Source organism: Cyprinus carpio, chromosome B3 (genome assembly GCF_018340385.1).
Source record: "Cyprinus carpio isolate SPL01 chromosome B3, ASM1834038v1, whole genome shotgun sequence".
NCBI classification, from domain to species: domain Eukaryota; kingdom Metazoa; phylum Chordata; class Actinopteri; order Cypriniformes; family Cyprinidae; genus Cyprinus; species Cyprinus carpio.
Window position 1 is genome coordinate 40,658,696 of NC_056599.1, and position 72,089 is coordinate 40,730,784.

The 72,089-nt window shown below is 37.0% G+C and overlaps 2 protein-coding genes, 1 long non-coding RNA gene and 1 pseudogene across 6 annotated transcripts; all 4 read right to left on the reverse strand.

Annotated features, from left to right (window-relative positions):
• Positions 1-9,028: 9,028 nt before the first annotated feature.
• LOC122136628 lies at positions 9,029-9,767 on the reverse strand. Its single transcript, XR_006154275.1, has 2 exons — positions 9,479-9,767; positions 9,029-9,364 (listed from the first exon to the last, which is right to left on the reverse strand). It is a non-coding gene; the product is annotated as an uncharacterized LOC122136628 (long non-coding RNA).
• A 7,592-nt stretch (positions 9,768-17,359) lies between these two features.
• On the reverse strand, positions 17,360-20,092 carry LOC109112543 (beta-2-microglobulin-like). 2 transcript variants are annotated; one of them, XM_042721011.1, is made up of 5 exons: positions 20,000-20,092; positions 19,437-19,703; positions 18,829-19,110; positions 18,047-18,160; positions 17,360-17,960 (listed from the first exon to the last, which is right to left on the reverse strand). In XM_042721011.1, exons 1-5 carry the CDS (start codon positions 20,067-20,069, stop codon positions 17,938-17,940), a joined length of 756 nt encoding a protein of 251 aa, XP_042576945.1. In that variant the 5' UTR covers positions 20,070-20,092; the 3' UTR covers positions 17,360-17,937. The 2 variants fall into 2 exon arrangements, with proteins under 2 accessions (XP_042576945.1, XP_042576946.1); XM_042721012.1 differs by having other exon boundaries at positions 19,437-19,596; positions 20,000-20,070.
• Positions 20,093-23,445: 3,353 nt separating this feature from the next.
• On the reverse strand, positions 23,446-34,977 carry LOC109112544 (annotated as a pseudogene).
• Positions 34,978-51,344: 16,367 nt separating this feature from the next.
• On the reverse strand, positions 51,345-64,323 carry LOC109112541. 3 transcript variants are annotated; one of them, XM_042721001.1, is made up of 8 exons: positions 64,243-64,323; positions 62,054-62,114; positions 61,460-61,477; positions 58,124-58,317; positions 56,423-56,577; positions 55,727-56,160; positions 55,412-55,617; positions 51,345-51,824 (listed from the first exon to the last, which is right to left on the reverse strand). In XM_042721001.1, the coding sequence occupies exons 2-8, from the start codon at positions 62,067-62,069 to the stop codon at positions 51,627-51,629; spliced, it is 1,221 nt and encodes a 406-aa protein (XP_042576935.1). In that variant the 5' UTR covers positions 62,070-62,114; positions 64,243-64,323; the 3' UTR covers positions 51,345-51,626. The 3 variants fall into 3 exon arrangements, with proteins under 3 accessions (XP_042576935.1, XP_042576936.1, XP_042576937.1); XM_042721002.1 differs by lacking the exon at positions 64,243-64,323 and adding an exon at positions 58,634-58,658; XM_042721003.1 differs by lacking the exons at positions 61,460-61,477; positions 62,054-62,114; positions 64,243-64,323 and adding an exon at positions 58,634-59,753.
• Between the last annotated feature and the right edge of the window lie 7,766 nt (positions 64,324-72,089).

The window sequence follows — 72,089 nt, forward strand, 5'->3', positions numbered from 1 at the left end:
TCTGAAATTGAACAAACTTCAACTAAACTGTATGTGATGGCACCGGGAGACGCCGCCATTTCACACTTGTTTCACACCGCAATTAACTCCGCCCCTGGTGTGACGTGGCATCATCTAGTTGCCGCGCCCCCCCATGACTTTTACATGGTTTCGACTAGGTCCTGTAGGTCCTGTGTTTAACAAGAGCGCCAATATCATTGCCACTCTCATTACGGTTCCGTATGTGAAACTTGTCATACTTAGTCAAGCCAGGCTTCATTGCTGTGACACGGCGGGCTTTTATATGTTCCCATAGCAATGTAGAGTGACTGAATCGAAAGGGAATGCTCTCAATTACTCACGTAACCTCAGTTCGCTGAGATGAGGGAACGAGTTATTGCTCTTATTGCCGTGTCACCAAGCTCAGGATCTTAGAATGCCAAGTGCTTCAGTCAAGATTCTGAATGGATGACGTACAAGCGCTGCTTTATATAGAGTGGGGCGCCCCTCATTTTTGCACGCTTGAACACCATTGGCCAGGTTCACTGGCATGATTCAGTAAGGCTTCAGAAGTATTTGGAGAAAAGGGTAATTCCCATAGCAATGTCCTCGTTCCCTCACCTCAGGGAACCGAGGTTACGCGAGTAAACAAGGGTTTTTTAATGACAGTGCTCTAAAAGACATTTTTCATTTTGGACTATTACAAGAAATATCATATTTAATGACGCCACATATCCCACACTGGACAAAAAATATATTGACTTTGCATAATGATTGAGCAGATCTGCTTTCACAGGGTTTCTGCAGGTATCTTTAAATTTTATTTAATGCTTTTTAATTCCATTTTTAACATTTTTAACACCATACACAACCCATGACTAACCATGGACACTACACACACACTTGTGTGTGTGTGTGTATGTGTGTGTGTGTGTGTATTTATAATAGGTCCATGTACCTTCAGATAATTCCTTTATTCGGTTTTTGTTTTCAAAATGGAAAAAAAACAAATAAAAGTTCGTTTTTTGTACATATTCACCATATTCATGAACATAAAAAAACAAATCTGAGACATATTTTTGGTTTGTTTTCCTCAATATTTCATTAAATGCATCAAGTAAATATACAATAAAACCAAAACGAAAAATAGTCTTTTTATGAACAAAGTGCACATTAGTCCACCGGAACTTCAGCTGCAGCCTCTGGCGACCAGTGGGGGTATAGCAGATTAAGGCCATCTTAAGCACAAGACCACTATCTTTAATGACACATCAGTTTTCAGTGGTGTGTGCCAACCATATGTACAGTAGGTAGACATCCAAAATGGTTAATGCCGCGGCGTTAACTGCAAATCAGTCGCGTGTTAAAATCATTCGCGGAAACTACCGCCAGGTGGCGCAAAGGGACGGATTGGCGAACTGAATGTAATTGTAAAATGAAAGGAAGACGTTTTAAACAACAATAACATTCCTAATATACATTATAACATCCTTAAAAGCTATTAAAAAAACTAGGATAGTCTTAGGCTACAAGTTTACTCATCAAAAACTTTAAAGAAGGCCGTTACACAAAGGCTCTTATGCATGCTATTGTTTTTAAACAGATCATTAATATATATCTAATATTATTATATATATTATAGATATATATATATATATATATATATATATATAAATACGGATTAAAATTTTTCATTTCGGTTCATTCTTGGTTAAAAAAAAAAAATAATAATAATAATCTTCAGGTTCCATTTGCAGAGCGAAATGAGAAACGGTCCAGCATTTACAAATAATTCGTATTAACTCTAATTCTTGATTTTTCAAACTGCTAACACTTTGCATTTTTGAATTATGCCTTTACTGTGTGACCAATAATTGTGAATTGTGACTTTGATCGCGCTGGTGCCTCACGCGCACATATTCATTGGAAAAACAGCAGTTGTTCACCGAGCCATGCGGTTGCAAGCAGCGGGCCACTTTGGCATATTTTTGCTAATTATGATTTTTTTTGTCGATACTGAAACGCGTGTGAAATCCAAAGCCTATTTTACCTAATAAATAAGAGTTTAGCTCCAAATGGGCAACATGTTTGGATTTGTCCCGAATGAGAGAGATAAGCCCAAACCTTAGCTACATTATGTGTCGCTTTTTAAATTATTTTAATTATTATTTTTGTTGTTGTTTAATAAGCCTATATTATTATATAGCCTGCTGCAATTATATTTATCCATTAGAATTATATATTTGTAATTCTGTTCTGTTCTGATAATTTTTTTTGCATTTAAAGGATTTGTTGGTAAAGTGAAGGGGTAACTAAAAATGTCCTGTTGGTACATTAGCCTAGGCATTATTAGGCCTGCCGTTATTATTTCTGAATGTAATAAAAGCAAGATCTCACAAATGTCATTTATTTTTTAGCGTGTTTTCGTGTATGTTTGTTATCCAGCTTTCATTTTTTCCATTGCATCTAAAAAAAAATGACTTTGTGCATCACATTCAACTTCGTGAACAAACAAATATAACTTCAGATCCCGCCTCTCGCGTTGCCTCAGCTGTGGACCATTTCAAAATGTTTGATATAAAGGTTGCTGTCACATTTTATACAGGAATTGTTCATTAAAAAAAAAAATAATAATTATATTGTGAGTTTTATGCTAACAATGCAATCAAGTCTTCGGATACTATACAAGGATACAAGTTCATTAGGCTATTTAACATGCACTGTGACATTTTATACCGTTTCAACTTATAAAATCCTTGAGATTTTAAAGTCAGTTTAATAGTATTGAAATTCAAGTTGAATCTAGTATAAAAAACGTTTTAATTGCTTAAATTATTTCTATGAAATTAACATAAGTTAGCATGACTTTTTCATCATAGCATTTTTTAAGAGCTGTATTCGTTTTCTGAAACCAAGCACCCCACTTTTTTCTTTTTTTAATTCAATCGATCGCATATCTCCTACAACCTACAAATAAGGGCTAATAGAGGTTCTTTCTTTAATTATTTATGTTATAATGTTTATATCTTGAAGAAAAATAAGTATTATTCTTTAATAAAATAAGGGACGATTCCAAATATTTGTAATGTACACAAATATAGGCTATATATCTGCCTGCATTTAAAAATATATATTTGTTTTGATTCATCCATTTATGTAGGCTACAATTAGCCTATTCTAAAAATAAAAATAAAAAATAAATAAGTCATAAAAAACGCCAATCGGTCTGAATATAATTTTACCATTGTAGAATTGGGGGTAGTAATTTAGGAGGTGAAAATACAGTGAAATTACAAATGGCATGGGATTTCAAAGCATGACAAACTGAAGGTCTATGAACGTTTCTATGATGCATTTTTTTAAACAATGGCACTTAAAGTTTTCAACTGAAATATTACTTTTTCAACCATATAGCCTGTGAATAAATAAATAAAATGCATACTTTTCAGTGAAAGAACCACTGAGAGTGTAGGTTGACTTCTGGTGTTTGGATTGTACTTCCAATATAATGAGCTCCAAGTTTAAGAATAGCCTACACTAGGTTTTTTTTTTTTTTTACTCTCTATTTAACAGCATTAACTTACAATGAAATGCGTCTTTCTTCAGGCAGACTGAATGTTTTCCTGTCTTGCTAAATGTTGGGTCAGTTTGCGCGAGTCCCGCGCGCTGTGAAGCGGAGCAGCTGATGGAGGACTCCGCTTGGTCTTAAAGCCTTCCGCAAACGCCTACGTTCACAAATAACAATGATTTTGGCAAAAATAATGATAAAATTATCAATTGATAATTTGTTTATTATTTTGGTCTAGTGAAAATAATAATATGGGCTGTGGGAAAAGCAAATAATGCATAAAAAAGAGTAAGGCTGCTGTGAGTACAGGCATGTTTCAACCAGTAACAACACACCGTTCCTCACAGGCCAAAAAACAGACCGAGTTCAGTTCAGCTGAGAGGGGGCTGGGGGTAGCTCTGTATAGTTGTGGGGGTCGAGATAAAGGTGTGAATCTCTTGCTCTTTTCATATGGACAGTCTTATGAGGGTTTCAAACTTGCGAACAGGTTTTGAGGACAACTTTAAAGAAAGGTTTGATCCACTTCAACATGTTGACTATATAGCGTACTAAACGTTTATTAGTTATTATAACTTAATTTCAGAGGAAGTTGCTTTCACTTAAAAAAAAAAAATAAAAAAATAAAACTGTTGCATTAGGGCGGGCGATAGGCCCTATGGCCTAAAAAAAAATCCACCGATTTTTTTTTCACAAAAAAATCCAAATTTACAAATTAAATCGATTTTTTTTGCCTCCCTACTTAAAATCAATATTCAAATGACAAAGAAATTGTTGCAAAACAAGTGGTATAATAAAACAATATAATGATATTTTTTTAATACTAGCCCATCATGCATCTAACCCATCCACTCGGCGTTAAGAGCTGTTCAGATTAAAACTGGCAGCTCCGCAGTGAGTCAGTGTCATGGACGGAGGACAGACCAAGTGTAGGCCTAAATCAATTTTCTAGTCTATATTTTCCATCTTGTTATGCCGCTGGTTTAGGTTATGTATTTATTTTTATTTCTTATATCAATTATTTGCAAATATAGCAGACACTGTCTAACCGTGTCTACACCGGACGGCCTTGTTCAAATAGGGCGAAACATCTCTCTCACTCGGCAGTACAGTAGGCCTATGTGAGCGGAGTGGAGCAGCAACAATTTCCCTCCGCACTAATAATAATAATCACTCCCCTCGTTTTTGATACCCAGACACACTGCTCCGCCTTCACTCCGTGGCTAAAGTTTGAAATGTTATGTTCATAATAGCTTATAAAAATAAAATAAAAATAAATAAATAAATGAATTAAATTACAGGAGAGTTTCAAAGGGGAATAGGCTATTGTGTGCAAACTTTTTTTGTCCTACCAAACGCCAAAACTAATAAAACTGTCCAGCATTAACAGGTATAATTGCTGCTTTCTGCTGCGCAAATTTTGTTTGTAATGAAAATAACAGTTTACATTTTCGTCAGTTATTTTATCTAGAGATCGATGCATTTCTTACAGATTTCTGCTCATTCATTTCTGCTCATATTCTTTAAAATTACATTTGTTTGAATGCATTATTGCGACAGCGATTACATGTGAATGTGCTGTATCTTTTTAAATCATGCTTTAACCCGAAAATAATCAGTAAAAGGAAGACAAATTCCTTGAGAACTAGCCTGTAACGCTCGACTATTGCCGTCATTATAATCTTCGTATCAGAGAGATTATGTGTATCAAGCTATAGCTAAATATGTTTATCATGTGAATTATTGCTAAATATGCAGTTATAGTACGGGCTGTTGGCATGAATTGTATTCGTGATGGAGCGGTGCTGGAGCGAGTGAAAACCACGACGCTCCGACTTTTAAAAAATCCGCTCCTCTTCAGTCCACTCACACAACACCGCTCCGCCTCATACTCTGCTCTGCAGCGTGGTCTCAAACGCGCGGGGAGGCTTGAGCCCAATCATTCTCAAAACATTAAATATTTATTTTATTTCAATTTTCGTTTTTGTGTTTCAGAGGAGGAAAAATCAGTGTTAAAGCATCTCTCCATTACAGACCGTTCTGAAAGAAGAATTTATACAAACGCGTATAAAAATGTTTAAAAAACTTTAACAGAGATGTCTAGATGGTATTTAATAGGTCTGCTTCCCACGTAAGATTTTTCTAGTTACCTAGTCGTTTCATTTGTCATTATTCAACTAATCGCAAGTTTATATTAAATTTACAACTATAATCCAGCCTTAATATATTCCACGCTCAGAACATGCATTAAGTTCGTCACAAAGCACAGGCAGAAATAGCCTAATAATTATGAAAAAGGAGGCTAAACATTTTAATTATTTATTAATAAACAAAATGTTTTCTTCTCGGCTGCAAGATGAAATTCACAGTGCTGACTCTCTCCACATGGACGCGCCTTTAAAGAGAAATACTACCTTCACAGATTACATAATGCTTTCGTTTCTGAATTGATTCATTTAAAAGACATTTCAAGCTTTCTGTAGATATATTTCTCATGTATGTGAGACACCCAGATTTTCAGTTATTTTATTATTAAGAAAAAAATCACGTGATCGAGAGGGCGCCTCCCTGTCATGCATTAATAGTTTTTTGCAACAAACACTTGAATATGAATAATAATTCACATTTTGCATTACAAAGTAACATAATTTTTTTACATGCAATTATCCAAAATAAAACCAAACAAGATTTGTAATGAAGATAAAATATGTAGACAAATAAGAATAAATGCTGCGTGCACTCAGCATCATGCAGAGCAAATCTTGCACTGATATTTTACGGAATATTATACATTTTATATTATGCATTTAAATGCGGCTGCAATTTATTTATTTATTTTATTTATTTCTACTTAAATTATATGAAAGCAAGTAAAGAAGACTCCATTTAAAATCACTGAAGTTGTCAATTAATGAAGATCTTTTTTTTTTTTTTACATCGTGTGCACTTTGTTGATAAGTGAGGACGTTGTATTAATCCATCCATTCTTTAGAGTTGCAATGATTAAGTTAAATCGTGCAGGTTTAATTTATTCGTTTCTTGTTTTAATTAGGCCTAAATAATGGAGCGAAATTATACAGTGCCTTACGTTTTTACTAAAATAAAGAAAATAATTTATAAAACACGCAAGCCTAGCTCACAATAGGCTACCACTGTTAATGCTCCGATGCAAAGTAAACCACTTTTCTTTTTAATAATATAACACATAAGTCATATTATATAAATAATACTGCACACTATTTAAATGTGTCAAATCTAAAATATGGTGTAGAGAAAATATAAGCACAGGCTCATAGGCTTGACATTTATCCTGCTTGAATTCATTCTAAGAAACGCACATATCTTCATAAGGTACGAGCGGCGGGTAGAAACGACGTTTTGGATGTCCACCTACTGTAAATATGTATGTAGTAATTTCTGTGCAATGCAGCAGTAAGTTCAGTAACTGAAAGAATAACCCTACATATGTGCGTGTCAGTGCTCATGTCAGAGTGATGCATCTGACAGCGGGAGAGGTTTAACCATAGCCTCCGGTTAAATTCATAGTGAGAGAAGCTCATTTTGCACTTTAGTGCGAAATAAATGTGCCATTTTGTTTGAATCGGTTTGCTTAAATGTTAAACAGAGAAGACAAATCACTTCTACATACATGATAGCTGTGTTTACAAAGATAAGCTGAGTTAATCAAAAACCTGCACTTTTCATTGCACTTATCAAAACCGCTTAGAAAACTGACTGATTGGGGCCGACTAGCAAAAACAAACTTGTAGCTAATCAGCAGTAAGGGGCGTGTCTACTCGTGATGTGGAGGAGAAAGCATTCAGTGAACATGATGGACATTAGCGAGACGAGCAACAGAAAGATAGAGATGGCAGATAAAAAATGCACATTTTTTAATGCATTATGGTTATATGAATATTATGATTACTCAAAGACATTTAATCCCTTTTTTCTGTGTATATAATATCATCCTATGATGTACGCAAACCCATTATAGTTATGTTTTCTGTTTCCTGTCATTATGATTGTTCAATGTTAAAGATACTACCATCTTAGTAGTAGTAATAAAAAGAAAATAAGATCAACAGATGCACCTCATAGCATCAGTAACTCCACAACCCTGGCTAGTACAGTTTTCCTCAGCGTTTGTAATATCTGCACAAAGGAGACGTTGATCAGCTGCTCAAAGATCTCGTCTTTGGAGGAGACTTTTACACTTGAAAAATGTAAGTATTACTACTTAGAAATTAAGATTACCTCAGAATGCATTGCTAGCCCACCCAAACACTTGTGAACAATAATAATGATAAATGGTGACCAATAATTACATTTTTTAGTAAAACAAACCAATTGTAATTTGTTTTTTCATATGCCATAGCTATGCATGACTTACATCTCAGTTTTCAGTCAAGTAATGAATGAATGCATGTTAACCCTTGTGCGCTCCTCATTTGGGATTCACACTCTTGGTCTTCATGGTCAAAAGTGACCGGACACCTGAAATGTAACTTTTTTTTTCTTAAATAAAATCAAATATATTTTTGTTAAATAATATTTTTTATTTTGTATTGGAGAGGATTTTATGGTACTAATTCATATTTATGCAATAATTGATCAATTTTTCCCATAAAAAAAAAATAAAAAAAAAAAATATATATATATATATATATATATATATATATATATATAATATATATATATATAATATTTCAATTAATGCAGTATTTCAGATTAAAATGGAGACTAGGCCTTTAAAATGCAATTTTTGAAGGCATAATAGCACCTCCTGGTGAGAGCAAACAAAAGAAAAAACTGATTTTAACCTCTTATTTCAGTCTTCTGACTCATTTTGGCTATATGGTTATAGCCATACCAATTCATTTGAGTGTGTTTAATTCTGTAGGTGTGTGTGTGTGTGAGTGTTTGTAAGTAAGTGTGTGTGAGTGGATGTATCCGTTTACAATCTTGATGTTTTAGAGTGTAAGCCCTTCCACTGTCCACTTTTTTTTTACTGCATTGTAGTTTAATTATTGATTTTATTTCACATAGTTGCAATGTTACAGTCACACCAGTTCATAGGTGTGTGTGTGTGTCCGTGCGTGTGAGTTGGTGTGTTGATTTTGCACTCTAGATGTTTTAAGAGTTTCACCCCTTCATTGCTGTTCAATTTTTTTTCTGCATTGTAGGGGATTTGTAGATTGTACACACAAAAATCGTCTGTATCCCCCCCCCCATTTCCCATACATTTTCTATGGTCAGTCATTTTTGACCAAAGACCATGAGTCACCAATACCATTCTGGTGAAGCTACGATTTTTTAAAATTCAAATAGTAAAATTCTCTGTTCAGAAGTGACTGAAGACTGCACAAGGGTTAATAATGGAACAATCAGACTATATTTTATTTACTGACAACAACAGGAAACATGAATAAATGAGTAAAATAATAAATAAAAGTAACCATGACAATAAATAAATACAAGTAGTCAACAACACATGAAAAGGCTTTATTCAAACATTGTTCTGACAATCATGTATTTACAGGCAGTGAAACCACATCCTGTTGTCATCTCAACACAGCTGAGACCTGTCTCTGCTGTCCATCACGTCCCTCACTGCTGCAGTCAGACTGAATCTGATCATGGATGGGAAAGGGACATCAACACTGTCATAGTCTGAGTGCACAGAGAGGATGAGGAAGACCATGATGATGCAGCTGAACCACACAACCCTGAACAAGATCAGAAGAACACATGTGGGACAATCTGACTGCTGCTGTCTGCTCCAAACATCTGTGTGCTGCTCTCTATGAGCACCACTACCTATAAAACACAGAGTAAACGCTTTATATCTCATGTTGTCAGCATTCCATTTCTTGCTAAATTTCATTTCATATGTTTACAGTTACATGCTAATTTTTGTCATAGCTTCATTACTTTTGTGGTGTAGTGAACTGGTGAGCAGAAGGTTGCTGGTTCGATCTCCACAGTCGTCACCAGCGCTGTCTTTACTCCAAATAGCTGCAGGGGGATTGGGGTCTCTGTAATAAGCGCACTGCAAGTCACTTCAGATAAAAGCGTCTGCCAAATACAGAAATGTAAATGTGATTTTTGTGTCTTGGCCACAAATGCCCAATAAAGCTGCTTATTTCTTAAAGTTTACTTTTTCAAGGAACTAATATTATATAAATTCTGTTTGAGGCTTTAAAGGGGTCATATGATGCTTTTTTTTAAAGATCATTATTTTGTGTATAGGTGTAACAGAATATGTTGACATGCTTCAATGTTCAAAAAACATTATTTTTCAAATACTGTACATTATTGTAGTTCCTCTATGCCCCGCCTCTCTCAAACACGACGTTTTCTACAAAATCCCTCCTTCTGACAAGCGCAGTCTGCTCTGATTGGCCAGCTGACCCAGTGCATTGTGATTGGCTAAACCATCTCACTCTCAAACACACACATGGCACACAAAACTCTGCATTTGAACATTCCATAGCAAATACTTAAACTAATAACAAAGCACACATACAGTAATTGATTCAGAAGCACCAGATTGTCAGAATAACCTCCTCTCCTAGGTTCAAGAAATGGTCGTCCATAAAATACGTTGCTGTTCTGTTGTAAGTAATCTTAAAGATTCCTAAATGCATCTATTTTCGGAAGGCCAAATAAAGTGCTTTTGCTTTCGCCTAGATACACAGCATCTCCCTGACATGACTGCTTCAACACTAACTATGTTACTGAAACCATGCCTTCTTTGCGTGAACATTTGGGCGGCATTACGCAAATATTTCCATATAGTGACAGACATGTGGGGGTGTGTTTACACGAGGCATTTTAGAGGGGCGTGGCAGAGTCTTAACTTTGATAAAGAACATCTCTTTGGATTTGAGACTTTAGACTTTCCTACTTTACTGATCTTCTTCATGCTCCAAAGAGAAAGGAAAAAATGAAATCGCATCATATGACCCCTTTAAAGGGTTAGTTCATCTAAACATAAATTCAGTCATTAAATCACTCGCTTCCATACTGTTCTGAACACAAAAGGTGATTTTGGCCAAGTTTGTCCTGCTGGTTTTTACAATATCAGTCAACAGAGCCTGACTTTCAGAAGCTTTGTGACTTTATTTGATGCTTTTGAAGCTTCTGAAACTCGGGTTTCATTGACTGATGTTGTATGAACAGAAACCAGCAGAACAAAGTTGAACAAAATCACATCCTCAGTGTCTTTTTTTTTATATGTTCTTGCCGTCTTTGGGGTAACTGAGGATGAAGAGACCACAGCAGCATCTGGTCCTGATGAGACAGTAAAAAGCAGGTGGAGTGATGGAGCCTCTCATCCATGACACTGGACCATTTCCAGGATGATGCACTGTGGACTTCTAGTCTGCAGGACATTTCAGATCCTGCAAAGGATGCACAACATAATACACAAGCAGTCATTTTAACAGCACAATGTCATTTGATTTCTGTATTAGAAACAACAAAATGATTTCTTACTTTATATTTTTGTTTCAGTTTTTCCTTTTTTTTTTTTTCCACAAATGCCGCTGTCACCTTTCCTTGCAGGTCCTGCTCCACCACAAAAGATCTGCAGCAAATATACAGCAATCAAGAATTAGAAAAGTGTAACAGCTCTGTTTAAAATTACAATAATTAAAATAAACTACAACTTAAGATATAAAATATGTTTTATTCATTTCTGTAGTGTACTCACTGAGAGTCTTTGATGGCAGCATTGCTCCATCAGTCTCTCTGCAGCAGATAAACACACGTGTGTCTAATCTGTCCCTGTAACATCCAGACAAGAGTCCGTCTCCTCTGTCATTTATCTGCTCAATATTACTATTTAAATGTTAAGGTAGTTTCTGATTTTTACTACCTAACTTTTTATCCAACACAAATGTTTCCTCAGTTTATCAACAATAACAAATGAAATGTATAACTTATGTTTAGTTACTCTATGTAGATTTGTTTATTCATATTCACTTGCACTCATCTAAAGAATTTTACATAATAGCACACATACACCACTCACTCAGATGTATCGGGAAAGAACATTCAATTCAATTCAAGTTTTTTTTTTTACGATACAATCATTGCAAAGCAACTTTACAGAAAATTAAGTTTCTACAATATTTAGTAGTAGCTTATCAGTGGTGACTGTCAGTTTATGTGCAAATGGCAGAAATGTAAAGTGTGTCGTTGGTAGTGAATACCTGAGTTGAGTTGAGTAACTGTTTGGCTCTCTCTCTTAAACTCCAACAGTGGATAAGTGTTAAATCAGATAAATATATATATATATATATATATATATAGTTAGACACGGCAGTTTTATGAACCAACACGCTCTGCAATGGACATCGGTGAGGCAATACGACAGTGCAGCTATTAATCCCTTTTTGTGCATTGAAATCGAAGACCCGAGGCAGAATGCCAGCGTGTGGTTTCACTCACGTTCTGTAGACGGTGTCAGAAACGCAGGAGCTCAGCAGACGATCACAGAAGAGCAAGCAACCGGCAACTCCCTGTCCGTGCCAGGCATCGCTCCACAGACGGCGTCAGACATGCAGAATCAAACAAGTTCAGCAGGTAAACCATTCCTCTTTCGGTGCGGTAGTACATTTAGCAAAACTGGCGTGTACATGATTTAAACAGCCCGTGACTTGTCAGCCTCTATTGTTGTCTGCCCTCTCACTGCAACTCAACACGTCACCATTTTTTTCTTGCTTCTCCTTCCACTTCCTCTTTTATTCATCTATTTCCGCTCACAATTCTCCACACCTTTCTCCTAACTGGCTCTTGCATTTGATATATTTAAAAACAGTGCGGTTTATTCCAAAACCACCACACTCCCTCTCCCCTGGAAAAACAACCCATGGTTAAAGATTTGAGAGTTAAAATCCCTGAAACTCCTCTTCTTTATCAGAGGTGTCTTGGAATATTTTTAGGAGTTCTTCCTTGCTTTGGGTCTCTTAATTCTTTAGCTGTCAGGTAACACTGTTTCATATTGCACACATGAATTGTGCGGACATCTTCCCCTTTTAGTCTCCAGTGCCACACGGTAATTGAGTGATTCTGATTCTGAAGACGCCCTTGTTCTGGTCTGAATATTTAAAGGGAAAGTGGCAAAGGAGTCATTGGTAACCAGAAAAACCCCCAGCGAAGTGTTGTAGAGTCTCTAGAGCTCTGTATCCAGAACACTCACATGCTTGCTGTGTGTCTCTCTACTGTCAGCTTAGATTCATCTTTGAGCAATAGTTGTTATGTAGTTATCATTTCTGAATTGGATTGTCAGTGTTTCATTATGTCATAGGCTTGATACATTTTTACCTGACAAATAAAATGTTATTTATGATTAATTCTGGACTCTCCTGAAATCATTATGACTAGTAGATTATGTGGAGGCTGATGTTACTTCAAATCTATTGCCAGGATAGAGCATACTGAAGGTCCATGAATGAATGGAGCAGTAGGCCCATCATTGGAGACCTTTTGATGTCTGTCTATCATTGATTTTGCAAGCTGTATGGAAACTACACTTTTGTTGAGCAAGCGGTTTTTTGAGCAAGCAGTAGGTGGCCGACTTATAAGTATTACTCAGCCTACACCCCTGACTAAGATTAGTTTGGCCTTCTTGTGATTGTGAGATCCACGACCTGGTCGGATTGAGACTCTGTGACATCAGGACCCTAATGACTAAATGAAAGTATGGAATTACTCAAAATAGTTAAGTATCAAAGTGAATACATAACCAATATTTGTGATTAGTTCCTAATAAGAAACACAGTATGAATATAGTGATTAGTTGAAATTGGAATCAGATTAACTGATTCCAATTTCGGAGTCACACTTTGGCTCTTCATGGTCAAAAGTGACCTCTCACTTCTCTGAATTTTTGTGTATTTGTCGATTTCCCATTCATTTAATGTGGTCGGTCATTTTGGACCGAAGAGCACAAGTTTGACTATTTTTTTTTTTACGACCACTTAGCCTGCTCGAATCGTGCCCTCAATTTTTTTGTGTTCACATTTCAAATTCCATAAAAGTCACCAAGTTTAGTACCATTCTGATGAAGCTGTGAGTTTTAAAAATTCAAAACAGAACATTTTCCGGTCAAAAGTGACCTAAGAGCACCAGAGGGTTAAATATGTAAGAATCAAGTAAGAATCAGACTGATGAAACTTTCTTTATGTTACTTTATCTAACTTTTTAAATATGTTAATGACAGCCCATTGAGTGGCTTTTAATAAAGAATTTAAAAAAAATTAAATAATTTATGTGCTGTTTCCCCAACAAAATTCAGAATTGTCAGAAGTGTTTGTGCTTCATTAAAGACAAAGGCCTGTCATTTGTATTTACAACCTCTAGGTAACAGTATTACACCAACATCTATCACCAGATAGTAATCTAGATTGATGAAACTATGAGGAAGTTTTGGATGTGATCAAAACTTCCTCATAGTTCCCCTCCAAAAGTTCCCCAAGATTACAAGCTTCAAAGCTGTACATTTACAACAATCGTGTTAAACCTGTTTTAAAACTCAAGACAAACAAATACAAACATGCACTGGATTTTTAAGTTTCTGTTACTTCCTCATAATAAGTTACAATCATGTGAAACATTTTCTTTCCCCTGGCAAATGTCTTATTGTCTCTTGTAACATGTCTCTTGTATTTGAGTAAACAACTGAGAACAAATTTCACAGACAGATTGTGAGTTTGTGAGATGTTACTCCACTTTTCTACACACACATACACACAAATACACACTCACACGCAGTGTGTGTTATTATTAGAGGGAATTTGCCCGGGTGCACCTGGTTTGCACCTTTTCAATTTGCATTTACTGTAGTTCAAGTACTATTAACCCACAGTCTCTTTTTCTTGATGTTTATACATGTCTTTTGGTTTAAGTTTCATTGGTCTACCGACCTCAGTGTGTATCAGTCTCTCCTCTCTTCCTTCTCTGCAAACGTCTTCACTGCTAAAACATCATATTACCACGACAAGATTAACAACTGTTGTGACGCTCGGACACTCTTCAAAACCTTCTCTTCTCTTCTTAATCTGCCTCCACCTCCTCCTCCATCGACTCTTACAGCTGACGACTTTGCAGTTTTCTTCACAAATAAGACAAGAACCATCAGTGACCAATTCTCCACACCGCAGACTGAGGATAACTTCACTAATGCACTCTCTCTCTCCTCCTTCTCTCCACTCTCAGAGACGGACGTTTCCAAACTTATCCTGTCCAGTCATCCTACTACTTGCCCATTGGATCCGATCCCCACTCACCTCCTTCAAGCGATTTCTTCTTCAGTCATACCTTCACTTACTCACATTATCAACTCCTCTCTTCACTCTGGAACATTTCCCTCAGCGTTTAAGCAGGCTCGGGTAAGCCCACTGCTGAAGAAAACCATCTCTAAATCCAGCACTTCTAGAAAACTACAGACCGGTATCCCTTCTTCCATTCATTGCAAAGACACTTGAACGAGCTGTGTTCAACCAGCTCTCTATGTTTCTTGTACAGAACAACCTCCTGGACAGCAACCAATCTGGCTTCAAAAGTGGCCACTCAACTGAGATTGCCCTGCTCTCGGTTACTGAAGCCCTGCGACTGGCAAGAGCAGCTTCAAAATCCTCAGTACACATTTTGCTGGACCTGTCTGCTGCTTTTGACACCATTAATCACCAGATTCTCCTGTCCACCCTCAGAAAGATGGGCATCTCTGGAACCGCACTCCAGTGGCTTAACTCCTACCTTTCTGATAGATCCTTCAAGGTGTCTTGGAGGGGTGAAGTTTCTAAGGCACAACAACTTGCTACTGGGGTTCCTCAAGGCTCAGTACTTGGACCGCTTCTCTTCTCCATCTACATGACGTCATTAGGATCTGTCATTCAGAAGCATGGCTTTTCCTATCACTGCTATGCTGATGACACTCAACTCTACTTCTCATTCCAACCAGATGACCCGACGGTAGTTGCTCGCATTTCAGCCTGTCTGAGTGACATTTCTAGCTGGATGAATGACCATCACCTTCAGCTCAACCTTACTAAGACTGAACTGCTGGTGGTTCCAGCTAACCCATCGTTTCATCACAACTTCTCTATACAGCTGGGTTCGTCAACCATAACTCCTTCCAGGACAGCCAGAAACCTAGGAGTTGTGATGGATCATCAGTTAAGTTTCACAGACCATATTGCTACAACGACCCGGTCCTGCAGATTTGCCTTATACAACATTAGGAAGATTAGACCCTTCCTGTCAGAGCAAGCCCCCAACTTCTTGTCCAAGCTCTTGTTCTCTCCAGACAGGACTATTGTAATGCTCTCCTGGCGGGCCTTCCTGCATGTACTATCAAGCCTCTGCAACTGATCCAGAATGCAGCAGCGAGGGTTGTCTTCAATGAGCCAAAAACAGCTCATGTTACTCCTCTCCTCATCAGGTTACACTGGCTACCAGTAGCCGCTCGCATCACATTCAAGGTACTGATGCTTGCCTACAAAACGACCTCTGGGACGGCGCCAACATACCTAAGCTCATTAGTTCAATCTTATGTGCCCTCCAGAAGTTTGCGCTCTGAAAGTGAACGACGTCTTGTGGTGCCATCCCAAAGAGGTTCAAAATCACTCTCACGGACTTTTTCCTGGACTGCGCCCAGCTGGTGGAATGACCTCCCGATCTCAATTCGAACAGCTGAGTCTTTACTCATTTTCAAAAAACATCTAAAGACTCATCTTTTTCTCCTGCACTTAACCAACTAATACTAGTACTTACCTTTTTCTTTTTCTTGTCTATCATATTAAAAAAAAAAAAAAAAAAACCTGGCTACATGTTCTGTACTAGACTAACTGAGACTTGTCATAGCAATTGTATACCGTTGTTGTTCTCTCGTTGATCTGATTGTTTCTACTGTTCTCATTTGTAAGTCACTTTGGATAAAAGTGTCTGCTAAATGATTAAATGTAAATGTAATGTAAATGGTGGCATTTTTCACGAGAAACTGCTGCCATAAACAAGTTTAAAGAATTCCCAACTGTATCTGCAGCACCAGTGAGGGGAGGGAAATATTCATGTCACCAGTTGACAAAAATGTATTTTATATATATATATATATATATATATATATATATATATATATATATATATATATATATATATATACACACAATATTTTTAAATAGTGTAAATACTAAACCAATTTCTATATGGTCAGTGAAATCATGTTCACCTATATACACACACTAGAAATGACAAGGTTAAAATGACGTCACATACTGAAAATGTAAAACTTTTTTGTAACAAACATTTCTGCGCATTAGATAGTCAAAACAGTAACGTTAAGAAAAATCAAAGTTACTGAACAAATTGGGACGAACTGCTAAGGTCTGCTCTGAACATTTTTGTCTGGCACATTTCAGTAGTATGGACAGTTTTATGATCTTGTCATAGTATAATGCAGACATTAGACCGTTATTGAAAGACTAAGTGTTATAATTATATGGGATACAACAGCAAACTCACAGTAATTCTGATCACCAGATCACATTCATTTAAGCATTTATTAAAGGCACCTGGAAATAAGCTTCAATTTTAGAACAGCTAAGGAACATTGTCAGGCATGTGTTAATTTATTTATTTATTTTTTTTTTTTTTTTAAATGTGCTCAATTTTTCATATACATATATAATATTTGTTTCTGAATAATAAATAAGGATTTATTGATTATATTAATTATTAATTATATTTCATACTTGTTTTCATGTTTTTTTTTTTCAAATTTACAAATAAGACTAGAAAACAGCATTTGCTGTGTTTTAAAATAGCTGAATGAATTTAATGATAAAACATCTTCATGACAGTGCTACTAGTAGAATAACTGTCTATGATAAATCACACAGAATAGTTATTAAAACATTGTTTGTGAAAGCAGTGATGTCATGTGCATGCATCTTGACTCTGTAGAAGAATGTGTATGTGTGCAGGCGTGTTTTGTTTCTTTACAAAGTGACTGGCAACTGCTGGTCTGGGATGCATTATACAGCATTTTATGTCGTTTTTGTGTATCCGTGTGAACAGGAATTGTTTTGATAACATTGTTCTCTGTATTCAAAACTATTTAAAAAATGCATAAACATAACCTGAGTGTGTCAGATAAGAGTGACAGAAAATGTCCCCAGGACCAGGATTGAAAACCACAGATGATTACAATTCACAGCACACTAAAAACAGACATAACTGGAGACTAATAAGCTGTGATCATGTCACAAAGCTCCATGCAAACTGTACATTTTTCATTATTTGTCCCCTTGCAGTCATAATTAAGAATGAAAATATGTATAATTATCAAAGTGAGTTCTCAAAATTGAATGAGCAATCTACCATCATTACTGAGGTACTAGGGCCCTTCCTGTCAAAGAAAATAAATGATTAACAAGTTACATGCATGTACAATGAATTATTACAATGTACTGAATTATTCTCATCTCCACATACCTGTTGATTTCTTCTTGAAGTAAATGAGTCCAGTAGCTGTGATGATGATTCCCAGCACCAGACCAGAGGCTCCAATAGCAACTTTATTCCTCTCATACTCAAGGAGAGACGGATCTGTGGAGTACAGTACGTCAAATATAATATGTGACCCTGGAGCACAAAACCAGTCTTAAGTCTCTGGGGTATATTTGTAGCAATAGCCAAAAATACAAACTTAAGTTTTGATTAGTAATATGCATTGTTAAGAATTCATTTGGACAACTTCAAAAGCGATTTTCTCAGTATTTAGATTTTTTTGCACCCTCAGGTTCCAGATTTTCAAATAGTTGTATCTCAGCCAAATATTGTCCTATCCTAAAATACCCCACATATCAATGGAAATATTATTTATTCAGCTTTCAGTTAATGCATAAATCTCAATTTTGAAAAATTTACACTTAAGATTGGTTTTGTGGTCCAGAGTCACATATATCCAAATATGCTTACCACAAATACAGTTATGATATGACAGTAGCCCCCGGTTTCACAGACAAGTCTTAAGCCTAGTCCCAGACTGAAATGTAAGTCTGAGCTGTTTCAACTGAAAGAAACTCACACTGACTGATCTTAAAATATACCAGTGCCACTGTTTTCTCTCAGGAGGGACACAACTACTGTTTTTTTTTTTTTTTTCAAACATACGTTTATAAAAAAATACCTAAATGTCCTAATTGAACTATGGCCTAAATCCTAGTTTAGTCTAAGCCCCGTCTGTGAAACCAGGCCTGTGTGTCTCATCTTACCCCAGTCATAGATCATGGGTTTATTGAAGCTAGCATGCTCAACCATACAGGAGATCTTCTCTCCAGATTTGGGAGTGTACTCCAGCTCAGAGTGAATTTGGTAGTACCAATCACCATCAGCCATCTCCATAGTGGAGGTCACTTCAGAGGTCACTGGTTTACCATCTCTCAGCCAGGAAACTTTGATGTGCGGAGGATAAAATTCATATGCGCTGCACATTAACACAGCTGGATGTCTGCCACCAGCCTGTGTCACTGAACTGAGCTTAACTTTTGGTTTCACTGAATCAAAGAGAGCAACGTTATAAATATGCAGTCCAATGCATTTCTCATATGTATGTGTGCGTGTATTGCAGGTTGGGGTGTTTGACATAAGAAGTGGCATTTGAACAAAGCAGAGAAATAGAAATAATTTTTACTCAAAATAGGTTTATTTAATTCTTAGATGTTAGAGTAGATCACTCATAACATTAAAAAAAATCCATTAATAATTGTTTTCCAGTTAGTATATGCTCATATAGAAATAACACAAATGTTTATATATATAAAAAAAAAAAGGATTTCTATGAGTGACAGTAAAAGTCTCAGAGGAGTTTTGAGCCACTTACCTACTTTAATAAGGTCAGGTGTGTCCTCGGTTTTAAAAATAAATTTGCATACAGTAACACCAGCTCTCTCTGTTAGCAAAAAGGGGCTATTATTCCATCCCTCTGCAACTCTCATTCCGATCTCGCTAAACCCCACAAACTTCCTCAAAGTACTGTTGAACTGTGTGAATAGAAATTTATTTAAATAAAAACTGTCAATATACACCATGTCACTGAAATCAGGAGAGCTGTAGATACATCTTGACCGTCTTATGTAATAGTCATCAGCTGAAAAAGAAGCAGAACAATCACAGTTCTGTCAGATAAATATGACAACAAGAAAAAAAAGAGAGGAACTTTTAGAAGTAATTCACAGGGAAAGATGAATCTGTGGAGTACAGTCATATGTCAAATTATGCTGTCCACAAACAGTTTTAAGTAATATATTATAGAGAATCCATCCTCAGAGGACAATCATACAAGTCACCCTTCTAAAAAACATGCTGAAGTATATCATTTAAATCATTTACATCTACTACTAATGCAGTTATTGTTGATACTCAGTTGTATTACTCTCATCTTACCACTTTTTGCTCCAGTCAATACAGACAGTGTCAAGATGAGATGACAACTCAAGTACTGTAGCAGTGACATTTTCACAAGCACTGAATCCCAGCTGCATGTTGCCAGTGCTTTATGTTCATGTCAGGTGGACGTTTGAGGTGATTGTCCAACCAGTTACTCCAGGTATAAACATCAGATGTTACTAGGTAGTATCCTGCTTTCAATTATCATCATCACAAACTCCATCCAATTATCAATTTAAATAAAACTGTGGTGTGGATTTTTTTCTTTTCTTAAAGAAACTATTGAACTCTGACTCTATTGAAAAACCTTGGTAACTTTATTAACAAATACTGTATAATATTAGTGACTAACACACTAAGGAAGTATACAGTGACTTTTGAAATACCGGTTATTAACAAATCTATCAGGTTTCCAGAAATCAATCAATTAATCTTTTTTTTTTTTTTTTTTATGACTACAGATTGAAAGGAGCTGTAATATGGCAGTACACTGAGAAGGAAACAAGAAACATTAATTTCAGTGGTATCCGCAAACAATGACTGACATTTGTAACGCTCTGAAAGAACCGGAAAGGTTGTTATCTAAGAGAAAGGATGCATTCAAAATTGCACACTGACTCTGACTCTGGCTAGGTATGTGACGTTGAAAACCGTAGGCCTATGTATGTGCAGTGGTGTAGTGGATGGGCACGCAGGGCACACACTGCAAGGGGACCTTGTGTGGTGGGGGGCCTCCCTAAAAGTTGACCTGACAGACCAGCTTGTGAACTGATTATTAACCGTTAACAAAATGATATTGTTAAATTAGATTTAAACTTAATTAGAATGGATACGTGTATGTGATCCATTAAAAAAACTTTTTTTTTTCCTTCAGGGGTTTAATCCATGCGCAAATACATGGTCACACACTTGCAGCACTTTTGTGAAGGAATGAAAACAGAATAAAATGACATACAGGTGCTTCTCAATAAATTAGAATGTCGTGGAAAAGTTCATTTATTTCAGTAATTCAACTCAAATTGTGAAACTCTTGTTTTAAATAAATTCAATACACACAGACTGAAGTAGTCTAAGTCTAATTGTGATGATTTTGGCTCATATTTAACAAAAACCCACCAAATCACTACCTCAACAAATTAGAATGCTTCAAAAGACCAATAAAAAAAAAAAAACATTTTTAGTGAATTGTTGTCCTTCACTAAATCAATTCCATTTACTCTACATGTACTCAATACTTGGTAGGGGCTCCTTTTGCTTTAATTACTGCCTCAATTCGGCGTGGCATGGAGGTGATCAGTTTGTGGCACTGCTGAGGTGGGCTGGTGCCAAATCCTGCTGAAAAATGAAACCTTCAGCTCATCTGCATTGTTTGGTCTCTTGTTTCTCATTTTCCTCTTGACAGTACCCCATAGATTCTCTCTGGGGTTCAGGTCTGGTGAGTTTGCTGGCCAGTCAAGCACACCAACACCATGGTCATTTAACCAACTTTTGCTGCTTTTGGCAGTGTGGGGCAGGTGCCAAATCCTGCTGGAAAATGGAAAATTAAATAAGCTGGTCAGCAGAAGGAAACATGAAGTGCTCCAAAATTTCTTGGTAAACCATGCAGTGACTTTGGTTTTCAAAAAACACAAAGGACCAACACCAGCTGCACCCCAAATCATCACAGACTGTGGAAACGTAACACTGGACTTCAAGCAACTTGGGCTATGAGCTTCTCACCCTTCCTCCAGACTCCTTGGTTTCCAAATGAAATACAAAACTTGCTCTCATCTGAAAAGAGGACTTTGGACCACTGGGCAACAGTCCAGTTCTTCTTCTCCTTAGCCCAGGTAAGACGCCTCAGGAGTGGCTTAACAAGAGGAATACGACAACTGTAGCCAAATTCCTTGACACGTCTGTGTGTTGTGGCTCTTGATGCCTTGACCCCAGCCTCAGTCCATTCCTTGTAAAGTTCACTCAAATTCTTGAATCCATTTTGCTTGACAATCCTCATAAGGCTGCGGTTCTCTCGGTTGGTTGTGCATCTTTTTCTTCCACATTTTTTTTTCTTCCACTCAACTTTCTGTTAACATGCTTGGATACAGCACTCTGTGAACATCCAGCTTCTTTGGCAATGAATGTTTGTGTCTTACCCTCCTTGTGAAGGGTGTCAATGATTGTCTTCTGGACAGCTGTCAGATCAGCAGTCTTCTCCATGATTGTGTAGCCTAGTGAACCAAACTGAGAAACCATTTTGAAGGTTCAGGAAACCTTTGGAGGTGTTTTAAGTTGATTAGCTGATTGGCTTGTCACCATATTCTGATTCATGTTTTATTATTTAATTGTATATATAAATTTGTAGTATAATTTTAAAGCTGCTTTTATTTATGATTTTAATTTTGTTCTGTTCTGAATAATAAGTAAAATGTGAAGGATTTGCATCAGATTGTTTGAACCATGCAGCAAACATTTAGCTTGAAAATAAATGATAATAAAAAAATAATAAAAATAAAAAAAACCTAACAAATTACTTTAATTGCATTCCTTCACTAGCTGCGTTTTAAGAACATGTTTCACTATAACATTTATGGGTAGAATGTAAAACATTGTCAAGAGTTAGTTGTATTAACATTTGTTAAAGACAAACAAATCGTTTTATACAGATAGAAGAAAATAGTTTTGATGCAAAATAAACTATAGCAACTGGCACGCACTTGTAGACTGATTTGATGCTGTGAGGGGCCCCACCTTCACTCATGCGGGGAACCTACACAGTTTGCACTGCAAATGTGTGTAGCCCAAATGCAATTTGGACATACTACATCAACCATGTTGATACTATCATGTGAACCACACTGAGTTGCTTCGCTTACTCACCATTTATGAATCCTTTCCTTATGCGTAAAGCATCCTTTGTATGCACTTCAAAACTCACCAGACTTTGTAAGTAATCTCAGGAGGTCTACTTTTCATCTACAGTTTTATTAACACTGTGAATTTGGACATTTTACTCTTTTCACATAATATTTCTTAGTCTGCTATAAAAGGCATATTTGGATGCTTCCAATCAATAATTCAGCTTCTCTTTTATTTTTTGTACATTTTCTACTTCCAAAGCTGGTCTCATCGTCATGATTTATGCAAGACACCCAATCAATAAGCCCCTAAATTGTTTTTCTATTAAAAAAATCTGAATCCCATACTAATTATATTTAAATACAATTAGTTCAAATAGGTTATGGATGCATGAGGTTTTTGGCTATTTGAATGAAAACTTGGATAACTCTGACATCCCACATTACACAATTAAATCAAATGTAGGCACAGATTTAGCCAAAGGTTTGTCTGTTTCTTTAGTGCATTTTGCCTACGTTCTACAACTGCCATGCGTATGTTGCAATAACGCAAAATAAAGAGCTGGATCTAAATACAAACAGTGCCGTTAAACGAAAAGACACAAAACACACTGGCACAACTAACTTTATAATGACAAGATCACATCAAGAACAGAAGAAAACACAATGCTTAAATACACAGAGAAACTAATTAACAGGTGCAACAGGTAATCAAACAATGAATCATCAAGGAAACTAAAACCCAGGAAAATGACTGAAAATTATGACACAGAATGATTAAAAAAAAAAATTTTTGTCAAAGAAGAAAATACTAAGCTTCTGAATATATATGAATTACAATAATTACACTAATGTGATTTAAGATTCATTTACATCTCATTTTCAAATGTCTATATGTTACTGAGAAAGTGTTTTTTAATCAATGTTATTAAAAATAATTTATGACCATGTGATGAGAGTATAGATTACTTCTTATGAATTGCAAATGTGATGTGTAAGATTTAAGAAAAATCAGTTAAAGGCTTTTTGAGATTTATAATGACAGAATAACAGATTTTTCAGTTTTGGGTAAACTATCCCTTATATGCATGTTTAGTGTTACACAGTAAGTAAGGTTTATCATGCTTTGAAGTATTTGAGAGGCAATAAAAGGTTGATTTAATCCAAAGGTATACCTTTAGCATCAATTGTCACTTGTCATGTAGAATGAAAAGTGACAATTGTTATTATTTTCAAAGTGCTCAGTTATAAAAACAATTAACAGATATTTTCAAAGTTTGCTTCCAAGGCTTCATAAGTCAGTGACAGTTGTGTCCTTTAATGAGGAAGAATGTTCCCAAAATGACTCCCAACAGCCCAAGAGTCAGACCTACTCCACAAAACACTGCTGGACCAACACTTGGGAGGGCAACATCTACATCTGGAAGATAAATCCATGGGATAAAAGATTAACAAGTAATTTGGTCCCACTTTATAATGTGTCCCTAATACCTGTGTACTTACATAGTAAATAGACGTGTACGTAGTATGTAACCACAGTGTAAGTACACATTGGTACATAGTATCTACAGCTCTAATGTTTGTGTAACTACACATGTAACAATCCACTGAATGGTATGTGTAAGTACAAACGTGTATCAGGACTAACAACACTTTTTGGTAAAGACAGTGTTACACTTTATATTAGATTTATCATGTAATTACTCTGATGTTACACAGCAGCGACCAGTAAGTTAGGCTTTACATATAAATTGTGGTTGGTGTCCAGAATGTTACACTTTATATTAAGTGGACAGTTCCTGTGGAGTTACTGGAGTGCACCAACTCGAACTCGAGATCCAACTCCTCCCACTTTACTAAATATATTTTAGGGTAGGTTTATCCCTAAACCTACCCATCTCCACCCCATGGATCCCATTTCCACCCTTAAACCTACCCATCTCCACCCCTGGATCAAATGGTTCCAATTACTCTTATACATATTGTTGTTACAAAATGTAGTTATATAATTCCTGTTACACGAGTACTTAGTGTAAGTGAAAAAAGTGTTGTTACCAATGTCCTGTTACACACAAATACAAACCCGATTCCAAAAAAGTTGGGACACTGAACAAATTGTGAGTAAAAAAAGGAATGGAATAATTTACAAATCTCATAAACTTATATTTTATTCACAATAGAATATAGATAACATATCAAATGTTGAAAGTGAGACATTTTGAAATGTCATGCCAAATATAGGCTCATTTTGGATTTCATGAGAGCTACACATTCCAAAAAAGTTGGGACAGGTTGCAATAAGAGGCCGGAAAAGTTAAATGTACATATAAGGAACAGCTGGAGGACCATTTTGCAACTTATTAGGTCAATTGGCAATATGATTGGGTATAAAAAAGCCTCTCAGAGTGGCAGTGTCTCTCAGAAGTCAAGATGGGCAGAGGATCACCAATTCCACCAATGCTGTGGCGAAAAATAGTGGCGCATTATCAGAAAGGAGTTTCTCAGAGGAAAATTGCAAAGAGCTTGAAGTTATCATCATCTACAGTGCATAATATCATCCAAAGATTCAGAGAATCTGGAACAGTCTCTGTGCGTAAGGGTCAAGGCCGGAAAAACCATACTGGATGCCCGTGATCTTCGGGCCCTTAGACGGCACTGCATCACATACAGGAATGCTACTGTAATGGAAATCACAACATGGGCTCAGGAATACTTCTAGAAAACATTGTCGGTGAACACAATCCACCGTGCCATTCGACGTTGCCGGCTAAAACTCTATAGGTCAAAAAAGAAGCCATATCTAAACATGATCCAGAAGCGCAGGCGTTTTCTCTGGGCCAAGGCTCATTTAAAATGGACTGTGGCAAAGTGGAAAACTGTTCTGTGGTCAGACGAATCCAAATTTAAAGTTCTTTTTGAAAAACTGGGACACCATATCATCTGGACTAAAGTGGACAAGGATAACCCAAGTTGTTATCAGCGCTCAGTTAAGAAGCCTACATCTCTGATGGTATGGGGTTGCATGAGTGCGTGTGGCATGGGCAGCTTACACATCTGGAAAGGCACCATCAAAGGTATATCCAAGTTCTAGAACAACACATGCTCCCATCCAGACGTCGTCTCTTTCAGGGAAGACCTTGCATTTTCCAACATGACAATGCCAGACCACATACTGCATCAATTACAACATCATGGCTGCGTAGGAGAAGGATCCGGGTACTGAAATGGTCAGCCTGCAGTCCAGATCTTTCACCCATAGAAAACATTTGGCGCATCATAAAGAGGAAGATGCGACAAAGAAGACCTAAGGCAGTTGAGCAACTAGAAGCTTGTATTAGACAAGAATGGGACAACATTCCTATTCCTTAACTTGAGCAACTTGTCTCCTCAGTCCCCAGACATTTGCAGACTGTTATAAAAAGAAGAGGGGATGCCACACATGTAAACATGGCCTTGTCCCAACTTTTTTGAGATGTGTTGATGCCATGAAATTTAAAATCAACTTATTTTTTCCTTAAAATGATATATTTTCTCAGTTTAAACATTTGATATGTCATCTATGTTGTATTCTGAATAAAATATAAAAATTTGAAACTTTCACATCATTGCATTTTTTATTCACAATTTGTACAGTGTCCCAACTTTTTTGGAATCGGGTTTGTACTAACACAAACCATCCTGAGGGTTGTTACATGTGTGTGGTTACAGAAATATTACAGCTGTAGATACTATGTACCAATGTGTACTTACACTGTTACATACTACGTACACATATAGTTACTATGCAAGTACACAGATATTAGGGACACTTAATATAAAGATGGGCCAACAACAACAAAAAGCTGTAATATTGTCCATTCTATTTGAAAATCACACTAACCCCATATTTTGGTCTGAGGTTGACCTTGGAGGGCTTTGTGGTTCACAGTACAGCTGTAAATGTCTCCTTCAGCAGGTGTGAACTTAAGAGTGGAGAAGATGTTGAATGTATCATCTGTCCTTGGACGGTACTGACTTAAACTTATGCCCTCTGTCACAATAACATTATTCTTAGTCCATGAGATGTTGACAGATGGAGGATAGAAGCCAGTCGCATGACAGATGAGAGCTCTACAAAAACCCATATATACATCAACTTATGGATAGATGGATGTCTGGGGTGCATCTAGATCTAAACACAGAAAACTTTATTCATTCATTCTGTAGTTCAGTAGAGTAAGCAAAGATATCTTAATATGCATTATATAAACATTTGAGGCACAACTTTATGACACGGAGTACATGTTTTACACACATAACATTCAAAAGATTGGAATCTTTAGGTATTTTTTCTTGTTACACCAAGGCTGCATTTATTTGACCCAAAAAAAATTAATAACAGCAGCACAGCGATAACCCATTCAGGGTAAACAGAACAGAACCAGCGCTGATAGTAAACTGATGCACTCTTGACTAACGTGACCTGCCAGAACTAACTCTATACTTGATTAACATACAGTTTGTATTGACAGTATGGTTCTGTTCTGGGCAAGAAATCCCCAACCAGCCTAGCATGCATAAGAGCAGTGAGTGCAGCAGTGATCCCCCCCAAACAACACCATTTGCCAACCTTTCCCAACCACAAACTTACAGGGTGAACGTGGCAGCAAAGCGTTGCTTTTCTGTTACAAGCAGTGGAAAAGAGCAGCATGCCCCTTTAAATGCAGTTATTAGCTTAAAGCAACAAGCATGTTGCCAATTCCTGAAAAACTTATGCAACAAGCATTTACCAATTAAAAAGGAAAGCCTTAAGTAAAATATTACAGATGTCTTTAATGTTCTTAATGACAACTGTTTAAGGAAACACCATAAAGCAAGATAAATGACATTTAAATGAAGATAAATGTCTGGCTCAAAGAGGTATATCAGAACACTGAGTCCTGACTGAAGAGGAGAGAATGGAGACTAATTAGCTCCTGTGCAACACAATAAATCTGGTGATAATACTGAATGGTGATCACGGAAGGGTGTCATATTCCTATAGGTAAATGTGGGTCAACTGACAGTCAGCAGATGCAAGCTTGACCGTGAGAACTAATGATATGCTTGATAATTGTGGAATACTTTTACAATTTAAAGTAGCTTTTTCTCTTTTAATATATTTTAGAATGTAATTTAGTTTTTTGTGATTATTCTTGTTGTTCCCTTTCAGTCGGTCACTCCGAGTCACGTCAGTGACCGACGAATTGGGATCTTGCTTAGAGAGACCAATCCACTTTGAGTGTAACTAAATGTGTACATTGGCATGTGATGATTGCATCCAGCTGCCGCTGATCACAGCATGAGTATAAGTAGGCAGCAGGTGCAATGCATATTCAGCTTTTCGCTTCGGAGCTGAGCGATCACATCGTTCTGCTCCTGACTACTCTACTGAGAGAAGAAGACTGAAAGAGTTCAGCGCGCTCTTTGAGAGCTCTTAGTGTTGGTGGTACTGCGCTTCTGCGGTGGTGGTTTCCCATGTTGAGTGTGTTGCACACACGGGGCTGCACTACCCCGTTTTTGTTGCAGGCGGCCATCTCTCCTGTGCGCTTCAGCACGCTAAAAGAGCTCTTTCCCTAAAAGATCATACAAATTTTACTCCTTTTAAAAAACAATGTTTTCTCTATCCATAAACAAACCTTCAACAGTGCAATTCTCAAAATCTCATCACCACCTCAAAGTATAACCTCACAATCCTCGATTCTGTCATTACCTGCCACTGGGTGATGGTCACAATCGCTGCCTCACCTGTCTGGGCATTAAGCACACTGAGGTGGCGCTCGTGGATGAGTCATGTTCTCATTGAAGGAAGATGACCATCTCTAAGCTGCGGGCCAAGCTCCGTTACATTACAAGGGGCAGAGATCCGTTACCTCTGCCTCGATCTAGTTCTTGTCATGGCAGTAGTCAGGTGGGGGCTACTTCAGGCAGTGGCATGGGCGGTCTGAGGGTTACAGTGGTGGCAAACCCTCCAGGGAACCAACCCTCGAGGGACCATTGCTCCTCTTGCACTCTGCAACCACTTGAGCTGCCAGTGGAACGTGCTGGGCCCTCTACAAGGAGCATACTAGCAGTATCCTTTGGCGCTCCTCCCGACGACCGGATGTCAATCGCTGCATTGGGGGGTGAGCCAGAGCATTTTGGAGAGGATGATTTGGCTGCGCTGCTGCCCTCCGAGACTGTAGCAATGCCTGATTCGGAACTGGAAATGACGGCAATGCTTTCCTGGGCCGCCGTGAGGGTAGGGCTTGACTGGAGACCTTCACCGTGTCTCAAGCCCTCAAGGTTGGACAATTGGCACTTCAGGGTGGTCTGTGCTGGTTCTCAGCACCCCGCCCTGGTGCCGTTCTTCCCGGAGATGCATGAGGGGCTTACCAGATCATGGATGGCACCTTTTTCTGCTGGAAACCGACCTGCTAATTTCTCCTCCCTCTCCACTCTCAACAGTGGTGTAGCTAGGGGATATACGCCCTCCAGTGGAGTGGTCAGTTTCGATGCAGTTGTGTCTTATTTACCACCTCAACCGAGCAGGACGAACCATGCCTCCCCTCCCGAGTCTGTAGGTACTCGTCTGGTCAGTAACACTTTATTTCAATAGTCCACTTTAGACATTCTACTAACAATAAATAACATTGCAACTACATGCCAACTAGCAGTTAGAGTAATAGTAGACTGTCTGCTTAATATGTTCTAACACTTTCTTTTTCAATTTATTCAACTAACCTTAAACCTACCCTAACATTCTACTCTGAGAGTTAGTAGACATGTTGCAAATTAAGGAGAATTAGTTGACATGTAGTTACAAAGTTACATATAGTTAGTAGAATGTCTAAAGTAGACTATTGAAAAAAAAGTGTAACCACTGGTTCTTCAGGCTAAAGCACTGAGGGACCTGCACGAGGGTGGTCACGATCCGGAAGTTCTAAAAGAGCTCCGAACCACAAATGTCCTCGCACTCTGTGCGACAAAGGTCACTGCGAGTTCTCTGGGTCGTGTGAGTTCACTGCGAGTTCACTTGTGTTCCAGGACCATCACCTCTGCCTGTGTTTGGTCAACATGAGGGACACCGATAAGTCGGTTCCTCAAGTTCCCTGTGTCCCAGACTGGACTCTTCGGTGACACAGTCGACAACATGGCCCAGAAGTTCTCGGCTGCACAGAAGCAGACTGAGGCACACGTCCTGCCCCGGTGGGTAGCTGCTGCTTCCACCCGTACCCCGGCTGCAGCGCCCCAGCCTGCTCATCGCTGAGGGTGGCCCATTGCGTCCACCCCCACTCCCATGCCACAACCGCAGCAGCCTCAAGCAAGTGGTGCCATGAAGCTGGGTGACCCAGAGAAAGAGGGAACTGTTCTTTGGGGGGTGGTGAATGCACCTCTCCCTCCCCTGGAGGAGGGCCGGGTGGAGAATCTGGTTTCCAAAAATCTCGACAGGAGAGCACTTTTTGCTTCTGCCGAGACTTCTCACTTTCAGTTGTTTTACTCCCAGACCGATGGAACACTCAGCACAGATGCATTGGCACACAGTTGGCTGCGGGGCCTCCGCAAGTATGCGTTTCCATCAGTGAGCCTTCTCGCACATACACTGTACAAGATCAGGGAGGAAAAAGAGCAGATCCTGCTCGTGGCGCCTTATTGGCCCACTCGAACCTGGTTCCCAGAACTGATGCTCCTCGTGACTGCTCCTCCTTGTCAGATTCCTCTGAGGAAGGATCTACTGACTCAGAGACGGAGCACCTTATGGCACCCGCATCCAGACCTCTGGAAATTTCATGTCTGGTCTCTGGACAGGGCGTGGAGGTTCTAGGTGACCTACACCTATTGCTGCCAACCACGACCCCGTGGAAGGGAAGTCAGTGGGAAAGCATGACCTGGTCATCAGGTTCCTTAGGGGGGCGAGAAGGTTAAATCCTCCATGGCCCCCCTCTATACCCTCTTGGGACCTGTCTCTAGTACTCACAGCACTACAGCAGAGACTATTTGAGCCTTTGCAGACAGTTGAGCTGAAGTTTCTGTTAATGAAAACTCTGCTCTTGCTTGCACTGGCCTCCATCAAGAGGGTGGGGGACCTGCATGCATTTTCGGTTGATGATTCATGCCTAGAGTTTGGGCCGGCTGACTCCCAGGTAATCCTGAGGCCCTGGTCCAGCTATGTGCCCAAGATTCCCACTATTCCCTTCAGGGATCAGGTGGTGAGCCTGCAAGCGCTGCCCTCGGAGAAGGCAGACCCAGCCCTAGCTTTGCCAAGTGGATCCCATATGTGTAAATCTGCGGTATAGCCTCAGGGCCCGTGTTTCCCCGGCAGACTTCTGCCATTTTCCAAGAGAGTTACAATCACCTCTAATCTTCCATATGCACCAAACAGTTGAGCTGCTAAATGTTTTATAAAAAAAAAATAAGTATTCAGTTCAGTATTCAGTTCAAAATCTTTTGTAACATTGATTAAAAGTGTCAGTAAAGACTTTTTATAATGTCATGCATCCTTTTGAAACCTTGTTTTCAACATTGATAGTAATAGGAAATTTATTTTGACCAGCAAATCAGCATATTAGAAAGATTTCTGAAGGATCGTGTGACACTGAAGACTAGAGTAAGACTAGTGATTTTTTATTATTATTAAGACCCAGGGAACATATGATATAACAGGTCTTGGTGAGATATGATGAGGAGACTGACCTCCTTCAAAACACCCTTTGGGTATGAGGAACCTCCACCACAAGCGTAATTTATAGCATCAGCTCCAACTCCCTGCAACCAGTACCAAATTTAGCAGCCACCTCTCTGTCTTATATACACAGGAAAACTCACCCTAACCAGAGATGATATCTGTGCCCCCAGAACCAAAGGAGGAGTCCACGCCCACCATGGACCCAGCTCTAGAGCCCCCTCCATTCACAGAGCCAGAGCCAGTCATTATGTCCATCATAAAACCTGAGCCAGTTGTCACATCCATCCCAAGGCCAGATCTTGTTCCAGGTCTGTCCGAGGGGCCAAAAGAAGAGCACTGGCTAATTGATTCTTGGTCAACAGCAGAACCACAAATGTCAGCTTACAGTTAGCTAACAGGGCTTTTTGGAAACGCACGCCTTTGTCCTTCCTACCACTTCCATGGATCCACCTGCTCTGCTGGTGCTGCACATCTCCTTGGCTTCACCCTGGCTCCCTCCAGCTCTTCGGCTCCACCTCAGTCTTCTTCTTCACCAGTAGCTCAGCCTTGTGAGGTGGAGTCTCTGGGCCCATGACACCACCTTGGCCTGTCAGTCTGCTGCCTCCACCATGGTTTCACACTCCCTTGTTCCTTGTTGTCCTGGTTTTGCCGCAGACTTCTGGGCCTCTGGCTGTGCCTTAGCCTTCCACCCCGTCAGTTCGATTGGGCTCCTTCTTCCCTCTGGCTCTTCCTGTGTCCTCTCTACCTCTGGTTTTGCCCTTCTTCCGGGCCTCTTTGTCATTTGCCTTAGTTACTTAAGCCCCTTTCACACTGCGATTCCGGCAAATACACGGGTAATGTGTCCCGGCATTTGTACCCGGGTCGCTAGATTTTGCACTTTCACACTGCCAGTGATTACCCGGAATATGTGCGTGCGTTCACACATAACCTGTAAAGGTCCCGTGAAAACACGTGATATCAGGGTGTGACATGTAATGTACGAGTCGAAAACACTAGGCACGTTAACTTTCACTGAAGCTGGCGAACGATCTCAGCTTCAGCGCGGAAAGTGAGGAACTAACTGATCTCTGCTTTGTTACAGTTTGTGCATATTTTTTCGTCGCGAACATTGATCTGCCTTCAAAACAAACTAAAAGAGTCGTGCAATAAACACGAATCAACACCACGACACGTCATGATTTCTGGCTTTTGTTCACACAGCGCTCGTTCCGGGACTGAACCCGGCAATGTTACTAGGTCCCCGACCCAGGATCGATCCCGGAATCAATCCCTGGACATGTTTGCATTCACACAGAAGTCGACCCGGCAATGTTCCGGCAATTTGCCGGGTCTGACGTGCAGTGTGAAAGGGGCTTTAGTTTCATCTGTGTCTAGTTTAGTTGCCTTTGTTTGCTTCTTGTGTATATAGCTCTGTGTTTTAGTTGCTCCTTGTTAGTTCTCATGTTTACTTTGTGTGGTAAATGTGTTCCTGGTATTCTGTGTAGAATGAGGTGTATGCTTACAATGTATGCACAGCTCCCACATGCACTTTGAATTGTTTTTACACTACTTTGTCCATAAGGTTTCAACACTGAACTGGGCCATTGTTTAACAGTCGGAAAAGATCAGGCTTACTATAGATCAGGAGAAAGCCTTTGATCATATAGATTACCAATATCAGTTTCATGTTCTTATGTGTTATGATTTTGGGAAAAAAATGTATCAGTGTTTCATGCTTGAATGAATAAATGAATAAATGAATGGTTCTGTTGTATTGAATTTTCGTAGATGTGATGCAACATACACACATTCTGCTTTCTTTACCTTCTCAGATATAACCTAATCCATCATTTCTAGTTGTAACATCATGTTTTCAAATTAGTGACAGAGGTTTGGCCACTTTTTAATTGCAATAAAAGATACTGAACCTGTGGTGTAAGAATCATTTTGTTAATTATAATTTTGTATTTTGGACACTGCTGATATGTAGCAATAACACACTGTTGTTTATGTAATATTGGTTATTTAATGAAACCATTATAAACCCTTAAGAAAGTGAACATTAAAATGTCATGTTTAAAACTGTAAACGTGTAAAGGCTCATAGCACATATTCATGTCTTACCCATTTCTAGTGGTAGGCTCTTGAATGTTTGAATAAATATTGGTAAGTCACGTTTGCATCCTACTATTGCATCAGAACCGATTTCATAAAACTTGGGAAATGTTATGTTTTTTGGTCCCAAAAAATCAGGTAGTGTGTCTACTGCTGTCTTTTGTTTAAAGTTGACATGCCCCAGTTCCTCTTCATCATATCCAATGTAAAACTCTTCTTCCACATCAGAGCATGCAGCATATAGAAAAAGCTTCATGTTCAACTGAAATAAATTCAACATCATAAAAAAAAATACAATAAGTTTAATTTTTTAGGTTGACAATTCAGTTACTTTGGATAGCTGAGAAAATGATACAATATATTTCTTGCTGATGTCAATCAATAGAGATTTTCCATATCATCAAAATTGCAATGTAAATATCCTCACAGCTTTTAGGGCTGAACTACTACAATAACTTGATGTTTTTGACAAGTTAGAGAACATTTATTCATTTTACTTGCATTGTTCATTTATTTATTTAGTATTATTTTTTTTAAATATTGAAACTGGTATGTAAACTGGTGAAATTTTACTGGTAGGCCAATGATTAACGACATTAGCCAAAATCAGATAAGACTATTCTTCTAAACTATATTTGAGTTAGAATTCTTAAAACCCAGCATCTGTGATTTCAAGTATCTATTTGGATGACATCTTTGTTTACATTTCAAAAATGTTATGTGGCCATTACAGAACGTCTGCTGTGTTTGAGTGACTCTAATATTCCATACATTTCTTATAATGACTCAGTGAATACTGTCTTACAATTCAAATAATATTATGTATCATATAAAACTCCTAAATTACCTATTTTTTAGTATTACTTTCTTTTTTTACTGATTTTTATTATATTGAACAAATATTCCCATTAAGTTGCTAGATGTTTTGCAAAAAAATCAATACTTGAAAATTACTACTTGTCGATAATAACAAAGCATTTAAAAAAATAATAATAAACCAAAACTTCTGATAACCTTACACAATAATCTTATAACGGAAAACATTTAATGAAAACATTTAACTCTAATGAACGCACAAAAGCAGCTTTTGAAATGACTAGGTGTTACAAGTGATTAGTTATAAGTTTGCTATTTTATCATTATTATATCATTTATGAAAATAGTACCTAAGCAAATTAAAAAACTTCAACTTACATTGAGCACTAGTTGAGAGAACAGCGGTTAGGGTGAGAATGGTTATGTACAGCTCCATCTTGATAGATTAGAGTTGAACAGTCATTAGGGAAAAATTAAACCGAGGTGAAAAAACAGGTGTTATTTTAAAGTTTTTTCATCATCCACTCAGAGTTTGACACACACAATGACACTGCTGTTTCTCTAAGAAGAATAAAAAAGGTTTTCCTCTTTCATCTGACATGCAGCTGGCTAATCTTTTCTAACATAGGATACATTGAGTCTGCATGTGCAAACATAAAACTGCAGTAACAAACTATGGATTAAACCCCCCAAAAAAGTTATTTAAAGTGTAGCCAGTTGCATAAAAGCTTTAGACTAGTCTTTTTATTTCTTTAAGACAGGTCATTATTTGTTTATTTATTTAGCTTAATATATATATATATATGTATAATGTATATATATATATATTTGGTTACATAACATTGTACATTATTCAAAGCTGAATGCAAATCCCCTTAACTAACTGATAGCTGGTCAGACTAGTTCTTAAGGCACTTAACATGGAGGCTACAGTTTATGCAACTGGCCCTGGGTACATTGGATAGTTTTATATCACATTTTTAGGGGCAGACTTGCTTAAAGATAAAGGCAAAGCAACTGGGAGATGAAGGCCTTAAATAAGCATGCAAGTGAACTGTATTCAGGTATAGTGTATGGGAAACAGCCCAAGGCTCTGGAGTTTCACCAGTCAAGACAAGAGGTGAGAATCTCAGGGGCCATTTACATGACAACGTTTTCAGTCAAAAACAGGAAAATGGGGCACCAAGAGTCATTAAAGACAAGAGGTGAGAGTCTCAGGGGCCATTTCCATGACAACGTTTTCAGTCAAAAACAGGAAACTTGCAATAATAACCTCTACAAATACAACTAAATATATACACTATAAATACTTTAAAAGAAGTGTGAAATATGTTTTCTCTGTTTTGGAGGGATAATCATTTTTAAATCATTCCCCATTTATTACATCAAAAATTTGTAAAACTTCATTATAGTTAAAGGTATTTTATCAGCTGTTTATTATTCATGCAACAATACATATTACTGTTACAGTTTTTATTAATAACCATTGCTATATAGATGATAAATTTGTCTAGTGCTCTTATGAATGTTTTTAGCATGACTTGTGAAAATTTAACTACTAAGTATTTATTTAATTTAATATCTAATTTTAACATCTAATTTAAAGTTAACTAATTGTGACAACTAACAACACGTAATGGCATAAGCAAACACTAAGCTATGTAATAAAGCCTATGCTATTTCATTGTCATTCTGGGAACCTACTTGTTTTACAGATCTGTGTGTAATAGTGTTATATGCTACTGTTTTGACAGCATTGATAATGTTTCTGATCAAATGTGCTATCCTGTCAGCAATAACCTGTCCATGGGCTTTTTTGATTACAGTAAGTTTAAGTGCCGGCGATGCAGTGTTGCCAGATATTGCTATTAAAACAATCAAAAACCAAAAAATAAAGACAAATAAAATGACATTATTTCAAATCTTTTGCAAATAAGGTAATATAAAGATATCACTGACGTTAAACTGCAATGTCCTACTTTATTAACTTTCTAAAGTGTTAAATTAAGTGGAAAAGACAAGTCTGAAAATGTTTATAATAGCTAGATCTGGCAACATGGAGGCTGCACCCACGCCCCAGTGTTGCCAGACGTACGATAATTATCGTATTTGTAACGATAATTTTGACCTCTCTGTATGATGTACGATCAATAATGAAAAAATATCCCATAATGTATGATAATTTCAGAATTGTATGAAAATTCATTCATGATGATGAAAGTTGTAGTCATAGGGCTTCTATGACTCCATACACGAAATCGACTCATTACAGACACTCTAAAATGCGCTAGTGCACCACCTCACAGACCGTGTCTCTTACAGCAGACGCGCAACATGTTGCTGTGCCGCAACAGCTAAAGTCCGTCTACACTGGACATGACAAAGGGACCATTGAAAATCATTTGAAATTTGTGTAAGTACGTCATAAATAGAATGCAACAGCAGTTTACTGTTGGGAATTTGTCTGACTTCACAATAAAAGTGAACATGGAACTGGCTGAAACCTCTTACTACAAACTTTGCTTTAATGAGAATCATTTGTCTGATATCATCCATCTTTACCTTAAATGCTAAATACAATATACTTCACCTTAGTTTTTCCATGTGACGGCTAAGTCAGGAAATAGGATCACAGAAAAAGTTCTGAAAAAGATTCTTACATTTCCAAATCAGGGTGATACACAACACTTTTAAATCACATGCATGTCTCATGCACCAAGACAACATTGCAGTACAAAGCACATAACATTAGCAATAATAATGACCATACCTTATTTGCTTATTTTTTCAAATTTTCTTCTAACAATCTACGTTTTTGTAGATGTGTATGTTGTCTGGCGTGGACGTTCAAGTGCTCATGAGAGCCTGGCACGCAAGACAGGCCTTGCGCGTCAAGCCAGTTTTTCTGAGAATTTGCCGCTGACCTCTGAATGTCTCTGTAGTGGGTTAAACTTGAAATTTTGGTAATGAGAAAATGGTCTGTGTGTTTATTTGATAGTTGTAGACTGCATAAACACATGACATTATTTTGACATATGTAATATGTAACATGTAATAATCATTTCATTTCACTAAGCTTGCAATCTTTTTCGAATACAACTGTGAGGTCCTCTATAGTGTGCATTTGTAGACTGCATAAACACATGTACTCTGTTTAATGGTCAGTGTTTCAAATGATTACCAGTGTGTACCACTTACCAGAACATACTGATTGCACTGTTGGTTGCATTGCTCCTTCCTTTCCTATTTATATTTTAACAATGTATTTATTTGTTTATTTAATTATATATATAATTACAGAATCAAGAAGTTGTATTAATTGTTTAAATGATATAATTTAGTAAATAATATTTATTTATTTATTTATTTATTAATTGTTTAAATGATATAATTTAGTAAATAATATGAAAATAACATGCGTAATGATTTTACTATCCTTTAATTTAAATGTTCTGAAATCTGATATACATATCAGCTGATACAAGATACCAGCACTGGCCTTCAAAAAAGAGGATAGATAGATAGATAGATAGATAGATAGATTTGCATTGTAAAGTGTTACCAAAATAAATAAATAAATAATAATAATAATAATAAAAACATACTAAAGCATGTGGTGCTAATATGGACACTGCAGGTTCAAGTCGAGCTGTATTATATCGATTCAGTTATTTACACTTGTCTTCATAATTTCCTGTCTTCTCTTTAGTCTCCATCACTAAAATTACATAAAAAAAGAAGAATAGCAATGTGTCATATAATCTCATCAAAGTTTACTTTACTCCAACATAAATCTTCTTGACAACATAATAGAATTGGCATTACTTAAGCAAAATAAAACATTCAGCAGAAAATGTAGTACAGGTCTTGATTTACTTTATCTTGAATTTGATTGGACTTTAATGGGTGGATGATATTATTGGTTGATATTTCTACTTTTTCGCCCTTTAGGAGGCGATTATTACACTTTGATTAAAGTTAATGAAAACAAAAAATTTTCTACAAAATAACACCAGGTATTTATTCCCAAAAAAATGAGGGTCCATTTTCCATACAATATAAAATATCCGCTTTCAAAACTAATTTGATAATGGAAACTGGTCCAATATTAGAAATTCTGCTAACTAGCATTACAGCAGATTAAGCAATATTTTCAGTTAATAATGTGTATATCACTGTATAGTAGGTGGACAACCATACCGGCAATGCCCGCGTGTACACGCCCGGTGTAGAGACATGACATTAACTACAAGATCGAATCACATGTTAAAATTATTCACAAACTGATTGCCGGCAGGTATGAAAGGATGGGCTACAGAAACTGACTGTAGCCTAATTGTAAAATATTGGTTTAGAATGGAGATGAAAGGACGAAGTAAAACAACAATAACATTATAATATAACATTAACATCCTTAAAAACCATTAGAAAATTTACAGTGATAGTATATCAAACATTTGATAGTCTCAGGCTACAGTATACGAATAAAAATTAAAAAGAAAGACCTTAAACAGCAATTTTATGCATCTCTGTATTGTTATTTAATAGCCATATATATATATATATATATATATATATATATATATATATATATATATATATATATATATAGCATATATATATGAAAATATACAAACCCGGGACAAAAAAGTTGGGGGACACTGTACTAATTGTGAATAAAAAAAACAGAATGTAATTATAGGAAGTTTAAATTTCAATATTTTATTCAGAATACAACATTCGGTCCAATGACACTCTACCGCAGGGTTCGGAACTCGATGAATGTCCGAGACGGATCTCTCGTGCTGCCGTAGCTCCGCGAGCTTCCTGGCCGCCTCCCTCCCGGCGACGGCCCGATCACAGACCCGTCTCATCTCGCGGAGAGTGACTGAAACGAGGCGCAGCATGGATCCTGGTTCTCCCACACCGCCGTTCCCCATAATGCCGCCCTCCCAGTGAGCAATGTGAGAACAAATGCCACCTTGGCTCTCTCATTGGCAAAGGTTCTGGGTTGTAGGGCAAAGTGCATGTCACAACGGGTCAAGAAAGCTCTACAATAGTTAGGCTCACCCGAATATGACTCCTGAATGGGGAGCCGTGGTTTCCGGCTGGGAGGGGGCTTCCGAAGGGGCTGCCCGAAACGGGCGGTGTGGGCGGCGCAGTGGGAGCTCGTAGTAACTGAAGCTGTTGGGTGAGCTCGGACACCTGCGTCACCAAAGCCTGAACCGCGCGACCAGTGTCGTTAAGATTCCTCTCCTGGGAGTCCATCCTCCGAACACTGGCGCTGAGGAAATCCTCCAAAGCAGACGGTTGATTACTCGCTGCCTCCATAACTTGGTCAGATCGTTCTGTCACGGCGAGATAAAGGACAGGAGGCAACTGCGAGTAATAATGATGTTTATTGAAACTATGAGATGATGACAGGCTCCTGGAGAATGACGCAGGGACTTTGATGGCAGCACAGACAGGTGAGTAGAATCCCTTGAGTGCGCTGATAGAACTGGTGAAGAACCGACGATTCCCTTGAGTGCGTTGGTGGAGATGGTGAGGAACAAACACTCCCCTTGAGTGCGTTGGTGGGTAGTGGGTGAAGGCGAGATATCCGTAAACAAGGTTGTAATCCAGTGACGACCGAACAGGAAACAGAGCAAGAGGCAGGAACGCCGAACAACGAGTAGACATACACCACGCAGACCTCACACAACGATCTGACAAACAAGAGACGAAAGACCAGGCATTATATAGGCTGATGTAACGAGCCGCACCTGCTGCTGATCAGCCGATCAGCGGTAACACCCACATGAAAACAATTAACATGACGTCACAACAAACCAGCAGGAGACGGTGCATTCATGAACCGTGACAAAGTAGTACAGTCAATGGCAATCTAGCATGTTCTGTACCTGCATAAGAGGAAATTACTTTACATACCAGCAGATGGATATGGATATTTGAACCATAAACGAAGCAGCTTTTTCTCTTCATTTCAGATGGCAATCGCATTATTAGTGGTCGACCAAGATTGGACGATATTTGGCTTTTAAATATATAATTTTTTTGTGACATTATTTTGACATATGTAATATGTAACATGTAATAATCATTTCATATAACTAATAAACAAATCTACTCCGAATACGTCGCCAAATCGATACGAAGTCGTGGCCTAATGGTTAGAGAGTCGGACTCGCAGTCCAAGGGTTGTGAGTTCGAGTCTCAGGCCAGCATGAATTGTGGGTGGGGGGAGTGCATGTACAGTGCTCTCTCCACCTTCAATACCACGACTTAGGTGCCCTTGAGCAAGGCATCGAACCCCCAACTGCTCCCCGGGCACCGCAGCATAAAATGGCTGCCCACTGCTCTGGGTGTGTGTTCACAGTGTGTGTGTGTGTGTGTGTGTGTTCACTGCTCTGTGTGTGTGCACTTCGGATGGGTTAAATGCAGAGCACGAATTCTGAGTATGGGTCACCATACTTGGCTGAATGTCACGTCACTTTAATGGGCAGTGTTTCAAATGATTACCAGTGTGCACCAATTTACCAGAACATACTGGTGCACTGTTGGTTGCATTGCTCCTTCCTTTCCTATTTATATTTTTAACAATGTATTTATTTGTTTATTTAATTATATATATAATTACAGAATCAAGAAGTTGCCATCAAAGCAAATCTCTTTATTTTATTTTTTATTAAGTTTTTATTTATTTATTTATTTATTAATTGGTTAAATGATATAATTTAGTAAATAATATGAAAATAACATGCATGTGACTTTACTATCTTTAATTTAAATGTTCTGAAATCTGATATACATATCAGCTGATAAGATACCAGCACTGGCCTTCAAAAAAAGAGGATAGATAGATAGATAGATAGATAGATAGATAGATAGATAGATTTGCATTGTAAAGTGTTACCAAAATAACTGCAGGTTCAAGTCTGGGAGGTGATTATTACACTTTGATTAAAGTTAATGAAAACAAAAAATTTTCTACAAAATAACACCACTGCATTATATCCCGATTCAGTTATTTACACTTGTCTTCATAATTTCCTGTCTTCTCTTTAGTCTCCATCACTAAAAATTACATAAAAAAAGTCAAATCAAAAGTTTACTTTACTCCAGACAACATAAATCTTCTTTGACAACACAATAGAATTGGCACATTTCTAAGCGAAATAAAACATTCAGCAGAAAATGTAGTACAGGTCTTGCTTTACTTTATCTGAATTTGATTGGATCCTGAATAGTGGGTGGATGATATTATTGGTTGATATTTCCTGTATTTATTTAAAAAATGAGGTGATTATTACACTTTGATTAAAGTTAATGAAAACAAAAAATTTTCTACAAAATAACACCAGGTATTTATTTAAAAAATAGGGGTCCGTTTTCCACACAATATAAAATATCCGCTTTCAAAACCAATTTGACAATGGAAACTGGTCCAATACAGGGAAATCCTTAACTAGCATTACAGCAGATTAAGTAATATTTTCAGTTAATAATGTGTATATCACTGTATAGTAGGTGGACAACCAGAATGGGTAATGCCACGTGTTCCGCCGGCGTAGGGCCGCGGCATTAACTGCAAGTCAGTCACATGTTAAAATTATTCGCGAAACTGCCGGCAGGTGGCGCAAAGGGATGGGTTGCAAACTGACTGTAGCCTAATTGTAAAATGTTGGTTTGTAAATGGAGATGAAAGGACGAAGTAAAACAACAATAACATTATAATATAACATTGTAACATCCTTAAAAACCATTAGAAAATTTACAGTGAGGTAATTTAAAGATTTGGGATAGTCTCAGGCTACAGTATACGCATCAAAAATTAAAAGAAAGACCTTAAAACAAAGGCTCTTATGCATCCTATTGTTATTTTAACAGTCATTATATATATATATATATATATATATATATATATATATATAAATATACAAACCCGATTGCAAAAAAGTTGGGACACTGTACTAATTGTGAATAAAAACAGAATGCAATGATGTGGAGGTTTCAAATTTCAATATTTTATACAGAATACAACATAGATGACATATCAAATGTTTAAACTGAGAAAATGTATAATTTTAAGGGAAAAATAGGTTGATTCTAAATTTCTTGGCATCAACACAAATCAAAAAAAATGGGACAAGGCCATGTTTACCACTGTGTGGCATCCCCTCTTCTTTTTATAACAGTCTGCAAACGTCTGGGGACTGAGGAGACAAGTTGCTCAAGTTTAGGAATAGGATTGTTGTCCTATTCTTGCCTAATGCAGGCTTCTAGTTGCTCAACTGTCTTAGGTCTTCTTTGCCGCATCTTCCTCTTTATGACGTGCCAAATGTTTTCAATGGGTGAAAGATCTGGACTGCAGGCTGGCCATTTCAGTACCCGGATCCTCCTACGTCTGGAGGGAGCATATCTTGTTCTAGAACTTGGATATACCTTTCAGCATTGATGGTGCCTTTCCAGATGTGTAAGCTGCCCATGCCACACGCACTCATGCAACCCCATACCATCAGAGATGCAGGCTTCTGAACTGAGCGCTCATAACAACTTGGGTTGTCCTTGTCCTCTTTAGTCCGGATGATATGGCGTCCCAGTTTTCCAAAAAGAACTTCAAATATTGATTTGTCTGACCACAGAACAGTTTTCCACTTTGCCACAGTCCATTTTATATGAGCCTTGGCCCAGAGAAAACGACTGCACTTCTGGATCATGTTTAGATATGGCTTCTTTTTTGTCCTATAGAGTTTTAGCCGGCAATGGTGAATGGCACGGTGGATTGTTTTTTCAGCCTTGACCCTTACGCACAGAGATTGTTCCACATTCTCTGAATCTTTGGATGATATTATGCACTGTACGCCCTTTTTCTGCTGTTTCCACTGAACAGACAAACACATTCCCAAAAATGCACCACTATTTTTCACCGCAGCATTGGGGGGAATTGGTGATCCTCTGCCCATCTTGACTTCTGAGAGACACTGCCACTCTGAGAGGCTCTTTTTATACCCAATCATGTTACCAATTGACCTAATAAGTTGCAAACTGGTCCTCCAGCTGTTCCTTATATGTACATTTAACTTTTCCGGCCTCTTATTGCTACCTGTCCCAACTTTTTTGGAATGTGTAGCTCTCATGAAATCCAAAATGAGCCAATATTTGGCATGACATTTCAAAATGTCTCACTTTCAACATTGATATGTTATCTATATTCTATTGTGAATAAAATATAAGTTTATGAGATTTGTAAATTATTCCATTCCTTTTTACTCACAATTTGTGCAGTGTCCCAACTTTTTTGGAATCGGGTTTGTGTGTGTGTGTGTATATATATATATATATATATATATATATATATTATATTTAAATTAAATTAAATTTATGCATTTAGCAGACGCTTTTATCCAAAGCGACTTACATTGCATTCAAGCTATCAATTTTTACGTATCATGTGTTCCCGGGGAATCGAACCCCCAACCTTGCGCTTGGTAACGCAATGCTCTACCACTTGAGCTACAGGAGCACTATATATATGTGTGTGTGTGTATATGGATTAAAAGCTAAATGTTTTCATTTCAGTTCATTCTTGGTAGGAAAAAATATAAAAATCCTTCAGGTTCCATATGCAGAGCGAAATGAGAACGGTCCAGCATTCAAATATTCTCCATATTAAACCTCTGGAGTCTAAGGGTATTTTTGGGGCCTGGAGAAGTTTTGTCATGCCCTGACATTTGTGCTTTTTCAGTTTTCTTATAATATCTAAATGGCTAAAGTCTAATCTCACTGTAATCAGCACAAACTAGGCTATAATAATATGTGAGCAGCATGAATGTACATGATTGTGTTTTTTTGAGAAAAAAAAATGTTATGCGTGGTTAGTGAAAAACTAAAAATGTTAAATCACTTGAAAAAGGCAATAAAACACATACAGAAAATTGGTTCCCAGGAATTTTGAGAACTGGAGCTTGTAGCCTAGAATTTTTTTTTTCTAAATGATGTGAAAATCATCTTGTTTACTCACTTACAGAAAACAATATATTGATTTAAATTTTCTAAGACAGTTTTTGTTGGTAAAAGTCATATGCGAGTAGGCGTCAACTATCATGAATTCACACCTGAGAAGACAAAAAGACCTGCATAATGAGCTGCATAATGAGCCATTCAGTCAGCTGTGTCACTGAGAGGGGTGAGCTTACAAGAAAGAATGTGAGGACAAAATAAATCTATATAATTTTATGTTTGTAGTTTATTTAGAATACATTTAATTATCCCACAACATAATTTAATATTCACTTGTGAGTGCAGTTAAACAGTTTATTAGGAAAAATCAAAGCTGACTTTCAAACTGAATTTTTTGCATAATTACTCCAGTCACACAGTCCTTCAGAAATCCTTTTAACAATCTTATTTTCTACAAAAAAAACATTTATTGTTATTATTATCATCATCATCATTATTATTATTATTATTATTATTATTATTATTATTATTAATGTTGAAAAGAGCTGAGAATATTTTTTTTAGGTTTTTTAGGGGGGATAAATTGAAAGAACAGCAATGATTGTTACATTTGTTACAGTTACATTTATTGTTACATTTATATTATTTACATCAAGCTTTTGAATGGTATAGTGGTGTATATTGTTATTGAAACTTCATAATATTTCACTTGATTATACATTTTAGTCAGGAATTATAGTTTGGAAAAAGTCTTTGGAAAAAGTCTAACTAGTAAAATGTTTACACGTTATGTGAAAACTAGTACAAGTATATAAATAAATAAAAAGAGACTTACTCATGTTTATGAACTCTGCTGAATAAAGTGCTTCATTCTTTTTTCTGAGGAAATCCCAAATCTCAAATCCTCAACCACATCACATCTTTTTGGGGTGAATTATGTCTTATTCCTCTCATCGCGAAGCAAACAGTAAAATAAAAAAAAACTTGAAGAACAATCTCGCTGCGTTTGTGTCTTCTGTTTGTGTGGGCGTATTCAAAAGCCGCGCGCTTCAGTGAAACATTTGAATCTCAAAAGCGCGCTCGGCGCGGGGGCGTGGTCGCATTAGAAGATAATGAAGGGGGATGTGAAAAACGGACATCGCGTTGTTTTCATATGGATTACTTTATCACAGAATATTTGTTTTCAGCAGCACTTGTTTAGTTTAAAAGTAGACATGCCAGGCTTTCTATAGATATCTCTCTCATGTCTCTTCGTTGAGTATTCACTGAGTTACAGTTCATTTTAATGACGCATTTGTATCTGAAGATCAGCGCAGACAAAGGCTGCAGACAGCACTCCTTGTTTGTTATCTTTATTTTATAAGTGCACAAAGTTTTGTTGTTATTATGTCTGTATACAAAAAAAAAGTAGACCCTTTTACAGATTCGATTGATGTATTGCACTTATCTGTACGATCAAAACTGAAAGTGTAATTTAAGTTCTTTTCGGGGTTATCAGGAGAAAATACCCCAAAACGCGTATACGCGTTAATCGACTCCAGAGGGTTAACTCTGCTATTATTCTTGATTTTTCAAACTGCTAACACTTTGTAGTTTTGAATTATGGCTTTACTGTGTGACCAGAAATGGAGTATTTTCTGTTTCAGCTGTTTGATTGCGCTGGTGCCTCACGTGCACATTTTCATTAGAAACAGCACAGCCGTTCACTGTTCCATTCTGCGTGAAGAGCGGTCCACTTTGGCATATTTTTGCTAATTATGATTTTTTCTGTCGATACTGAAACGCGTGTGAACTACAAAGCCTATTTTACCTAATGAATAATAGTTTAGCTTCAAATGGGCAACATCACGAATATGGAAACGTTTGGATTTGTCCCGAATGAGAGAGGTAAGCCCAACCTTACCTTATATTAAGCTTTAAATTATTATTATTATTATTATTATTATTTTTATAGCTAAGCCTATATAATTATTATATACTGCAACTGTATTTATCCATTAGAATTATATATTTTTAATTCTTGTTCTGTTCTGATAGTTAAATTTAAAGGATTTGTTGTGAGGGGAACTAAAAATATCCTGTTGGTACATTACAACATTATTAGACCTGCCGTTATTATTTCTGAATGTAATAAAATGCGACTTATATATGATTTTTTTTTCCTCTCAAAAACTAAATTTATATTTAGTGTGTTTTTAAAAAACATGCAACAAACGAAAATAGGTGATTAATCAGTTAAAATGTGTTACTGTGGGTTAACAAATTTATATTATAGTATACTTAGCAACAGAGTCTGGGCCTAATCTAGACTATGTTGTTAACTATTTTCAAGTTTCTGTATGTTTTTATCCAGTTTTTTTTTTCATTGCATCTGAAAATTACTTTAAGAAACAAAAAAAGCCCTCCCATTTTTTACAGTGTGATAACGAGCTGTATTCGTTTTCCATTTCGGAAACCAAGCACCCAGTATTTTCCTTTTTAAATCTATTATTCACTCGCATATCTCCTACAACAGGTTTGTTTTTTTGTTTTTGTTTTTTGAGGAAGGTGCCAGTGTCAGGGGAGTCAAAAGATAATGACATTATCATTAGGGTTTCCCATTAACTTCAAAAATGGAAAATAAGGGCTAATTGTGATTCTTTCTCGTTTATTCTTTATGAAAATAGTGTTTATTCTTGTAGAAAATAAGTGTTTATTCTTTAAGAAAATAAGGGTCAGTATAAGGGACAATCCAAATATTTGTAATGTACAATAATGTAGGCCTATATCTGCCTGCAGTTAAAAAGTTACCAGAAATAATCATATTTGTTTTGCTTCACCCATTTATGTAGGCTATAATTATTCTAAAATAAATAAATAAATAATTAATGTCTTACAAAAAATTTAAGCAAGTAAATTTTACCATTATAGAATTGTGACTTTAAAAGGGTAGTAATTTAGAAGGTGAAAATACTGTGAAATTACAAATGGCAAGGAATTTTAAAGCATAAGAACTGAAGGTCTATGAAACCTTAGTCAATAAAGCATTTTTTTTAAACAATGGCACTTATAGTTTTTAACTAAAATATTATTTCAACCATATAGCCTATGAATAAATAAAATTAATACTTTTCAATGAAAGAACAGTTAGAGAGTGTAGTTTTCTTCTGGTGTTTGGATTTGTACTTCAATATAATGAGCTCCAAGTTTAAGAATAGCCTACACATTTTTTTTTAAACTCTCTATTTAACAGCATTAACTTACAATGAAATACATCTTCCTTCAGGTAGACAATGTTTTCCTGCCTTGCTAAATGTTGGGCTCGTGATCAATAAGTTGCATTCGCCCAAACTGATTTTGTAAAATCAAAACGCGAACGGTGAAGCTGGGTGCAGTTAGCACGAGTCGCACTCGCTGTGAAGCGGGAGCAGCTGGCAGAGGATTCCGCTTGGTCTTAAAGCCTGCCTCAAATGCCTACATTCACAAATTACAATGATTCTTGCAAAAATAATGATTAATTATCAATTGTGATTTTTTTATTATTATGGTCTGGTGAAAATAATAATATGGGCTGCGAGAAAATAATGAATAAAAGAGTAGGGCTACTGTCAGTAGCATGACAACACAGCGTATCTCGCAGCCAAAAAAACAGACCGAATTCAGTTGAGCTGAAGGGGGTTGGGGTTGGGGTTTGGAGGTAGTTCTGTATAGCTTGTGGGGGTTGAAATAAAGGTTTGAATCTTTTGCTCTTTATATGGACAGTGTCTTATGAGGGTTTCAAACTTGCAGAGCAGGTTTAATCAAAGTAGGACAAATGCCTCGTTTGGTCTGGCTTTTGTCATTTTTGCTACTGCATACAGAATATTAGATACATTACAATATAATGTTTTTTTTTCTCAGGAGCGATGAGGCGCCTCTGAGAGAGAGACAAATAAACTGGCGAAAGAGACGCACATCTGCCAAAGAGACAAAAACATTTGTTCTTAATGTATTTGTTGCTTTGTAGCTACTATTTTCAGTTTTAACTGTTCGCGGCAACGCTGCAGTTTTGGCAATACAAATGTGAAAATATATTGCAGTAATAAGAAACTGTCCCGAGACATGTAGACCTAATCATTTTTAGTTTTTTTTTATTACTGGGCAATTCGTTACTGATGTGACATTTGCAGTCAAAACCTGGGGCCGGATTCACGAAAATCTTCTCAGAATTTATGCAAACGCATATAAAATGCTTTAAAAACTTTAGTAGAGATGTCTAAAGGGTATTTAATAGGTCTGCCCCACATGTAAGATTTTTCTAGTTACTAGTAGCCTAGTTGTTAATTTAAGTCATTATTCAATGCATGTTTATATTAAATTAACATCTATAATCCTTAATGAGCCTTAATATATCCCACGCTCAAGCACATGCATTAAGTTTGCCACAAAGCACAGGCAGAAGTAGCCTAATAATTGTGAAAAAGGAGACATTTTAATTATTTTTTAATAAACAAATGTTTTCTTGTCGGCTGCAAGATGAAATTCACAGTGCTTACTCTCATCTCCACAGTATACAGTAGTACTCGCAGTAGTACTCGCCTTTAAAGAGAAATGCAACCTTCACAGATTACATAATGCTTACATTTCAAGCTTTCTGTAGATATATTTCTCATGTATGTGATACACCCTAATTTTAAGTTATTTCATTTTCAGGAAAAAAATCAAGTGATCGAGAGGGCGCCTCCCTGTTATGCATGTGCATTAATAATTTTCGCACAAACACTTGAAAATGAATAATAATAGAGCACATTTCTTTTTGGTTACAGTACGGGATCCGCATTAAAAAATAATCTTCACAAGTCTACAACCGAGACAGATGCAGTTATAACCTGTAAATTAAAGGCTATTTGAGGTTTTAAAATGATCTAATTTGATGCCGCTCCAAATCATTGATCATTCGTTGTTCTTGATCAAGATTAAATAGATGCATGACTCTTATAAACTTGTTTTAATAAATCTCTTTTGCATGAAATAATAAAGATATAAAGCAGGTTAAGTTAAATATTATTGTACAAATAATTATAAAATGCTATAGACTGCGAATAAGATGGAAGTTTCACATTTTGCATGTGCATTACAAAGTAAATAATTTTTTACATGCAATTATCCAAAATAAAACCAAACAAGATTTGTAATGAAGATTTTCTCACATATTATAATTTTATTAATTAGACGGATTAATAAAACATCCTCACGTTTAAACTCAAGTTCTCTCATTATAATCAACAAAATGCACACAATGTAAAAAAGTGCTTCATTAATTGACAACTTAAGTGATTTTAAAGGAAGCCTTCTTTACTTGCTTTCATACAATTTAAGTAATAATAAAAAAATGGAACCGCATTTAAATGCAGGTGTGTATCATATTCCTTAAAATATCAGAGTGCAAGATTTGCGCAGCGCGCATGAAGCTGAGTGCGACACACAGCATTTATTCTTATTTGTCTACATATTTTATCTTAAAAAAATTTATTTACTTTAATGCACATGCAAAATGTGAAACTTCCATCTTATTCGCAGTTTATAGCATTTTATAATTATTTGTACAATAATATTTAACTTAACCTGCTTTATATCTTTATTATTTAATGCAAAAGAGATTTATTAAAACAAGTTTATAAGAGTCAAGCATCCGTTTAATCTTGAACAAGAACAATGAATGATCAATGATTTGGAGCGAGATCGGCCTTTAGATCATTTTAAAAACGTCAAACAGTCTTCAATTTACAGGTTACAACTGCATCTGTCTCGGTTGTAGATTTGTGAAGATTATTTTTTAATGCGGATCCCGTACTGTAACCTAAAAGAAATGTGCTGTATTATTTTTCATATTCAAGTGTTTGTGTGAAAATTATTAAGATCAGTCAGCACTGTGAATTTCATCTTGCAGCCGACAACAAAACATTTGTTTATTAATAAATAATTAAAATGTCTCATTTTTCACAATTATTAGGCTACTTCTGCCTGTGCTTTGTGGCAAACTTAATGCATGTGCTTGAGTGCGGAATATATTAATAAATCATATTATTTGTTAATTGTGCCTTTCTTCAAATACATAAATAGGAGTAGATGCAAATTAGTAATAGTAGTAATAAATTATAATAATATAGTATGATATTTTTGTATTTTAATGTTTGGTCTTTATTACAGTAATTGTGAGTTTGAAACAGTTCACTATCAAGCATCAATTTTGATACAATATAATTGAAGCTGGCACAGGTACTGTAGAATTAATAATGGTAATATTGATATATAATACTAATAATCTATTCTAGGTAATTTGGAGCTGGAACTGGATGATAGAGAACTAATACTGTTAAACTGGTAAATTATTTAAGGTTAAACTCTTAAAATAATAAATTTACCACTGCAAGATTCACACACACACACACACACACACACACACACACACACACACACACACACACACACTCAAGCATATTTAGGACAGCCTACAGCCTTGACAGGGCATTATGGAGACTATTATTCAGTTGCATTTCTTAATCTCATTGGCTGCTAGACAATACACAAGTTTCATGCTCCTAGTTTTGCAATCAAATGGTGGTTCATAACGTCACAGAGCCTATTTAGCATAGCATGTGAGCTACATAATACAGTACTTCAAATGTACTTTCACTGCATTTCCTTGCATCTCAAAATAATTTGTTTATTACAGAATGGCTTTAATTTTCTGATTAATACCAAATGTAGTAAATTCGTTTAGACAAGGGTTATGTTTATATTGCATTACAGTTAAAAATAATTCCACAATTCCTACTGCATTTTTGTTTTCTTTTGTGTTCTAGAGAAGATATCAACATATATTTTCTCCTCTATTAACATGATTTATGTATGGAAGCAGAACTGTAATGATCCGTGATTTATCGTAAAACGAAGCATTAGAATTGGCTTTTTGAAGTATTTGGCTACAATGAAATGTTTCATGCCTTTTGTCTTTATTGTGAGACATAGACATTAATCACATGACCAGACCACAAGATCTGTATACAGCATGATAAAAATGCAAAGCAATTTTGAAAGAGATAGCCATAAATTGATCTAAATAATATTCCTAACATCAACTTGTTAAAGAACATGCATATGTAGAACTGTAATTGAACATGTTCAAGAACAATTTACAGGAGATTACACAGAATTATGAAAATGCCAAGAGAAGCTGTATGCATTGATTTGTGTAAGGAGCATTCAGGAAGCATCAGATCTGGGTGTCACTCAGTGCTGGCGGGTCTAGATTGATTTTCTTCAGCTTCTCCGTGATAGACAAGTACTGCTGGTTCCTCTCCTCCTCAGAGAGCGAAGACGGATTGATCTCCAGGAATTTATATGCATCTCTAGACTGAACACTGAAGACGCCTTGAGCTTTCTGACAGCACACACCAAATTTCTTCCAGTACTGAAAGATAGACATGCCACCATTAATCACATTTACTAAAATATATTTGATTAAACACATGGACATAACTGAACTAGTTTCAACTTCAATAAGGAGCTGCACTGATGATAATAATAATAATAATAAAAACACTGCAATGATACATGGGAAAAAAATCTAAAAAACAAAAAAAATCCTAATTTTTTTCATGATGATTTTAAAGGGTTAGTTTAATTTAAACTTTTAAAGCCAAGAATGGTTGTAAAGATATAATTAAAGTCATCCAAAGTCTCCAAATATTTAACCTCAATTTTAAGTTTTTTTTCGATGGAAAATAACCCCTCCTGCTGTTATCTGTTTATTCAGTTGGAGCAGGAGCCTGAAGTCCCACAGCTGATAGACTGAGAATTAGCCTGGAATTCACCTATGGTTTCTCTTACCATAGCCCCTTTCACACTGCACGTCGGACCTGGCAAATTGCCGGAACATTGGCGGGTCGACTTCTGTGTGAAAGCAAACACGTCCCGGGATTGATTCCGGGATTGAACCCGGGTCGGGGACCTAGTAACATTGCCGGGTTCAGTCCCGGAACGAGCGCTGTGTGAACAAAAGCCAGAACTAATGCCGTGTCGTAGACTCTTTTAGCGTGTTTTGAAGGCACATCAACGTTCGCGATGAAACAAATATGCGCAAACTGTAACGAAGCAGAGATCAGTTAGTTCCTCACTTTCCGCGCTGAAGCTGAGATCGTTCTCCAGCTTCAGTGAAAGTTAACGTGCCTAGCGTTTTCGACTCGTACATTACACGTCTCACCCTGATATCACGTGTTTTTACGGGACCTTTACGGGTTGTGTGTGAACGCACGCACATATTCCGGGTAATCACTGGCAGTGTGAAAGTGCAAAATCTAGCGACCCGGGTACAAATGCCGGGACACATTACCCGTGTATTTGCCGGAATCGCAGTGTGAAAGGGGCTTAAATAACTCAAAGCAGTAGAAATGTCTATGCTTGTGCCTCCAAAATGGACAAATGAAAAAATGATTACATGCAAAGAAAGATAAGGCAATCACAATAAAATATAACTGTACTTCACATTATGAAATAAAAATAATTCCCAAATGAATTTGTTGTATTGAGTCTCTTTTAAACCCAAATGACCCTTGTTTGCGAGTATAAACAATGAGGAGCCCTGATATGACAATCACACTCTCAAACACAAACAATGACAAAATCCTAAAAATATAAAAAAGAGACATTGTTGTATCCGTATATATTATTGAAGTGCAACAACAGAAACATTTTATATTAAATGCTTTTGAAAACATACACCAACAATGAAACATCTTAATTTATACATTTTTAAAATTCTGAGTGTTACAAAAAAATAATGCAATAATTGAATCAATTCTAAATGTATTAAATTTGATATCTAGATTCAACAAATAAAAGGTGACTGCAGTTACTGCAAATAACACATCTACCTCACAATATCATCAACCTATCCCAATACAATTATTTAACTCACAACATATTTCAGAATTTTTTAAACTGATAAGTGTGTAGATGCTTACTGTAGTTTTTATGTAGCAGAATCTTTGTGGGATAATGTGCCTTAGGCATACCCATTAATTACTAAAAAAAATTACATAAAAAATATGCTATATTTTTACTAGGCTACTAGTCAAAAAATGTAGTACAGTACTAATGTCTAAATGAATATTAAAGTGTGTAACTTGTGATAAAATGTAGAAGTAACACAAAACAAGTGACCAAAAACAACATAATATCCTCACATTTTTAATTTACACAACTATAAAACTTGATCTGACTTGATTTTGTCAAAAGATGGTTTTAATGTGACCCAATACATTAGAATTTCCTACAGTTTGTCTTGTATTTAATTTACAGAAGTGTAGATTTTCAATCTTAAGGTTATATAAATATGCTCATTTGCATATGCAAGTAAATAGCAAAGAAGATAAGTAAACATGTAAATAAAATCATAAACGTGGATAATGTTATAATACTGTTTATCTCCTCTTTGTCATTTCTGACTTGAAGATTTTAAAGTCACACGGCATCTTCATCTTATTCTAGTTAAGATGGTTATAACTTTCAACGATTAGACACTACAAAACTCTTTGCTTTGGATTCTGGAAAATATAGCATCAGCTGTACACTATTAATCAGAGTATACACTCACCTAAAGGATTATTAGGAACACCATACTAATACTGTGTTTGACCCCCTTTCGCCTTCAGAACTGCCTTAATTCTACGTGGCATTGATTCAACAAGGTGCTGAAAGTATTCTTTAGAAATCTTGGCCCATATTGATAGGATAGCATCTTGCAGTTGATGTAGATTTGTGGGATGCACATCCAGGGCACGAAGCTCCCGTTCCACCACATCCCAAAGATGCTCTATTGGGTTGAGATCTGGTGACTGTGGGGGCCATTTTAGTACAGTGAACTCATTGTCATGTTCAAGAAACCAATTTGAAATAATTCGAGCTTTGTGACATGGTGCATTATCCTGCTGGAAGTAGCCATCAGAGGATGGGTACATGGTGGTCATAAAGGGATGAACATGGTCAGAAACAATGCTCAGGTAGGCCGTGGCATTTAAACGATGCCCAATTGGCACTAAGGGCTCTAAAGTGTGCCAAGAAAACATCCCCCACACCATTACACCACCACCACCCGCCTGCACAGTGGTAACAAGGCATGATGGATCCATGTTCTCATTCTGTTTACGCCAAATTCTGACTCTACCATCTGAATGTCTCAACAGAAATCGAGGCTCATCAGACCAGGCAACATTTTTCCAGTCTTCAACTGTCCAATTTTGGTGAGCTTGTGCAAAATTGTAGCCTCTTTTTCCTATTTGTAGTGGAGATGAGTGGTACCCGGTGGGGTCTTCTGCTGTTGGTAGCCCATCCGCCTCAAGGTTGTGCGTGTTGTGGCTTCACAAATGCTTTGCTGCATCCCTCGGTTGTAACAAGTGGTTATTTTCAGTCAAAGTTGCTCTTCTATCAGCTTGAATCAGTCGGCCCATTCTCCTCTGACCTCTAGCATCAACAAGGCATTTTTTTGTTACCTCTCACTTACCAGAAACCTATAGTGATTTAAATTTTCTCCCCCCCTAACACTCCACAGGACTGCCGCATACTGGATGTTTTTGTGAGACAAAGTCTCCATTTTTCACACCATTCTTTGTAAACCCTAGAAATGGTTTTGTGCGTGAAAAAAACAGTTATATGTTAGTCCAGTAAACCGAGCAGATTGTGAAATACTCAGACCGGCCCGTCTGGCACCAACAACCATGCCACGCTCAAAATTGCTTAAATCACCTTTCTTTCCCATTCTGACATTCAGTTTGGAGTTCAGGAGATTGTCTTGACCAGGACCACACCCCTAAATGCATTGAAGCAGCTGCCATGTGATTGGTTGATTAGATAATTGCATTAATGAAAAATAAAAAAATATATCCAAATAATAAATAATTTAAACATATTATGGATAAACAAAAAAAAGTGAGAACTCAGAGAATTCATGCAAGGCATAATCAAATCACATCAGGAACATTTGCTCAACGTCTAACTTACCTTTGCTGCATCTTCAATAGAGCTTATGAACTCATCCTTCATGTCCTCCATGTCAACCATTTCTTCCCCAGCAAAGGTTCTATCTCTCAGCGTGCTCAGAATAGCATCCACCTTCTCCCAAAACTTTTTCAGATCAACCAGAATTTGCTGGATTTGAGAAAGACACAGCTGGACTTCCTTCAGGTTGTCAGGGTTGGGAATCTCACCTGGAATGATTTATGAGAGATCATTGTGAAGAACATGTCAAGAGCATAACATACATGCAGATGAGTTTACTGTATGTTTGTAACAATAAAATCATAGAGAGACGCTCACCCATCCGTATTTTACAGTTGGCCAGCTGCAGCTGAAGATCAAGCTGCTTGGTTTTGATGTTCCACTCTTCATTTTTCAGAAGGCTCTTCTCAGAGTCGAGTTGTTTCAGTTTTCTATCCAGATCAATGGCAGTAGGCTCCTTCATAGCATTTGGATAGCCTCTAAAAGCGTCAAGGAACTTCACAGTCCAGTGGCCATGTTCTTCCTGAAATCTACTGATGAAGCTATTCAGCTCCTCAGTGTTGTTTTTAATTTGTTTCTCATTCATCTCCACTTTGTCGACTACTTTTTTCAGATCCAGTTGGAGCTTGGCGACAGCAACCTCCAGACCCTTCATCTCATCAGATTTTTTATCTTTTTCTTCTTTGGTCTCTGCTTGTTCTTGATACACATCACTGGTGCATGTTTTCACACTTTGGTTGTGTTTATCATACCTGAATAATACAGTGCATTTCAAGTAAATAATTGAATACAGTGATGTGGTCCGGATTTCATTTGCACAAGACAAGACGCTGAACAATTTTCTTACTGAGGACAAATGTAATTCAATACAACAGTTCAATAGGCACTTTCATACCGGAGGAACCTTATCACAGTTTGGACATCAAATTTACTTGCAATTATAAAATCACCCATGTGTTTCCCCTTTGAATTACAGTTGCTATAAGATATTATAATATAAGATAATATTTTCACCTCTTCACAATGTCATCCACTTGTGTTATGATGTCAGTGATCCAGTCTTCAGCTTTCTTCAGGTACTTCTTCGCCAAATCGGGTTTGTTCTTCACCACAGCCGTTTTCAACATTGGAAACAGGGAGGTGACCAGGTTGGAACTTGTGCCGACACACTACGAGACAACATCAATCAGCAAGTTAATCATGTGATAGACTAGTATGTCATGACAATTCACAGTGACTACACAACCGTATACAGTTCAAAACATCGGTGAACAGTATAGTAACTTCTGAAGTTATGTGACTCTGTCATGACTAATTGTGGCTCACATCGTTTTTAGACTGCTTCTCATTTTTTTCCACCCAGTTGCATGGTATTCTAGCTTTGCCTTCTCTGCACTTTTCTTCCTGTGATGGACTGAAGCAAGCTCTATCTGTGAATCCAGTCTTTGCTGATTTTGATGAATCTTTGGAAAGACTCCTCTCGTTTGGCTCTCAACGAAGGCGGATGCATTTTCTCTCCCTCTCCTCCCCCTTATCTTCCCTGCTTGCTCTCTCCTCTCGTCTATTGTCTAATACTTGAGAGACTCTCTCTGCACTGCTCTCCAAACTGAAAAATCATGGATTTGATCAACTGGTCTCTCAACGCAATTGACACCATCTTCTCGATGAGAAGCTTGGGTTCGGGGGAGCCTGTCTGCCCTGCAGGAACGTTCGCAGCTGGCTACACGATGGACACGTGGGAGAGGTGGCAGGTCGTGTGTCTGGCGGCTCTTTCCGTGGAGGACATTGAAGATATCTACCTATTCAGAACCATGATAACAGGTCTTCTGCTGACTGGATTAGGCTTTGCCCTGGTTTATCGAGGAATTCAGAAAACAGGAACAGCTGTCCAAAACCTCACAAGGCTGTCTGTCATGATTGAAGCAGTTGGCAGAGCGATCAGCACTGAGACTGAGACTATTAACCGCAAAAAGGTTACCATTACGGAGAAGCTCATGGCTTTGCAAAGGAAAACGGATAGATTTGGAGACCAGAATGGACAAAGAGAGTAACTGTGTAAATTGGAATGCGGCTACTCGCCCCAAGACCAAATAATCGCAATCTTATCTTCTTTTGGGCTCCCCTGAACCAGCACTGGCCTCAGCCAAGGCCGCTGTTGGGAACAACAACTCCCCCGGAAGAGCACTGCAGCGAGACGCTCTTGCGTTCCTCCCTCCACTTCCACAGACACCTCCTGACTGTAGACTCTGTCTGGGACCTGATCAAGGCTGTCTACATGGCAACTTGCTGTGTTGCTATCACAATCTGTGGACTGAGGCACCTAGATTTGAATGCCAGCGTGGCGGCTCTCCAGGCCTACAAATACACAAATTCTTACATACATACACTCACACATATGCACATATATATACAGATATGCATTCACCAATATTACACATATGAACGTATACTTTATAAAACGATTGTGTTGCCATTTTCATTTGAAAATGTAACGTTCAGTATAAAACATATAACAGTGCATGTGGCATTAACTAGGTCTACTATACAGTCATGCACAGAAATGATTAAAAACAGTGACAGACAGCACCTTTTGAAAGTTAATCACAGCATCCACATAATCCAAGTGTTAAAGGGGGAAAGACTCTTTCTGAATAAACATTTAAATCAGAGGGCTGATAGCTGACATTGATGGTTATGATGAATTAGGCCTCATACCCTCAGCAGAAGGGCTTCAGAGGATCCGAACAGCAGTTGTGTTTCAATAGCTTGATCTCTGATCAGACGCTCCAGCTTTGGGAATCCTCCCAGACTCAGGAAAGTCAGGTGATAAAGGAGAGCCGTTCGCTCCGCAGATGGAAGAAGCTCCTGAATGAAATCTGCTTTCATTATAGCATTGTCTTCGGCAATCTCTGAAATATTTCAAACATTTGTGATGGTTAACACCCATTGGCATTCAATAGCTAATGGATGAAAAAGCATACTGTACAAATAAAAGGCTATTCTGGTTTGAACTTGTTTTAATCAGTACACTCAAACAAAAAAAAAAAAAAACTTCTTGGTTGGTTTCAACCCATGGATTGAAACCAAGTCAGCAATTGGTAGGGAAAATTTTTTTTTTTTTTTTTTTTTTTTTTTGTAGTGTAAGGATCCAAAATATGCACTACTAGGGACTCCCTGCAGAACTGGGACAAGAATCACAGTCATAACATTTTAAAGGGAACTCACCCTATTTCCAAGGCCCTGGTTACACCTGTTATCAAGATGCATATTGGTTAATCGGATCACAAGTGGACGAAGGAGACACGTACATGTTTACACCTGCTGTCTCTTTTGTCCACTTTCAACCACTTCTGTCCTGATTACTTGGAGGGGAGGATTTATGGGTGAGCAAATGAATGGGCGCATACAATTTACATATAAACGTGACCGGAGACGGCAGAAAAACATACTGACAGCAGCGGTTTTCATTTATGCAGTGTGTGTTAGAAATCCAGAATGGTGAGAGAACATTGTTTTGGAAAGGATAAACGTACCAAGCACAAACTTATCTCTTAGCTGAAAATGTTGTAATCCTGTCTGGCTTGCATGCTTTTGTGGCTGTTTGGACACATTCGACCACATGAGCGTCTACACCATGAACACAATCCGGTCGAATACATTTTCAGCTACCTCTGGAAGTGGTTGAAAGTGGACAAGCTCAAAACTTTTCACACCCCGTGATTAGCGTCGTCCAACAAAGACAGGAACCCCCTATATGAGGGCTGCCCCCCCATCAGAAAAATGAAAAAAAAAAAAAAAAACACCTAAAATTATGAATGTGAATCATAAATGAGTATAATAGGTGTAGGTATAATAAGAAGTCAAACGAGCGTGGAAACCAAATGGGGGACAAGGAGCTTCAGTAGAACATCAGTGAACTGCAGTTAGATGAGATGCTGTCAGGCCATATGTCAGTGAACATGAATCTTCCTGTCCTGCCAGCCATTATACTGTACTCGTAGCACATGCTCTAAGAAGTGCATGCATAAATGTGCTGGTGCGGGCTGTAATTAAAGCGCTATATCATATTCAAACCCAAATTAAACTACGAGTATGCAACATTGTAGTTATGTCTTCAGTTAAGTCATGAAGTTACAAAACATGGTGATTAAAGCTGCCTTAAAACTGTGCACGCAAGTATTAATTTGTCACATTTACAGCAGTGTCAGAGCCGAATCAAGTCCAGCAGCGGCAGTTCTTAAAGTAGCAGCAAAAATAAACTAATATCCAGCTGCTGTGATGTCTGTCAATCAAAGAACAAAATTAAAAAGAGGAAATCAATAACTTCTGTAGTTTTTAGCTTTATTTTTATTAAACTTTATTAAATTAGGCTATATTTTCTTGCTGAAGGGCACAGGTAGCTATAGGCTATATGACATTTATTATAATGGGTTTATGTGAATATTGTTATAAGTTCACTTAAATTAGAAGTTATTTTTCTTATAAGCCTTATAAATGTTAAATTGATAGTTCTCAATTATACTCTAATGTTGAGTAGTTATAGTCAATGGTTTAATATTAGGGAAAAAATCCATACATCAGTTGGTATCAGTGATACTTTCCTGATGGCATTAAACAAATATAAAAAAAATATACTTTGTTGTTTCTACATTAATTTGAAGATTGAATATGAAATTATTGCAATATAAAAGTATAATTAAAAACGTTAATGTTAGGTGGGATTTTCTGGTCAACTAGTAGTCGTTCACTGTGTACGTGCATGTGTGCATGTTTTCATACGGATTACATGATCAGATAATTTGCTTTCCATTTAAATTGGTTCATTTAAAAGTAGACACTTCACTCTCTATAGATATATTTTTTTATGTCTGTAAGCAAAGATATACACAGAGTTTTGCACTCAAGTTCACAGGCAGAGACAGCAGAAAGCACATCCCTTTTGCTTTCATTATTTTTTATTTATTTTTGTATTTTTTATTTTTTGCTGAATATGATGTTAAGTGGCAGATCAGTGGGCTTGCAGCGGTTGAATATCTAAATAAGAGACATCCTCAGTCCCACACCAAACCTAAAATACTATGTGGAGGACGCAAAATAATTTAATATTTATAATATGACCGCGTGATGAGCCTAAGAACCGAACTAATATTTAACTCTTTCCCCACCAGCACTTTTGAAAAAAAATTCCACAGATATTTATAATATTCACAAAAAAATTATATCCCCCACTATAATAAAAAAGAACATAGCATCCACTACAATAATTAAAAAAAAAAATAAAAAATCAGTTTTATTCTAGCTTAAAGCATTCTTTTTTTTTTTTTTTATCAACACTTGAATATTAGATAGGTTTATTTTTTTTTTTACCAAAAACTACATATGGATAATATAAAAAAAAAAAAATATATATATATATATATATAAAGCAGAAATCCAATATATATATATATATATATATATTTTTTTTTTTTTACCAAAAACTACATATGGATAATATTCAGTGAGATTATCAAAGCAGAAATCCAGTAAATCGTTTTCCATCAACACCTCCAAAGCTTGCACAGACATATACCACTTCCTGGATCAACATTTTACTCCGTAAAATTATGCAGTTTTCATTTATATTCTGTCTATTGCTGATGATCAAATTATTTTTCATATACATCTGTTAACGTAAGAGATCACTCGTTTCTCCATCCTGTTCACATGTGTTTTTGTTCGGGAGGTTTTGTACTCCTTCAGAAGATGTGTAATAGCACCCTTCGAGTGTACAACAGTGGCGGGGAAGCATTTTCTTCAAAAAGATGAGATAACTCGTCAATGGCGTGGAAAGAGTTAAACATGGTCTCCATGCCATGTACACATGCTATGTACATATATTTATCTATCCGTACAAAAAATTGCTCTTGAGAATTTTTTTTTTATTGTCCCCTCTACTGTTAGATTAAATCTACGCCCTTGATATTAAGTAATGATAAGGTAAACATTATGATTTATAGTGTTACCGATGACTTTTATGATTGTGTTTGCTTTGTTTCAGAATAAACATACCTAACTCTCCAGAGGTTTCTGCAATAAAAAGAGAAAATACAGAGTGGCATCAACAGTGAAATGAACAGCTATAGCTACAAATAGAACATATTCATGTGCTAACATAACTACCAAAAAAGAGACTACCATCAGTGTTTCTAAATGAGCAGCATGCACTGCAGCACTGTCTTCTTATGTGTTTATCAGCTCAACGCAACACAGCTGTAAGGTCTGTGCCAAGGTTTCACACCAAAAGACCACATTTTACGTAAACAAAGAATCTATATTTTCAGGTCATTTGATGTGATTGGTGAAATGACCACATCTCAACAGTAGAGCAGATCATAATAAAGTTTTAAGAGTTTAAAGATATTTTGTTGATTTTGAGGGTGTGTCCTTCCTGGGGTCTTTCATGTAAATACCACATGTATTTATGAGATGTAGTGGAGTAAAAGGAAATATAGGTTTTATCTAAATATTATGTAGTAAAATTTTTCCAAAGTAAACTACAGATATGTATTTTTGATTGAGTAAAAACACTTAAGTACTGTCCACCTCTGCACAGAACTGTTATTTCAGGCTAAATGAATGTGTTTAAATTGGAAGTTGTCTTACCTGTGGTTTTAGCCATGTTTTCTTAATGAACGTTCACTGGCAGCATCCAACTGTAAGGACTCTAAAATAATGAGAAAAGATGTGATGTAAAAAGAATCAACAAAAAATAAGCCTAAAAAAATTTTGTAACCGAAGGTGTGAATTTACAATCACCTCATTTTTATATTATATTTTCAGTAATCAGATAATGTTTTTTAGTACACTGAAAAAAATTGGTTATTGGTTATGTTTACTCAGCATGTTAAATAAACATGACTTTTACATGAAAAAGTTACATTTTTTGATTTAAGTTCTCCACTTATATTTTTAGTTAATCTGACTTTCATTTATCATTTACACAAAATTGTTATATTTTCAGAGCTCAACAGAATGTTTAAAAAAGTTATCGCACACAACCAAAGCAAACGCACTACTCTGAAAAGGGAACGCGATCGTGGCTCAGGCTAAAATTTAGACAGGGGGCCCAGAAAATCTAGCGGCACCCCTGCTTCTGAACAACGGTAAAACCAAAACTAAAAAATCAAACTCTTCTAAATCTCAAAGCGCACATTAAACACTATCAAGTCTTTCTCTTTACTGAAAGATACATGAAACAACACTTAACTGAGAAATTACTCTCAAAATGCAGTTTTATGCAATGCATGCTGGGAAATTATTCATGTAATCCCAACTTGAATGGATTAAGTTACATACATCAAAAATATGCAAGAAATGCTATTGGGGTATAAATTCCATAAATCAGTGCTCTTTGGATTCAGGATTTTTGTAATTAATCAAAAATTAAGAATGCCAAGGCACTTGAAAATATAATGAAAAATAGAAAGTCTTTATGTCAGGTGACACCCTAATGAAGGCTTGATAGCCACAAAGCATTGTGTACTTGTGATTGTTTTTAATGTAAAGCCATGTGAGAATAAAGGCTTTTTATTTTCATTATATTTTCGGGTGCCTTAGCGTTATGAGTTTTTTGACAGTAAGTTACATGGGTGAACATAAAAAATGATGTTGTGACAAATGTTTTTAAAAATTGGGTTGGAATATTGTGTTTAAATTAAGTAAATTGGAAAGCAATAAAATTCTTTTTTCAGAGTAGGGGAGCGCGGAGCACGACCTAACACTTTGACGTTCTCAGTTTGTGTAAATCCACGTGGGTATAATTATAAGAGTATTATTTTTTAGCCACATTAATTTCACACTTGTCTAGTACAAATATGTCACTTTGTTTCACTGTAAACATTTTCCTTTATTTAACTCAAAAAATCGAAGTGAAATGTGACAACATGCCCAGTAGGTGGGGTACATTGTAACGTTGTAACATGACCATATATCACAGTTTAAAAAGTTATCTGATCTAATGAAAAAATATATATACACAAGACAAACTAAAATATTATGTCAATAAAGTAAAATGATTAACCTTTCAAATAAAATAATGCCATTTTTTAAGAACTAAAAATAATCTAATTTTAGAGTCTGACAACGAACACTTTCTAACCGTGCTTGAGACAGCCCTGATCGAAACACACAGCTGTACAGTATAGCCTAGTTCAAAACAATGTGACCAAATATATGAAGAAACACAGACATACACTCCCCTCCCTCCACGCACAGCTCTCACACCGGACACACAAAGGAGCCAAAATGCTTTACATTAAACATTGATTGTCTTTATTCCCCTGTTTCTCGTGGCTTTTCATTAAAACTCAAAGTAAATACTGTAAATTATATCGCTAATTTCATAGAATAACATAGTTTAATAGTAGCGGGGCACATTGTAACGAAGTTACAACATTCGCCATCTGCACAACTGGAATTTAAAACTGGTTAGTGTCTTCTGCTAGTTAGCAAAAAGCATTAAAGAACTATCTAAACTGATAAATAACAGATTTGTCTCATTTTAAATTAGCACTAAAATTTGAGTTGAGTACAGAAATGTACTTTTACTATGGCAAGTTAAATATTTAGCAATATCTCCAAAATATTTTTAAGTTTTGGTGCACTTTTTTTCTCTATATAATGTTGATATGGTAACTAGTAAATGCCGTTATGCTAGCATGTGTGGAAATATTGAAACTAGGCATGTTAAAACTAACCCCATGTAATGCACATGCCGTGATTGATACAGTTTTAACAACAACAAATAAAATACATCAATTTGGACTACAGTGTACTAATAGTGTTGTACTCACCTATGGTGTTTTCAGTGTTCTTTTCCAGCTGTCCTCCAACAAACTACACCAGCCTAATATACAGTAGTGCTGCTATAGGGCAGGGCCTGCTGGGGCTATAGCTCCGCCTTAAGTTTGCATAGCGCTGGAAGTCCTCCTAATCATTTTCTAATAATTCTCCTGTTTTTTACTTCCGTCAGTGATATAAAAACTCATTTAGAATCCTAAAAAATAAAGTTTTAATGAATATGATGTGTTTTGTAATATTATGAATGCAAACTTATATTTCCTACTGACACATTACAGCAAAAGATGCCTGTGAGACTTCTGCACAGTACTTTATATGTGACCCTGGAGCACAAAAAGCAGTCATAAGTATCACAGGTTTATTTGTATCAATACCCAAAATCAAATTTTCCATCCAAAATCAATTGGATATTAAGTAAAGATCATGTTTCATGAAGACACTTTGTAAATTTCCTACTGTAAATATATAAAAACTTCATTTGAACAACTTTAATGGTGATTTTCTCAATATTTTGACACTACAGGACTGCTTTCAGTGCACAGACCAGGCACGTGCACAGGTAGGGCTCAGCAGGCAGGAGGGGGTTCTTTCTTTTTTTTCTCTCTCTCAATAAATCAATGCTATTAATCACCCTTTACTCTGTCTGTTATACATATATTTAGCCAATGAAACATTAAACAGAGCTTGTGACTAAAATCTTGTTGGATCCGCTCAAACTGTCAGTAAAACCATATAACTCCACCCCCTCTATCTCGACTGAATGAACTGAAGTTCCACAGCAGCAGTGTTGCCAAGTCCACAGGTTGAAGCAACCTCAACAACCTGATATTCATCCCCTGGAATACAAATTTACCAGTGGAACCTCGCCAAAAAAACGTGTATATTTATCACCTGGAATGAAATTTTTAATGGGGAACCTCCCTTCAAACGCGATTGGGCATGTTATGTTGTGAAAACCTGGCAACCCTTCCCTGCAAAGCAGTTGAACAAAGTCTTGCAACGGTAAAGATCTTGTTGTTTGAATAAATACAGCGTTTTTAATGAGATTTTGGCCAAATGTATTTTACAACAGGTAAAACGGAGCGCCCATATAGCTACAACAAACTTTGTAACCTGTTGATGAAGACGTGTTTTAATGACGGTCGAAATGCACATTTGCACACATTCGCTGGTCAATACCCCGAAACTGCATTTGATGATCTTAATCACCTAGGTAAAATATATTTCTAAGAAATTTCTTCTTTGATTTATGATTGCTAATACACTTAATTTGTTAACATTTAATAATATTGTATGGTCACGTGGTTAATTCATGTTTACGCTGTTAATATGCGCATATTAGCTAGCTAGCTGTTTATATATATATATAGATAGATAGATAGATAGATATAGTATTAGGAGGGGAGAGCTCTGGCACAATTCAAACATTTCACTGTAACTGTAGTTTTCACAATATTTGAATATTTTTTTTTCACTGCTGGCTTATTTTAGGAAAAATGTAGTGAATAAGAGACCTTCAAGAGATCAACATCCCATGTCCTCCACAGTATCAAGTTTTGTCAGGTATGTAAATACATGTTGGATATGCTATTGTAACGGCATGGCTATAGTTTCTTATAATCTCCTATTTTGACTGGAATTATGTTAGACATAATTATTTAAATTATATTTAAAAAATATGCAAAAATACTTGACTCATTGCTTTTCCTTTCCCTCTTCTCAATGAAACACATAAACATGTTAACCAAATAATACAAATTAGCAGAATTTGACAGAATAGCTAAAAAAAAAAAAATTCTTCAAACATGTTTTTATTGAACTTTATGTGTAGAGGGACATCCCAGTGGATCACAGTGAAGTCATAAACATCTTCAAGCACATGGCTCACAGAAGATTTCTGTTGTAATTAGGTTTAAAGAACCCCTAAAAACCCTGTATATTTATATATTATCTATATTATTATTATGATTGTTATTAATAGGAAATAAATATAAAACTAATAAGAATATAATTAAGAAAAAACCAATTTGGGGGGTTGCCCTTTCTTCAGTTTCAGTACATGCCCCTCGAAAGTTCTGTGCACGGCCCTGAAACAGACTAGAACATGTTTAAAGAGGCAGCCACCTACAACGACCACACAGAATTGCAGGAGTACACTGAAACTGTGAGTGCTTATATCAAAAAAGTGCATTGATGATTTGACAGTCACCAAGACCATCATCACACGTGCAAACCAGAAGCCAGCATTCAACACAATAATCACACACAACAACTCATCAACAAACTAAACCTGCTGGGCCTTAATAACTCCCTCTGTAATTGGATCCTGGACTTTCTAACTGGAAAATCTCAGTCAGTCCATGTCGGCCACAATACCTCGAGCACTATCAGCCTTGTGGGGCACTACAGGCTGTGAGAGCCCTCAATTCCAATCACCTCATCCACAACCCTACCTACTGAAACCAAGATCCTCTCTCCTCCCATCCCATCACACCACATGTACCACGTGTGAACCGTTAAAAACCTCAAAAACATTGTGCAACTCTGAGTGTGCTACAAACAGGTGAGTGGGCTGGACAAAACACCTGTAGAAACACGCTCTTTTTCTCTCTAAATGCACCAGACACTTTTTTTAGAAACACTTCTTGTTACAAGAACTTAAGGACTTGACAAATGTTTAATTGTGAATGTACCACAAATCATATTGCACTATTTGCTTCTTAACTTTAAACACCTCTTTTGCACAGTATCATGCACAGTTATAATTTAAACAACCTACAAACACTAACTAACTTTGAAACTACTTCAAATATAACTATTTATACGGTAACACTCTATTTCGATAGTCCACTTTAGACATTCTACTAACAGTAAGTAACTTTGCAACTACGTCAACTAGCAGTTAGTAGAGTATTAGTAGACTGTTTGCTTAATATCTTCTAACACTTTCTTTGTAAACTTATTGTTAACTTATACTAACCCTAAACCTACCCCTAACACTAACACTAAACCTACCCTAACAGTCTATTCTGAGAGTTAGTAGACATGTAGTTGCAAATGAATGAGAATTAGTTGATATGTAGTTGACGTGTAGTTACAAAGTTACTTATAGTTGGCAGAATGTCTAAAGTGGACTATCAAAATAAAGTGTAACCATTTATAGTATATGTATAGTTTGATTACCGCTTTCAGTAAGTTAGTTATGTATAGGTTTAAAAATTGTTCTTATGTGTAGTATTGTATGTTTATATTTATGTTTATTTATGTAGCACCATGGTCCTCTGTTCCACTGTATGTCCACACATGTAGCAAACTGACAATAAAACTTGACTTTATTCATTTGGTTCTTCTTTTAGTAAGGTCTAAATAATGGAAATGAAATCATACAGTGCCTCACGTTTGACTAAAATAAAGGAAAGAGTTCATCAAAATACGCAACAATTTCTTGATTCGTAGACAGATATTTTCTCCAACGTAATACTCTGTCAAATTAAAGTACAGGTAGCGAATGACAAAGTATGTGCATGACAAAAATCCATGCTGTTTTATTAAAGGAATTTTAAAATATGAATTAAAAATGTATTTGTGACAAATGTTAAATAATGTGAGAATATTGACATTTAGCATATACAGTAAACCCCTACTGAAACAGGCTTCAACTTGTAATGCTCCAATGGAAAGTAAACCACCATTTCTTTAAGGTAATATAACACATGATTCATATTATATTAATAATACTGCACACCTGTTAAATGTTTCAAATCTAAAATATGGTGTAATACTGCAAAGCTCAATGTAAATATAAGCAGAGGCTCATAGGCTTGAAAGTGACAGCTTCATAAGTACTAAATTTGCTTCTGGGAATATTAATTATTTTTACTACAGTGTTTTTCTTTCATTTTCCACAGACCGCAGCCATCAAATATAACATATCAGCAAGGTAAAGCTGATGGCTATTTGTGAAAATGTGCTTTGATGCATTCACTTGATAACTTGTGGTTAAAGCACCATAAGTTATAAGCAGCCGCTTATATAGCCAGAGGCACCACCCATTTTGGTGGGCTTTGGCGGGCTTCGGAGCCATAGGTTCGTGCAGCAACACTGCCGAGCCACTGGTTTGTTTCTATCCATTCCACGAACTGATGGCCATGCAGTTTCACTGCGTAATTGAATAAGGTCTCAGTTCAGAAGAAAAAAAAAAAAAAAGAGTTTTTCTCCCATAGCGTCTTTAACCAGATGCAGTACTCGTTCCCGTATCTCAGGGAACCGAGGTTACGTTAGTAACGGAGTACGTTTTCTACATAAAATCATTTAAATTTCAATCAAAATTAATGTAGCCTAATGGAAACGGAACCAACGTGGATGTAAGCTAATATGATGCTTATCAATGGACTCAACATTCAACTTGAAGGAATGTGTAGGTAATTTAGCACAGAAATCATACAAGCTAAAATTTAGTGCTTGCTATTTTTTTTAAATACATTGTTTGGATTATAGGGCTATTCACGCTGCTGACCCACGACTGCACTGCCAGGTGCAACTCCAACCACATCATCAAGTTTGCTGATGACACAACTGTGGTAGGTCTCTTCAGCAACAATGATGAAACACCCTACAGAGAGGAAGTAGCACAACTGGTTGAATGGTGTAATGCAGAAAGCCTGTCCCTCAATGTGAGTAAGACAAAAGAGGTTGTGATGGACTTCAGGAGAAACTCTGTTGACCAATCCCCACTGACCATTGACAGCTTGACTGTGGAGAGAGTCAGCAGCACTAAATTCCTGGGAGTGCACATAACACAAGACCTCACCTGGATCACCAACACTACATCACTCTCCAAGAAGGTGCAACAGCGGCTTCATTTCCTGCGCCAATTTAAAAGAGCAAGTCTCCCTCCACCCATCCTCACCACATTCTATAAGAGAACCATTGAGAATGTGCTGACCAGCTGCCTACAACAGACAGTGAACACAGCTCCAAAGATCATCGGTTTGTTTATTTATTTTATTTATAAAGCACAATGGATCCCTCTCCCCTCCATTCTGGACATTTCCTTGCACAATGCTCCAGTAAAGCCACCAGTATCGTGTAGGAACCCACCCATCCCTCCCACAGTCTTTTCCAGTTCTTGCCATCAGAAAGATGGTACCGGAGCATCAGAGCCCGCTCTCCAAGACTGGTTAACAGCTTTTCCTCCCAGGCTGTGAGAGCCCTCAATCCCCTCACCCCCTCTGAAACCTCATCCACAACCCTACCTACTGAAACCAAGATCCTCTCTCCCCACATCCCATCCCACCACACCACACCACATCTAAACTGTTGAAAACCTCAAAAACATTGTGTAATTCTGGGGACTTCCCATTGACATGGCGGCGTGAACGGCTGCATAATCAGTTGCTTCCGACAGTCAGACAGATTTAACCCCTAAAATTCAAAATCTAAACTCGCATTCTGATTTAAAATGCGTGGGGGTGCCAAAACAAAGGGTCAGAAAACATTTAGTAATCAAACTAAGGGGAATGAACAAAGTATGATCGACGACACAGGTACCTTGTCTGAAAGGAGTGACGATGCGGGGGAAGCTAAGCTTACACTTGAAGGCGAACAGGCTAAGGCCCCCATTGGACTTGAAACTATAAGCAGGCAAATCAATGACTTGAGAACAGAAATGAAGACCGAATTAAGATCATTCTGAAGAATTCAAGAATAGCATGAAACAGGAATTCGCTCAGTTCTAAGAATAAATAGATGAAAAACTGTCAACGAATAATAACGAAATTCAAAAACAACAAGGCAGGCTTACCGAAGCAGAATAACGCATCGAACAGCTGGAGACGTGGTCTATAGAAGTGAGCTCTGCACTACTGAAAATGCTACGGAAGAACCGAGAAATGCAAGAGAAGCTGACCGACATTGAATCGAGATCATGCAGAAACAACATTTGAATATACAGAGGGCGTGGAGGATGGCAGCTTAGTCGCTCAGTTCGTGGACGTGCTCCTCAAGAAGGAACTTGAGGGAAACTCTCAAACGGAAAAGAAAAGAAACTAAAGTAAAAGAATAGAAGTAAAGTTTGACGAGACTAGGTGGTGTTTCTTCTCATCGTGGCTAAGTAGCAGCAGGCGTGCAGGCCGAAGCACACTGGAACAGCACTCAAAGAACGCTAAAAGTGATGACAAAGCATGACTAAAACCAAACGCTAAAAGCAAAAGCTAAAAGCTGACATGACTGATAGCAAAAGCTAAACGCAAGCTAAAAGCTAAAAGCAAAATTTGATGGTGTCCTGAGTATTTAAACTGGCCTTTTGGCCACACCTCAAATGTTGTCTTGACCAATTAGATATTGTCTTTTCTCGGGGTGTTGCATTGTTTGTCCCACCCATTCATAAATCATATGTTATCTTATCAAGCTCGTGGTCCGAATTTTCCCGCTCTTGCAGGGTATAATTTGGACATGATTCCTATAACAAGAATATGATACATTTGACAAATAACTGATGGTCAGAAACGTTTCAAGCAAGAAGCTTCGAACACACACATACTTAACATGAATATGATCCCTTAAGCTATTCAAGAGTTATTTAAAAAGACATACACAATAAGTGATTAGAAACATTAAAGTCAAATGTGTGGGTTACACATAAATGAATATGGAGTTAAGCAATGGACTGATATTCATTTATAAGTCTTTTTGAGTTCATATTGGTGCAACTACATCTATAAGAGACAGTTCCTGTGCCATTCTCTGACATAAGGTTTTTCTGTGTGGGGACCAGAGGTTAAAAGGTCCCCTTAGGAATTTCAGTCTGGTTCTGCTAGGTAGGGGGAAGTCAATCCAACGATCTTGTTTACTCTCATGGCTTTACATGTGAGGGTCACGCTGTGCATCTCTTTGACCATCAATCTGGATTATTTGCCCCAAATTTGACAATCTCTTCTCAATGATGGTAACTCAAATTGTCAATAATTGTTCTAATGGTGTTAATGTTGAAAGCTGTTCTCTGAAAGAGTTGGTTGGTTATCTTGCTTCAGACTGTGGTGCTAGGAGTTGATTTACACCATCCTGCCTTTCTGTGGAATCAAATAATAAATCAATTTCTATAGGAACTATACTCTCATTCCGGCGTAATAACCAAGGAACTTTGCTGCTGTACCAAAGGTGCAGCAGGTGCAATGATATTACGCAGCGCCTAAAAATAGTCCCAGCTAGGTAACTTCCAATAAGCCTATTTTCAGGTGCTATGTAATATCATTGCGCCTGCCTCACACATACAGATAAGCATACAGGTTGCAGTAAGGAAACTGTGCTGGCTAAAGTAGAGGGCCTCATGGACATAACATTTGGCAAGATTACTGTTTTTTTTTTTTCTATATTTTTGATCAAATAAATGCAGCTTTGGTGAGCATGACTTCTTTAAAAAAACATTACAAGTTTTACTGATCCAAAACTTTTGAACGTTAGTTTATAGGGATAATAAAATGAGCTTTTCATTGGCATTGTCATCTGAGGTGGAATTGGCTGCGAGAGCTCTCGTAGAAGTTTTAGCCAGGGACCTGTCTCCAAGTTCATCGAGAGCAGAGAACAGCACAACAGTATCCATGGGCAAGAGTCAGTACCCTTTCTCCTTTTCCACTCCAATCTGATTCACAGACTAAAAGCCCTATTTGCACGGGATTAGTATTACCTGGTGACCTCCAGTCATTTGTAATAATTGCGGAGGTCTGTGATCTTAATCCCATGCGAATCGGCCATGTCTGTAATTTGTAAAGTAAAAATTCCCCCGCAAAAGACCTACCATATTTCGCAGAACACCGAGGTCCTGTGATAATATTAGTCCAGC

Coding starts and splice junctions, on each gene's coding strand:
- LOC109112543 (XM_042721011.1), bottom strand. CDS start 20,069: ATGTCACTGCTACAGTACTTGAGTTGTCATCTCATCTTGACACTGTCT. Junction 19,111..19,436: donor ACCTGACCTTATTAAAGTAG/GTAAGTGGCTCA, acceptor TCTTTGATTCAG/TGAAACCAAAAGTTAAGCTC. Junction 18,161..18,828: donor ACCCATGATCTATGACTGGG/GTAAGATGAGAC, acceptor TGTACTCCACAG/ATCCGTCTCTCCTTGAGTAT.
- LOC109112541 (XM_042721001.1), bottom strand. Junction 55,618..55,726: donor CAACTGTAAAATACGGATGG/GTGAGCGTCTCT, acceptor AAATCATTCCAG/GTGAGATTCCCAACCCTGAC. Junction 51,825..55,411: donor CTATTGAAGATGCAGCAAAG/GTAAGTTAGACG, acceptor TCTATCTTTCAG/TACTGGAAGAAATTTGGTGT.